The following is a 65,773-nucleotide window of genomic DNA, read 5'->3' on the forward strand; positions in this document are numbered from 1 at the left end:
ATATTGTTTAAAAAATATATTGTTTAAAAAATATATGTGGTTACATTCCCTAGTAACCACAACCAGTAATATACTGTTTCATTTCTCTTTTCTTTCAGAGCAGAGAAGGCGACCTGCTAAACGCTGTAAGTTCACTCTTGCAAAAATTGCATTGCTTAACATTTGAGGAATAACCGACCTCTTTTGAGCCTGGTGTCATAAGAGTGCTCTGCATGCACCTACCCAGACGTGTGGGGCAGCTTGGCTCGTGGCCCTATCCATAAAGTATCCCTGCCACCATCCTGTTGAGAGCCAGTGTGGTGTAGTGGTTAAGAGCGGTAGACTCGTAATCTGGGGAACCGGGTTTGCGTCCCCGCTCCTCCACATGCAGCTGCTGGGTGACCTTGGGCTAGTCACACTTCTTTGAAGTCTCTCAGCCCCACTCACCTCACAGAGTGTTTGTTGTGGGGGAGGAAGGGAAAGGAGAATGTTAGCTGCTTTGAGACTCCTTAGGTAGTGATAAAGCGGGATATCAAATCCAAACTCTTCTTCTGTTTATGTGGTTCTAAGCCAGGCATCCCCAAACTTCGGCCCTCCAGATGTTTTGAACTACAATTCCCATAATCCCTGACCACTGGTCCTGTTAGCTAGGGATCATGGGAGTTGTAGGCCAAAACATCTGGAGGGCCGCAGTTTGGGGATGCCTGTTCTAAGCTAACAAGGTCCTAAACATATATCTCAGCTGGCAAAGAGGCACATTTTCAGCATATGACAAAAAGTTGTACAACGAGGACGGTTGCACTTCTGTGGGGAAGGAATTCCACAGTTTTGAGGGTTGTAATCTAATTCTATGTTCTAAACTCTGTACAGTCGTACCTTGGATCCCGAACGCCTTGGTACTAGAATGTTTTGGCTCCCAAATGCCACAAACCTGGAAGTGACTGTTCTGGTTTCTGAACATTCTTTTGGAACCTGAATGTCCGAGGGGGCTTCCGCGGCTTCTGATTGGCAGCTGGAACTTCCTGCGGCCAATCAGAAGAAGCTACGCTTTGGTTTCCAAACGTTTTGGAAGTCGAACGGACTTCCGGAACGGATTCCGTTCAGCTTCCAAGGTACGACTGTATTGGTTTTAAATTATATCATTGTTTTGCTGAAAGTTGTTATGGTGGGTTAGAAACCTTGCGAATGAATAAATGTTTCTCATGTTAACCCCTACTAAAGTTACTGTGAACCAAATCACATTTCAGATGCGATCACGCCACCAGAGGGAGTGTTAGAGGCACATAGCGGTCAGGTGAAGCAGACTTGAGAGTCTGCATGGATTGCTTGCTAGGAAAGCATCCTGGGTATGCTACCATGGGCATTGCCTTTCCAACCAAAAGCATTTTCAAAGGTGTCTCCTTTGTAAAACAGAATAAAGAGATGAAGACTCGGCTTTCTTCTTCTAAAAGTTATCTGTGTTGCCTTGCCTTGGACAAGAGGGTTCGGCCTGAGGAGGCCTGTCAGTGATGTTGAGCGTCTAGATTTTAGGAAACAGATCTACTGCAAAACTCAGGAGAGATCTTCCAGTAAATCCTGAACCTTCTTTCTGCCCACCCTTCTCCTAGAAGACTCGGAGGTATAGGGAGAATAAGGATGTTTTAAAATGCCTCTGATGCCTTGCTAGATCTCCAGTGGTCCCAGAGTGGGAGGGAAGGAGCTTTGAAGTGTTACTGAACACAAAGACCAGGGATGGAAGTTTTTTAAGTGATTGAAAAAGGACCTTGGGCTTTTCCTCACCTGGGTTAAATGGTATTCAGCAGCTCCTGGCTCTTGGGACAACAACAACAACAATTTATTATTTATACCCCCGCCCATTTGGATGGTTTCCCCAGCCATGCTAGGCGGCTCCCAACAGAATATTAATAATTTTTTTTAAAAGCAATAAAACATCAAATGTTTTTAAAACTTCTCTTAAATTACCAAAGTTTCTTGCTTTTCAGTTCAACAATCTTAAGACCAGATGTATGGCGAAAAGACCTTTCAGAATCGAGGAGACTTAACTTTTGAATGAATGTGGCTAGAATTTGGCTGCAAGCTCCTGTTTGTGCGACCTGTGTTGTCGAGTTGAATAAAACCTTGCAGGAATTAAGATGCCTTGTTTTGGTGACGGTTGTTTGGAATGTGTGTATTGTAAAATAAATAATAATAATCACATTACTCCATTTCCCTCCCTTCCCCCCCTCCCCAGCACAAAGTCCCAACCAGAGAGCACGAAGTTCTAGCAGGCCTCAAGCAGCGAATCCATCGATAACTCTGGAAAGCTTCTTATCTAAATCCCGAGAGGAGCTTTTGGAATGTAAGTCACCTGATTCCATGTACGCAAGTTCAGTTCCCAGAATTCCACCACGCTCTCAACATTCTGTCACATTGTGTTGGACAGGAAGGGTCCAATGTATTTTTTTTTTAAGTATACACTAGTGGCCAAAATTGTGGAAACCTTTTGGGGAAAGTGTCTTTCCGAGGTTTGATGGCTCACAACACATGATTGGCTCTCTAAACACTCATGCTCATTGGCTACATTCAAATGAAAGAAAGCTACTGCATATCACCCTAAGCAGTAGGTTCCTTTTTCTGGTTATTTGGCTATGACGTTATATAGAATACAGATAATTGAACAAACCTTGCTGCAGTACATTCTTCATAAAATTATCTTTCCATTGATATATAGTGGTACCTCGGGTTACGAACTTAATTTGTTCCAGAGGTCCGTTCTTAACCCAAAATCGCCGCCGGCGCACAATTTCCGTTCTCATCCTGGGGCAAAGTTCTCAACCCAAGATACTTCTTCCAGGTTAGCGGAGTTTGTGACCTGAAGTGTTTGTAACCTGAGATACCACTGTATAATTTTATGGTAAAGGTAAAGGGACCCCTGACCGTTAGGTCCAGTCGTGACTGTCTCTGGGGTTGCAGTGCTCATCTCGCTTTATTGGCCGAGGGAGCCGGCATACAGCTTCCGGGTCATGTGGCCAGCATGACAAAGCCGCTTCCGGCGAACCAGAGCAGCGCACGGAAACGCCATTTACCTTCCCCCCGGAGCAGTACCTATTTATCTACTTGCACTTTGACGTGCTTTCGAACTGCTAGTTTGGCAGGAGCAGGGACCGAGCAATGGGAGCTCACCCCGTCGCAGGGATTCGAACTGCCGACCTTTTGATCAGCAAGCCCTAGGCTCAGTGGTTTAACCCACAGCGCCACCTGCGTCCCAATTTTATGGTATTACTCCACAAAAAAGTGGTGTTACACACTTTTTCCAAAAGGTTTCCACAATTTTGGTCACTCGTGTTTTAATGTATGGCAATGTAACAGTATTACTCTCCCCCCCCCCCCCCGGCGTTCTCACACACTTTGTTCTTTCTTTTTTCCTCACTCTATCTTTCTATAAATGAAATTCTCTAAATAGCAAAGATTATCCTGCTCTTCTTCCCCGCCCTTTCCAACTTCCCCCTCTTGCTCTGTAAAACATCAAGTGGTTGTTCTTCTCACTTCTCCCCTGAACTTCTCCGCAGTTGCGACAAAATTCACTCTGGATTTCAACACCGCCCACAAAAAAGTGCTGCTCTCTGAGAGGAACACCAAGATATCCGTGTCGGAAACCCCCCAGAATTACGCCCAGCACCCTCAGCGCTTCACCTACTGCTCCCAGGTGGTGGCCTTCCAGTGTTTCAAGCGAGGCATCCATTACTGGGAAGTGGAGCTGGAGCACAACACTTTCTGCGGGGTCGGCGTCTGCTACGGGAGCATGGCAAGGCAGGGGGCGGAGAGCCGCCTGGGGCGTAACAGCAGCTCGTGGTGCATCGAGTGGTTCAACTCCAGGATCTCAGCCTGGCACAATGACGTCGAGAAGTGCCTGCCCAACACCAAGCTGAAGAAGATTGGCGTTTTGCTGAATTACGACGGTGGCTTCGTCATTTTCTTCGGCGTTTGCGAGAAACTCATCCTCCTCTACAAGTTCCGGGCACAGTTCACGGAAGCTCTCTATCCCGCGTTCTGGGTGTTCTCCAGCGGGGCCACTATCTCGCTCTGCCAGCTGAAGTGAAGAACGGAACTGCCACCATTTGCTTTGCTCGTATAGGGCCTGTCTGTATGTTAACTCCTCTCTCTCTCTCTCTCTCTCTCTCTCTCTTTCCTTTTCTCTCTCTCACAATCCTTGGCTTCAAAGCAAAAGTTCACCCTTTTGAAACTTGGACCTTGCTTTCTGGGAATCTGAGGGCTGCTAAATGAAAGCCACAGTCCACTAAGAACATTGTCTTGCAGAAGCCTCTCTGAGAGTGTCCTTAGGAAACTTTCAGAGGTGTTTTCCTGTTGAGCTTTCAATGGACTGTATTCGTCAGGCACACGGAACTCCTGGAACATGTTGTACAATGCAAGTCTGGGGCATGTCTGAGCAGATGCTGGCTTTGCTTCTGCCGCCATCCCTAACGCGCTGCCAGGAGTTCCGAGCAAAGGATATCTAAGGTGCCCGCTGTGTATCCTCACTGCTGTGTCCCGGAAGAATTCAGTTCTTGCCGTATGGGCACTGGCAACAGATCCCTGGAGGTGCACACTTGCGCATGCCCAATGGCGCTGTCTCAGGCAGATCAGGCTTCAAACAGATTTCTCTTTGAAATAGCCTGTGGTGATGCTTAGGCAGTAACTTGCATTGGGAGTCGCATTTTGATCAATGAGAACAGGGCAGGACTGTGGAGACGGTTGGGCATTCTTGTATCCCAGTGTTTTCCAACCTTGTGCCTCCAGATGTTTTTGGACTACAACTCCCATCATCCCTAGCTAGCAAGACCAGTGGTCAGGAATGATGGGAATTGTAGTCGGAAAACATCTGGAGGCACAAGGTTGGGAAACACTGTTGTATCCGATATTGCTCGTTTGTTATTCAAGAAGAGCAGGGCCAATAAGTTTGGTATTGCTGCATGGAGGAGGGACGCAAAACAGTCTCGGCAAACCTGTGATGTTACAAAAGGACCCCCCCTTTTTTTCAATTGCTTGGAGCATCCATGAAGATGCAGCTAAGCCCCTCTTAGCTCAATTCGTTTCTTTGCAGTCATGGGAACTTAAGGAGCAAGATGCTGTTGGAGGCTTTGAACCATATTCAGCATGCCAGGACAGGAAGGTTGGGCAGGAAGTGCTCGTGTTATGGTTGCACTTCCTGGTCAAAGACCCTTGCTGAAGGGGAATGGCTTCCTTTAGAACAAGCAGCAGTCCATGCTTAACACCCTCTATGACATTGACCGCCTGGAATAAAGCACTTCATTTCTCATCCTGGTCCTTGAAAATCTTAGCTGCGGCATTTTTTCCTGATTTTTGAGGCTGTGGGTGAAGTGTAAGATCTTTCAGGCTAGTCTGGTAGATGGAATCTTCTGCCCTTCACTGTTGGAGGAGATTTTGATCCCTCTGGTTGGACACATGCCGTTCTCCAGGGGCAGACTTTGATAGTGTTTTGACTTAAAAGATCACTAGTGTGAAGAACTAGCATGTCCTAACACAGGTCCCTGAGTGGTCCCTCCTAGTGGGCATTTCAGACTTAATGTGTGATGATCTGCCAGTCAGCAAACTAGGAAAGACCTGAGGAAGCTGGAAAGCTAAGATCAACATCCTTAGCATTCCTGTGCCTTAGGTTTTCTTCATTGATACCTGCTGCCGTGCCTTTGCAACAGTTACACGTCATAAGCAATTGAAGAGAACTTTGCGAACACACTTGATTAAAGAGGAACAAGCTGGAGGCACTGCTGAGGTCTTAAGAAAACGTGTGTTTTGTCCTGTGTGCTAGTAGGCAACACGTTTTGCCTTTCTAGGGCCAGAACACGCACACTTTGCACAGATGCTTTTGACCAAATCTCTTGCCTTGAAGCTCTCCAGTTTAGAAGCCTCACATGCCAGGGGTCTTCTGGCAGAGGTGAAATGAAAACTCGGAAGCTTCGATGCTTGGCATGAGTTGAGACCTCTGGAGACAGCCTGAGATAACAGCAAAGTGCTACAGCAAGTTGGCCCACATGTTTAAGAATCAAGCCATGGCTTTCTTCCCGTAGTCAAAGGATCGAGTGACAAGACACTGTTGGGAAAGAATCCCTTTCCAAATATTTCAAGGGATTCATCTTTGCATCCTTACTGCTAGCTGGGCTTTTGCACCAAACGACTCTTCTTCAGAATAGTGCAGGAATCGGGCACAAGTTGCTGAGACCTTCTGTGGAGCTTATGAAAATGTAGTAGATCGTTGGCCCTCTTCCAAAAAAACCCACGGAAGTTCAAGAAAGCCAGGAAAGAGGGATGAATGAGCTGAAAACAAAGTAGGGTGTGAGGCAGACATGGGGAACACACTGGCGTTAAGCTGTAGTGTGACTTTGAAACTAACTACAGAACAAACCGCTGTTGAGGGAATGTTGGTCCCTAAAAAACCACAGGGGTGGAAGAATTGCTGGAATAGAGATCTGATGATTCTTTTCCAGTCTAGCAAAACCTTGGTGTTCAGGAGCTCTGCGACCACATTTCCCCCTAATGACCCATGCATGTGTATTGTAGGATCTGAGGACATCATCTGCCTCCATAGAGAGAATTTTGGATGTATGTCCTTTTTCTCATAAGGCCTACTAGCTTTTTTTTTTTTTTGTAGAAGTGCCCTTGGGGACTACTTTCTCGAATGAGTTTTTACTTTAGGTATTCTTCCTAAAGAATGCTGACGGGTTCTTGACACACTTTTCCATGTGTTTAAAGAACCCACAAGATATAAGGCACAGTAGAACCAGTTCCCCTTATCCAAACTTTGTGTGATTTGGGATGTTTCCTACAGTGACTTGGTCAATGCCCAGCTGCCCTTCTGCTCTCATTACGATCTATCTTCCTTGACCTTTGCTGAAGTCTTCTGATTATAGTGCAATAGGTTTTGAGATGATGATCTTTGGGAATCTCGCTGCTTTTAGTCTTTTGCCTGGCACAAATATTGAGCATTGGCTAAAAGTTGATCACTATTTTTGATTGTTGAGATAAAAAATGAAAGGTAATCTGTTTCTTCTTAGGTTAAGGCTTGTTTCCTAGCCTGGAATACCATGGGGGTGTTATCTCATGGCAAGACAGGCAGTAGTATACTACTAATGGATCCAGTCAGGCCAAATGTAAACGTATTACGTCCTATTGGTTTTGAGTGGAAGGATGCCAAGCCTCATTTTTGCAACTCTGCCTTGATAATCAATGATACAATGTGATTTTCCGCTGTTGTTTTCCCAGTCCAGAGGAAACCCTTCACCGAAAAGCAATGTTTCCCTAGCAGTGTGGCTGTGTTTACATGGATACATGGTTGGCTCAATTATAATAATCTAGTATGTAAGCTACCATTTTCCACCCAGCTTTTCTGTGTAGTAAATGAAACAAAAGCTATCTTGTCTGCAACACTGCTGGGAAATAACTTCAGCGTGCTTGGAAGCTTGTATAGAAGCACAGAACATAAAAATCGAAAGTCTAGCTAATGTTTCTTCTAGTTCAGATTGCGAACCATGTCGGTCTGTGGGTTGTTTTTAAGAAGCAGAGGTTAAAAATAAGAGAGTGAATGTTTTTGGCATTCCCCTCTTTTTTTGCCACTGGGCTGCCTTGGTGATTGGCCTATTGCAATCTCAGGCAAGGCTATGTCAAATGTAATGTTGCAATGTATCCAAGGCTGCACAGCCATTGTCTTGCAGTGTGGCTTGATGTTTATTAAGCAAAAATTCAATAAAGTTTGATTTTATGATCATTACCGCGTAGTGATGACTGTTTAAAAAGAAAACCTGCTGCCTCTACTGGGGAATGAACATGGGGTTAACGTTACTCCTGAAAACTTAATTCACTCGTAAGGAATCTTAATTGAAAGCAGAGGGACCTTCGTCAAGCAAATGCCAGTGAAACTTGCATAGGATTGCAGCGTCCACCTAAACTGAACCAGGAAGTCTTTGGTCCAGATCTCACTAGGAGATGCACCTATCTCACTCATTGGGGGCATTCTCTGCACTTGTGTGCTTCTTCCTTTGGTGCATGAGCTTACCCTCGATGTTGACAGTGCTCTAGTTATCTCCCGCTGGACTACTGCAATGTGCTCTCCGTGGGGCTACCTTTGAAGGTGACCCGGAAATTACAACTAATCCAGGATGCGGCAGCTAGACCGGTGACTGGGAGCGGCCGCTGAGACCACATAACACCCGAAAGACCTACATTGGCTCCCAGTACGTTTCCGAGCACAATTCAAAGTGTTGGTGCTGACCTTTAAAGCCCTAAACAGCCTCAGCCCAGTATACCTGAAGGAGCATCTCCAACCCCATCGTTCAGCCCAGACACTGGGGTCCAGCTCTGAAGGCCTTCTGGCTGTTCCCTCGCTGTGAGAAGCCGAGTTACAGGGAACCAGGTAGCAGGGATCCTATAGCATCATCCACGGACCACAAACATTGAACTTCAGTTTGGCCTCTCGTTCTATGTTGCATCATGCTTTCCAGCCAAAAGATAAGGAAGCCTATTTTGTAGTGCAAGGATATGTTCAAGCAAGGATACCTTCCTTAAAAAATAGCAACTGATAGACCTTCAGCCTACAGGGAAGCAAAAGCTTTGGGTCCTAGGTGTTTTCTCTCCCCAATGTGCCCAAAATCAAAGGCAGGATTCCTTGCTTGTGTCATGAGGTTCCCTTCATGTGTCCCCCACATGGGGGTTGGGCAAACACTCAGAACACTGTATAGGGGGAGAGGGGTCATTGCATTGGGCAAGCTGCAAAGCTTGCTCTGACAGAACATCCAACATAGTGTGACATTGGATTCCTGAAGGAGCGCCTCCACCCCAATCATTCAGCCCAGGCACTGAGGGCCTTCTGGTGGTTCCCTCACTGCGAGAAGTGAGGTTATAGGGAACCAGGCAGAGGGCCTTCTCGGTAATGGCGCCTGCGCTGTAGAACACCCTCCCCTGAGATGTTAAGGAAATAAACCACTATCTGACTTTTAGAAGACATCTGAAGGCAGCCCTGTTTAGGGAAGTTTTTAATGTTTGATCGTGTTTTTAACATTCTGTTGGGACCGCCCAAAGTGGCTGGGCGGGTTATAAATAATAAATTTATTATTATTAGGCATAGTCATAGATTTGCACTGATTTCAAACCTGACCACAGTTCCTCATTGAGAGGATCTGTTTGCTGACCATTCAGAAATACAGGGGAACCTCGGTTTATGAACACCTCGGTTTACGAATTTTCGGTTTACAAACGCCGCGGACCCATCTGGAACAGATTAATCCACTTTCCATTACTTTCAATGGGAAAATTCGCTTCAGTTTATGAACGCTTCAGTTTATGAACAGACTTCTGGAACCAATTACACCCATGCTTCGGGTTAAGTACGCTTCAGGTTGAGTACTCCGCGGACCCGTCTGGAACAGATTAATCCACTTTCCATTACTTTCAAAGGGAAAGTTCGCTTCAGTTTATGAATGCTTCAGTTTATGAACAGACTTCCAGAACCAATTGTGTTCATAAACCAAGGTACCACTGTACCTGTTTTGGACCAGAGATGCAACCACAAGTTTGAAGCAAGCAAGTATGTATTTCAGTGAAACACTACTGAATTGTTCGAACCTTGCTTTGGGCACTTACTATTTTTTTTCTTTTTGAGTTAAAAAATTGTTCCTCTACATTTTGAGCAGAATGTGCGACTTTTAAAGAAACTGCATAGCTCCCCACCCTGACCCACTGCTTCCACCCCCCACCCTCCAGCCCAGCCCTCCCCTCCCCTTCTCCTCTGTCTTCAATTGAGTGGCTGCTACTTCTCAAATAATCAATATGTCAGTTAAAAACATGTCACGGTGTGGTCATTGTATGGTTCCCATTCAAAGTCCATGTCATTTAGACTTTCATTGGCAGCTATTTTGTCCCATTAAAAAGTTCAAGACAGCAATTTGTGAATCCTGCTCAGCCAAGGAGAACTGTGAAAAAAGGAGTTATTTTAAAAGTCAATTAATTGTGGTCTATTGGAGGCCGCCTCATTCACTTTTTTTTCCAGGCCTTGTCACGGGCAAGCATCTGTCAGGTCTGTGTTTCCCAGGCTGCTATCAGATGCCGTTACATTGTAAATAATGGGTTCATTCAGGCTCTTTATTGGACTTTGTGTGGTAGACACATTTGTATATCATTTTGCGGTGTAACAATTCCATTTACATAAAATATAGGCAATTATGTGAGCAAGTCCAAAAAGCGGTGGGAGGGAGGGAGGGACCCCCCATTAAAATAATAATAAGCTAATTGAAAAGAAGGAGATAATTTAGGAGAAAATGCCAACACTTCGAATTCATGGTTCCATGATGATTCGGGAATAGAGTGTGTATGTTTAAAGATGATACCAGAAATACTCCGAATGATACCGTTTAATACTACATATAACGTGTATTCATTGTTGGATAAATAAAACTACATGTACCAGTACTCTTTTTTTCCTTCAGTGATATTTTATTAAGTTCCAACACTCTTAACATATACAATCAAAACACAATTTCATCTTTGTCAACTTCCTACCCTGTTTTCCATGTTATTGTTTTCTCCCCTTCTGCTGCATCCTATCTTCCATCTATTAAATCACAAGCATGATATTATAATCTAATTACTTCTGTTGCTCATAGCTCAAATCCAACCTCTTTTTTTTCTACCTTCTGTTGAAATAGGTAGAAAAACTCCCACTGGTTTTGCATATCACAAGACACTTCCCATGGTTTTCTTTTTAGCACCGTAGTTTGGTTAAAACTGCTGAGCTAGTGATTGTAGATGAAACTGATTCATATTTCTGCTGAGTTTCCATTCTCCCCACCATAGATTGCTCAGTCAAATGAATAAAGCAAATATGTTTGTTTCCAAGACGCCAACCGTTGGTTTGGCTCCTTTGTGTGGATCTAAAATTCTTAGATCACTTAATTCACGAGAGACTCCTTGCGTGTTTGTTTGCTGTTTTTAATTCCATGAGTGTGTGCAGATACCTAAGGGGAAACTATTAAGACCTCAGGAGATTTTGAAGAAAGAAAAAAAAACTTTTTCTAAAGGAAGAAGCACTTTTTGTTTCTAGTCAATTCCCTTGCACAAATGGCGTGCCTCTTTCTAAGGCAATGCTCGCTGTCCATAAGCAGTTGCAGTAAATATTTTTCTACACACACAAAAATCTGCCAGAATAACAAGCAGCGTTTCTTTTAGTCTCTTAATTAATCAACAAACGTTAATATATACTTGGCAGGCCCAAAAACTATGCAGAAGAGCTCTGATAATCCTGAAAGCTTGTCTTTTACCAACAGATGTTGTCTTTGGGGTTTGTTGCACCCAACATGTTTGACAAAGGCTGCTGTCAGGTGGTTAATGTGAATCTTTTAAGTTCACCAAGGAGAGTCAGTGACTATTGAGAACTACTTAACTAGATGAGATAGTGTGGTGCATTCATGTGTTTTGAATTCAGATCTCAACCTTGGTCCCGCTGGAAGCGAGGTTGGTGGGTAGGTCTTCCATGGCAAAAAAAAAAACAGTTTTGAGCAGCATCTGAGCCTTCTACAGGCAAATTTGAGGTGGGGTGGGGATTGGCCAAACTCCCTTTCCAGGCCCTACCTCCATCCCTCCCAGTTGGAATCCAGGTTTCGTAGTCAGCCCAGCCCGGAGGCGGCTTGTACGTCGCAATTATTTATATCCCATCTTCTAGCATACAGATCCTCCTGTACCAATGAAAATAAATTGCAAGACCACAATGAAAATTAACTTCTGTTTTGGTGTCAAGATGCTCCGCACAGGGCAGGTCGTGGGACATGAGCTTGTGGGGAAGAGGACAATCTGGGTTGGAGCTAAAGCACTCAGGGTCACCGTTGCCTGTCTTTAACTCTTGGTATCCTCCTCGTGGGTCCGTCAGTGGTAGATGGCGATGCAGATTTTACCACTGTGCAGTAAACATGGATCTTTGTTTCATGCGTACAGGGCAGGGGGGAGGAGAGGCCACTACTTGATTTTATGCAGATGAGATGTGATGCTCATCTAGCCTCCATACAAAGGCTGGGAAGAGTAGACTCATGTATGAAGCATTTAGGGATGCCATGGGGGGGGGGAGGTAAAAGGTAAAAGACCCCTGGACGGTTAAGTCCAGTCAAAAGCGACTATGGGGCTGTGGTGCTCAGCTCGCTGTTCAGGCCCAGGGAGCTGGTGTTTGACCACAGACAGCTTTCCAGGTCATGTGGCCAGCCTGACTAAATGACCGTTTCGGGCGCAACGGGACACCGTGATGGAAACCAGAGTGCATGGAAACACCGCTTTCCTTCCTGCCGCAGCAGTACTTACAGTGGAACCTCGGTTTACGACTACCTCCGTTTACGAACGCTTCGGCGAGCGAACGCCGCGGACCCGGAAGTGTTTACATCCGGGTTCCACGGCGTCAGATGCGCAGAAGCGATCTGTGCAGCTTGCGCATGTGCAGAAGCGATCTGCGCAGTGTGTGTGTGTGCAGAAGCGCTCTATTGGCGCTTTGCGCATGCACAGAAGCGTGCCTTCGGACCCTGAGATCATCTTCTGAGGCCCTCCTTCGTGTGCCTCCACAAGAGGTTTGGAGGGTGGCAACACAAGAACGGGTCTTCTCTGCGGTGGCCCCCTGTCTGTGGAATGTTCCCCCCCAGGGATGTTCGCCTGGCGCCTTCATTATACACCTTTAGGCGCCAGGCAAAAACATTCCTTTTTAACCAGGCCTTTGGTTGACCTGATCAACATCCTATACCCTTTTAAAATGTGGCTCTTTTCTGGGTTTTTTTTTTAAATTGGGTTGCTCTTATTCTGATTATGTTCTGATCTTTTCTGTAAACTGCCCTAAGACCTCTGGGTATTGGGTGGTATAGAAACTCAATAAATAATAATAATAATAACTTTTAGCTAGCAACAGTATGCATAGTGCATATGTGTAAAAGATATCTGTAACAGCCAAGTATAACCTGGAGTTCATATCTCGGAATGTATTTTGCCACTATCGCAACAGCATAGCAAGCCAGTGTGGTCTAGGGGCTAGTGTCAGACTAGGAATTGGGAGACCAGAATTCAAATCCACACTTGGGTGATGATAAAATAAATATATTCATTCATTCATTCGCCACCCATCCGGCTGGATTTCCCCAGCCACTCTGGGCAGCTGCCAACAGAATAAAACATCACACATTAAAAACTTCCCTAAACTTTGTGACTTTGGGCCAGCCACTGCACCTTAGTGTAACTTGCCTCACAGGGTTGATGTGGGCATTAAATGGGGGGGGGGAAACCAAATGCGGCACCTTGAGCTTGGAAAAAAAAAAGGTGGGCTACAAACAGGGGTGCCATCCTGAATAAAACATTGGGGGCCCAGAATTGGAAGACACAAGAGCTACATATGATAGATGAATGGCAAATGAAGATGATGGACCATATGGAACTCGCTGAAATGATTGGGAGACTACGTGACCAGAAGTAAAAGACGGTGGAAGAAGATTGGAAGAAATTTAAAGAATATTTTTTAAAAATATTGTAATATATAGAAAATTATTTTCCCGAGGGAAGATTATATAGGCTATTAAGCATAAAAATTTAGATTTGAATGTATAGAGTTAGTAAATGTAGAATTTAATAAAAGGATAATAGGTGATGGAATAATTAAATTAACAAGCAATTATTAGATAATGGTGAATAAACTGCTAAAGATGTATCATAAGGAAATCCAGAAGGAAGGGGGTCGAGGGAAGTCACCTGATGATGTTTAGGAAAATTAGGTTTATATAAGAAATGTTTTTATATGTTTTGTATGTTTGTACAGTGGAACCTCGGTTTATGAACATCTCGGTTTATGAATTTTCGGTTTACGAACGCCGCGGACCCATCTGGAACGGATTAATTCACTTTCCATTACTTTCAATGGGAAAGTTCGCTTCAGTTTATGAACGCTTCAGTTTATGAACAGACTTCCGGAACCAATTGTGTTCATAAACCGAGGTACCACTGTATTGTTTTATTATTTGTTTCTTTTTTTAAAAAAAAACACATTGGGGGCCCAGTAAGTCTCTCCTGCATAAAATTGATCACATGATGTGGCTCATGCACATTGTTTGAATGGCAATGCCCATCAACTTTTGGGGTGGCTTGGCCCCTTCAAATATTTCATGCCGGGGGGCGGGGACAAAAAGACCTTGATCCCTAGGAGTTGGCTCCGATGGCTACAGATGCAGTAAGGAAATAAATAGGATGGAGATGAAAATCAACTTGCGTGAGTCAGATGTTGGGCTGGAAAGGTCAACTTTTAAATGGTGCCAGTGGGTTCGGCGAACTTAAGAAATGACCGCATCTAAAGAGGCTGTAGAAGCAATTAGATATAGTAAGAAGGGACTATGTTTAAGTGAACTAGAATTATTAAGAATTTCAGATCCAAATGAGATTTTTAAATATTGGGAGTAAGTGTGTAAAATGGATCAAACAATATGCTATAACAAGTATTTTAGATGAAGAAACGGGTTAAGAAGAAGAGAGCGCTATATTAGACATTAATAGAAACGTGGAGGGGGAGGAAGGAGGAAGTCGATAGAATGAGAACTACATATGATATTGTCATAGAAACTTTTACTTTTTTTCTTTTGTCGTCATTGGGGTTTTTTTGTTGATTTTTGTATCCCTTTTTTGTATCCCCTCCTTTATTCTTTTTGTACCCTTTATAAAATCAATAAATATATATATATATATAAAAGAAATGACTGCATCTCTTCAGAAGGAAAATGTCGAACGGTGTTTTACAATATGCTGACTGCTGTACTTTTTCTAACGAAAGAGTAGCTTTAAATGGAAGGGTCTCGTCTCAGTGCAGCTTAAGTGAGAATCCTTTCACAGGAACAGAGCAGAATAAGTTGCACGGATTTCTTTTCACACAGCCTGCCATATATAGGGGTGGTCCCAGTCACTCAAAAGCTCATTAAGGAGTTTTCTCTCTCGCGGACTTCATGATAGTGTGTTGAGGAGTGGGGGGGGGGAGTGAGTGCCTTTGCAGCCTGCAGCCACTTCTTGGACCACTGCTTCTACCAAAAAGAGCAGGCCTGTGCAGGCACCAGATGCAAGTGACTCCTGTACCTTTGATAACCTGTAAATGCCAGAGGTTGCTGCAAAAACCCACCTTGACCTTCCCAGCAAGCCAGGCAAGGAGCATTACTATGGGTCATGGAACCATTCCAGTCTGAAGAGAATGCCTGATGGGGTGCAGACAACCCCAAGGTCATTCTGGAGTATGGACTCCATCCCTGAGATTCCTTGCACTACACTGGACACAGGTGTGGCAGTGAAACACATAGCTGTCAACTTTCGGATTTGAAAATAAGGGATCAGCAGCCTCACCTGTCCTGGGGACAGTCTACGGCAGGGTCCCCAAACTAAGGCCCGGGGGCCGGATGTGGCCCAAACGCCTTCTAAATCCGGCCCGCGGACTGTCCAGGAATCAGCATGTTTTTACATGAATAGAATGTGTCCTTTTATTTAAAATGCACCTCTGGGTTATTTGTGGGGCCTTCCTGGTGTTTTTACATGAGTAGAATGTGTCCTTTTATTTAAAATGCATCTCTGGGTTACTTGTGGGGCATAGGAATTCGTTCATATTTTTTTTCAAAATATAGTTTGGCCCCCCACAAGGTCTGAGGGACAGTGGACCGGCCCCCTGCTGAAAAAGTTTGTTGACCCCTGATCTACGGTATATCTAACAATCCAAGATAGCAGTGGGAAACGGCGCTGGAATAAGGGAATTTACAGCCAAAAAAAAGGGAAAGTTGACAGCTGTGGCTTAGATTAAGGGAGTTTCCTGCAAAAAAAAGGGAGGGTTGGCAGCTATGGTGGAACATGGAACTTTTCTCAAATAGTACCAACATCTCATTGTCTCAGTCCCCGTGGCGGTGTGCCAAGTTGGCTACACTGCTGGGCTAAACAACGCTCCTGTAGCTGGTTAGTGGAGTTCAGAACACACCTGATATTAGAGACAATACAATTCCGACTCATCCTTCCTCTGTTCTTTTTTATTTTTTAATTCGCAAAGTGCTTTACATTCTTTATTGTTCGCCCTCACAACAACCCTGCGAGGTAGGCCACTACAACTTCCCCCTTTTACCAGTCAGGAACTGGCGTGACTTAACTTGCCCACGACTGCACGACGAGTCCATTGCAGAGAAGAGACTTGTTAGCTAACCTGTCACTATTCTCCGGCTCCCTTTCCCTTAAAGAAAACACACACTTCTCTTTTGACGTTCCACCTCTGCCAAACAACACGAGCGCCATCGTTCTCCCTTATATGCAAAGCTGTCCTGGAACTGGTCCTTTGGTTCATCACAACAGGCATGGTGACTCATTAGTCAAATGGAAACTCGCAGGGATTCGCCCCCCTCTCGATGGCTTTTTGATAGACAGCGCCAAAGTCTTTAAATCGCGGGGCACAACCCAGCCAAGCTTCCCCAAAGTGCTCATTGCCCGTGAAGAGGAAGTCGCCGGTTCCTTTCTTCACCTTACACTGCAGCAAGGTCTTGACGGGTCCTCGCCATTTGCCGCTCACTTTATCTTGCTGAAAGATCCGGTTTTTCTGCCTGTAGACCCGCCGCGCGCCAACTTCCACCTGGGACATGTGGTTCTCCGCATCGTGGGTGACGTTGTGGATCGATCCTCTCACCACTAGGTGTAAATTTTGCATGTTTATAAGGGATTTATGAATCACCCTCCCTCTAAATGGGCACAGGGCAATCCGCAACAAACATAATTTTAAAAACAGGTGAGAGCATTTTAAAACAGCAAATTGTCGAAACACTGACTCATGGAATGCTGCTAAGGATTAAACACCGCATTATCAAGCCTGGGAAAAGGAAACTGTTCCTTAGTTGACATCTGAAAACCAACAATGTGGAAGACAGGCGTAACTCTAGGGGTGAAGATTCTCTGAGCCTGTGGGTCAAACTTGGCCCATGATGCCATTTTCCCCAAACTGTGCTCATCAGCTGACATCACCGGGGGTCCTTTACCTTTTTTTAACCTTTTACTTTATACAGTAATGGCTTGGCTTCCCCCAAATAACTATGGGATGTGTAGTTTGTTAAGGTTACTGAGAGTTGTCAGCAGACCCCCTTTCCCCTCACAGAGCTACCGTCCTTAGGGTGGTTTAACAGTCAGTCTCTCTTTCCAGAAAATGCTAGGAATTGTACCTCTGTGAGGGCAACAGGGGTCTCCTGACGCTTTTCAGCATCCTTGGTAAGCCACACTTCCCATGATTCTTTGGGAGAAGCCATGCCGTTTTTGTAGTGGTATCACGGTGCTTTTAAATGTCATGTGCGGATGTGCCCAAGGTCTTCTACTCTGCTCAAGCTGGTAGGTCATTTCCCTCCTTCTCTCGCTCAGCTAAAGCAGTCAGCCCCACTGTTTTTGAGTTGATTAAGTTACCGAGACTCAAGCCAGGAAGTTCCTCCTTGCTGGGCCTGCAAAACACACACACACACACACACACACACACACACACACACACACACGACTGACAGATGTTGTGCTGCAGGCCACACGGTGGGGGGCATTTAGACTTAAAGCATCCACAGAACAGAAGAAATAGCCCTTTGAGATGACTCTATTTATGGCTTCACTTCCTCGTCCTGAGTTCAGCAATCACCACCCCCAGGTTCGAGTGTGTGTGTGTGGATTAGATCAAAATAACTGGTCGTGGAAGTGCAATTGACCCCCAAAGCACACTTAGCTTTATGGTTCTTAAGAGCCACGGCCCTCAGACCTCATGAACAACTTGGAGCAGGAGGAACAAGAGCATTATAGTTTGTCAATAGACTTGACTGAAGCTGGGGGGTGGGGGGGGGAGAAGGCGAACAGAACAGGGGGACATCTGTTATGCTAAAAGGCTAGTGGCTCCAGGAAATTGGATTAACTAAGGAAGTTCCCGAAGTCTTCCTAAGTAAGTTCTTTGTGCCCATGACATGAGTGAGATATTTGTCCTCAGTGGGGAAGATTTCAAATACTTCTTTCTTTTGCAGGCAAATTCCATGATTGATTATTTGGTTTGGGATGCCATCTTTTCAGTCACAAGTGGGAATTGTCCTCTGAGAGCTATAGGTGTGGAAATGGGCTTGTGACCAAATTAGGGACAATTTATTCACCCACTGGCCTTAAATACACACACACACACACACACACACACACACACACACACACACAATGAGGAGGGGTGTTTTGTCAGGTAGAATTCAGGGTGCACTCGATTCAGCGATCGTCTAAAAATGCTATCCCGAGGACCCAGATTTCAATGTAGAACATCACCACGAATACAATGGAGCCAGATGTATGTGACGGATCATTCTGAAGTTCACAATCAGTCTGGGATGGCGACAAAAATAAAAGTTGCCATGGCTCCAAAATATGCCCCCCCCAGCCCTCCCCTAATAGCGATGCAAATTGGCTTTGAGGAGACCTTTACACAATGAGCCAGTTTATACGACTTGCAGGGCAATATAAGTTTAGTGGATCTTACTCCCAGGTTACAGGTGATGTGATGTGAACTTTAAAGACCATTAGCAGCGTGGAACCATCATAGGGCTCAACTCAGTGATTCATACCAGATCCTGCCAAGAACCAGTTAGTCCTGCAGGAGACCTCGGTTGTCGAACGTACAGTAATCCATTCTGGAAGACCGTTCGACTTCCGAAACATTTGGCAACCGAGGCACGGCTTCCGATTGGTTGCAAGAGCTTCTTGCACTCAAGCAGAAGCGGCGTCGGACATTCGAGTTCCAAGGAACACTTGAAAACCGGAACATTTACTTCCGGGTTTTTGGCTTTCAGGAACCGAAATGTTCAAAAACAGAGCCGTTCAAGAACAGAGAGAGAGAGGGAGGGAGGGAGGGAGACTTAGGGGAGTGTGACTGTTGATCTTCCTCAATTTCTAAACACTTTCAATACGATAGACCATGATATCCTTCTGGAGCAACTTGGAACAGTTTGCACCTCTTCAAAAAATGATGTTCTCCTGCCAAGTTCACTTACCAAAATCACTGCTGCAAATAGCCATGAGAAGTTCCATGTTGTCACAGGGGCGGCACATAGCTGGGGAAGGAAAACACAAAGTCAAGAAGGAGTATTGCTAGAGGGCTTCTGAACGAGTCCCAAACGGTAAGCCTGGTGCAATGACCTCAATGGCATCTGGATCAAGTTTTGCCTTCATTCTGAACATCTGAGAGCCTTTGCATGATGACCACTTTTCTGTAACATGGGGTGGGGGAGTGGAATAGGGGGTCCTGGAGACATTGGTGGACCAGAGCTCCTTTCACCCCTGGGTCTTGGCCCTGTTGCCTGGAGCTGCAGCCCAACGACATCTGAAGATCCACAGGTTCCTCACCTTTGACCAGGGCCGTCTCTAGGCCTGGGCTGGGTGGTGCAATGCGCCAGGGTGCCTGGCCACCAGGGGCGCTGCTGCGCCCACCAGACAGCTGATGTCTGAGCCCTATGGCTCCTCCTCCTCCTCCTCTCCTTCGGCCCTCAGCCGCTGAGTGCCGAGTTGCTGTCACCTGCGGGAGCGGCGGTGGCGGGAATGGCTCCCGAGGGGGCTCCTCCACATCTGGTGCCCGCCACCCCACCACCACCACTCCAAGGGCACAGGCGGCGGCGTGGCACCCGCCTCCTGCTCCTCGGGCTGCCGGGAGCGCAGGCGGAGGCAGCAGTGGACTGGTCAGCCGGCCAGGGAACAAGCGGCGCACTGCGGGACCCGGAATTCACCTGAGCTGGCAGCGGGACACCGCACAGCAGGTGAGGGGCGGCGGGAAGCCTGGGCTGGTGGTACTGGGGACCCTGAGCCAGGGCGAGAGAGAGCAGCTTGGGGAAAGGGAGGGGGCGCCGGAGGGACCTTTGTGCCACGGCGCTGGATTCGCTTAAGACGGCCCTGCCTCTGACCTTGAGGGCTCTTGTGATAATCTGCTCAGGAGCATCTGTTTCCAAAGCAGTGCATAATTTCTGTCGATTGCTCAGGCCTGTAGAGGTCAGCTTCATACCCTCCAACATTTCTCCAATGAAAATAGGGGCATTTGACAAATATATGAGGCGCAAGGTCTTTTTAAGACAAGCACTCTCTGGAATTACAGTGGTACCTCTACTTACGAATTTAATGTGTTCCAAGCGCACATTCGTAAGTCGAAAAAAATTGTAAGTCGAATCCCATAGGAACGCATTGGGAGAAAAAATTCATAAGTCGAAGCAACCCTATCTAAAAATTCCTTAAGTAGAAAAAATCCTATCTAAACCACATCCAAGATGGCGGACGGAGCTCTGTTCATAAGTAGAAACATTCGTAAGTAGAGTTATTCGTAAGTAGAGGTACCACTGTAGATACCACTAGGAATGCTTGCTCATAGCATTCAAAATGTTTCTTCTTCCATTCTTTTAATTCCTTTATAGTTTAACTGGTGGGGATGCAAGAGGGGGCCTTCTTGGTGGCTTGTAATTATTTGTATGTTTTAAACAGGTTATATAATATATATATATATATACCGGTATGTACAGTTGTACCTTGGAAGTCGAATGGAATCCATCCCGGAAGTCTGTTCGACTTCCAAAATGTTCGGAAGCTGCAGAAGCCTCGTCAGACGTTCGGCTTCCAAAAATAGTTCGCAAACCGGAACAGTCACTTCAGAACAGTCCATTTGGGAGCCAAAACGTTCGAGAACTAAGCTGTTCAAAAACCAAGGTACAACTGTACAGAGCTTTAATGTTTGTTTCCACTGTATTTCCCTATGTTTTTATCTGCCTTGAGTCCCATCAGGGGAAAAGGCAAGGTATAAATATATACTAATTAATAAATAATAATAATAATAATAATAATAATAATAATAATAATAATAGCAAAAAATGGGTAAAACTTTTATTTTGCTCTTCTGGTATAGCTGATTGGATGGCTGGTTTTGCTTTCATTTTATCTTTTGACCTGGTTGCAGCTGCTGATGCGAATAGCTTGCTATACACACACACACACACACACACACACACACACACACACACACACACATATACATTTGATATTTTATTGATCTAATTGTTTTATTGGCAGCTTCTTTGGGGGGGATGGGGTTATTTCATGTGAACTTCCTGAAGAGCCCCTGTCCTCATATGAGGTTCGAACACAAATTGGGGAAAAATGAGACCCGCACGTGGTAATTGCTTACCTTCCACAAGCGCCATTTTCTGGAAGTCTGGGCCTGTGACGCTCTTGTTGCTCAGCAACTCGTACTGGAAGCTGGCTGTCCTGCGGCTGATGTCCCTCTGAGGACTGGCCTGCAGGAAAAGTGCCACCCGCTGGGGCGTGCGGGTGCTGAAGCAGGAGACTTGGTGCAGGCGGGGCTCCTCGGCGTCACTCAGCAGCAGGTGGAGCTGCCCGTCCCGCTCCACGTAGATGTTGGCACCTTGGAAAGTGTTGGACGGCTTGATGCAGACGGCGGTGTGCTGAGCGCTGGACAGGTTGGGCTCCAAGATGACGCGGAGGGCTCGGGCCGGGTACATCCATTCCAGGAAGCCCTCGGTACAACGCAGGTGGACCTGCTCCACCGCACGGGAGCGGGGCTCCCAGCTCAAGCCACTAGAAAACAGAGGGGTGGACAACTGTGGTAACCAGGGTACAAGGAGTAAGAGGCAGCCAGAGAAAAATAAGACCTAGGGCTTCCATTTTATTCCCACTAGAACTGCCAGGTCCATTCCCTAAAAGGGATCCTGTAAAAAGGTAATGGTAAAGGACCCCTGGTTGGCTAAGCCCAGTTAACGGCAACTATGGGGTTGCGGCACTCATGTTGCTTTCAGGCTGAGGGAGACGGCGTTTGTCCACAGACAGCTTTCCGGGTCATGTGGCCAGCATGACTAAATCGCTTTCTGGCGCAACAGGACACTGTGATGGAAACCAGAGAGCATGCAAATGCCGTTTACCTTCCTGCCACAGCGGTACCTATTTATCTACTTGCACTGGCATGCTTTCGAACTGCTTGGTTGGCAGGAGCTGGGACGGAGCAACAGGAGCTCACCCCATTGCGGGGATTCAAACTGCTGACCTTCTGATCGGCAAGCCCAAAAGGCTCAGCGGTTTAGACCACAGCGCCACCCACACCCAACTGTTACCTAGAGGAATCTCAACCCCCCCCTCCCTGTAACTCATACATATTTTTGGCTTGGTTATTAACTTAATGCTGGATAGCTCAGTTGGTTAGAGCATGGTGTTGATAACACCACGGTTGCAGGTTCAATTCCCATGTGGGGATAGCTGCATATTCCTGCATTTTAGTGGGTTGGAAGAGATGATAGTCAGGTTCTAATTCTATGCTGCTACTATTTTCTGCCTTATACACAGAACCTGCATTTTGCTTTGCACCTAGTTACCAATACCCATTATTTTGTTGTTTTTGTGTGTTGTTTCATGTTATTCTTAATTAAAAAAACAAACTACACACACAAATTAATACATATAAATCTAACCATACTGGCCTTCTGACTGGTGTGTATGTTTCCACACATACGAATTTATCTCTGGACTGGAGTCCCATTCACCAATAGCAATTTTGGGGCAGATATTTAGGAAGTCAGCCTTTGAGCCAGAGTAGGCCAGAGGCTAAAGGGGAAATCTTCTACGGCAGTCAAATATGGAAGCCAGTTCAGCTTTCAGTACCTACATGCTTCAGATCAGAGCAGCACATGGCCACTTTTAGGTAGCCAATTGACACATTCTGTAGATTGTCGAGACAAAAAAGTTTTAGCTTTTTTTTTAATAAGTAAAAATGTAATTATACAGGGATCATTTCAGAACCAGCAGTCGGTATTTAAGAACTGCAGAAAGTTAGAGCTTGATGAGGTGGGGTGGGGGGAGCCTTGTGTAGCGAGATTCTATACATACAGACTCAGAAACAAGCCCAATTGCATTCAGGAGAACAATATTTTATGGAGTTGGAGGATTGTATATTGCCCCAGCCTTAAAATCCCTTTGAGTTCAGTGGGAGAGGGAAGTTGAAATTCCTTCCATTGCACTCAATGGGACTTAAACTGTTTGCCAGGACAATGTGCTTAAAGCTGCCAGGTATTTAAAATTATGCTATTATGAATTATGCTGCTAATGTTGTGCACTGCCCTGGGATCTTCGGATATAGAAATTGAAATAATAATAATAATAATATCCATTTCCTCGGGCGGGTAAGTTCCGCGTCGCTTTGCCTCGCCCTCTCCGCCCGCGGCTTACCTGCCCTTCCAGCTGCAGTAGTCGGCGGCGCACGGCTGCAGCCACAGGCGGAGCAGCAGCGGGAGAAGCAGCAGCATCCGCGGAGGCGGCGCCCCTGCGCGCTTGCTCCGCGCCTCCCGCTCCGGGGACATCAAGCGGCGGCTTGGGGGCAGCTGGGGGCCGAGCCAGCGCGAAGCCAGTCCCTCCGTCGAGAAGGGAAGGAGGAGAGGGGAGACAAAAAAAAAGGTGCTTCGTTTTCCTTTCTCTCTCCGCGGGAGAGAGAAGGAAAGCGGCCTCGTTGGAGAGCGCTGGGTGGAGACTGGAGAGAGACAGAGGCGCGCGCTGTGCGCAACAGGACGAAGCGAATGAAACGGGAGACCCTCCCTACCAGCGTCCCATGCTTGCATTTCAACGAGGTCTAATCTGCGGTTGAGTTGACAGATGTCCCTGGTTTTCCAGAACTCCCACTTCTCCCCCCAGCATCGCCAAACATAGTGGCTGCGCTTTGTTGCAAAGAGCCCCCCCCCCGACAACCAAACCAAATTATACATTCAGAAGGGAGCAAGGCGCATTCTCGCCATTATTGAATGCCGAGTTAGTGCGTATGCGTGCATTTAGTTGTTCATGTATGGGCTGTGGGTTGGAAAGGTGGTATATAACAGCAACTTATTATCGTTATTATTATTTTATTTTATTATTATTTCCATCTAATCATTACACCTCTCTCCTGCAGCCTTCACCACTAATGCTAGGACCAACAACGGGTCAATACAGACCACATAAGAGATTATGCCGAAATGGCAAAATTAACTGGGAAGCTCAGAAATCAAGCAGACAAGAACTTTAAGAAAACCACACTTGTAAGGTAACGGAAACCTATATGGATAATTTAGAAGGACAAGAATTTGGATATGCAGTTGTAAATATTATCATTAGGACCCATGGAAAGGATGGGGGGGGGGGAGTCAGGAGATTCAGAGTACAGTAATCTCAATATTTGCATTTGGAATTGGGTTTTTTTGTTACATTTTTATACTTTTTAAAAAATCAAATACAAAAATTATTTAAAAAAACACACACAACACGGACCACATAAGCAAAAGGCAGCAGGTTTAAACCCCTTAATAGGAGTAGGACTGGAACCAATGGCTTCAAGTTACAAGAAAGGAGATTCCAACTACGGTATACACCAGGAAAAAAAATCTGACAGTAAGAGCTGTTTGACAGTGGAACAGACTCCTGCAAGAAGTGGTGGACTCTCCTTCCTTGGAGGTTTTAAAGCAGAGGTTGGGTGACCATCTATCAGGGGTTGGACTACTAGATGACTCTTGGGACCCCTTCCAACTCTACAATTCTATGAGTCAAAAAGTGGCTTAAAAGGGTCAGCTCCCACTTTATAATTTTTTGTGCAACTCTATACTCCAAGCCTTCTTCAGCAAGCACCCTTGTATAAATGCTATAAATATTGCAGTTGTCCAGCTGATTCTTATAATCGGGTATGCCAGTTGCAGGTGTGTGTTCATGCACTTAGAAGAGAAGAAGAGTTTGGATTTGATATCCCACTTTATCACTACCCTAAGGAGTCTCAATGGGACACGGGTGGCGCTGTGGTCTAAACCACTGAGCCTAGGGCTTGCCGATCGGAAGGTCGGTGGTTCGAATCCCCGCGACGGGGTGAGCTCCAGTTGCTCGGTCCCTGCTCCTGCCAACCTAGCAGTTCAAAAGCACGCCAAAAAGTGCAAGTAGATAAATAGGTACCGCTGCGGCACGAAGGTAAACGGAATTTCCGTGCGCTGCTCTGGTTCACCAGAAGCGGCTTAGTCATGGTGGCCACATGGCCCAGAAAACTGTCTGCAGACAATCGTCGGCTCCCTTGGCCTATAGAGCGAGATGAGCGCCACAACCTCAGCGTTGTTCATGACTGGACTTAACTGTCAGGGGTCCTTTACCTTTTTAAGGAGTCTCAAAGCGGCTAACAATCTCCTTTCCCTTCCTCCCCCACAACAAACACTCTGTAAGGTGAATGAGGCTGAGAGACTTCAGAGAAGTTTGACTAGCCCAAGGTCACCCAGCAGCTGCATGTGGAGGAGTGGGGACGCGAACCCGGTTCACCAGATTATGAGTCCACTGCTCTTAACTACTACGCCACACTGGCTCTTAATACTTCACCTGCTGTTTGTACGCTTTTGCTAAGTGCACAACGTGGACCTGAGGTTTTCTTCACAGCTGTATGAGGCTTCAGTTTTTGTCCGTATGTTATCCATTCCCCCCCATCCTGCAATAAACTCACAAGAATGCGCTTTCGATTTTAAACAGCCTCTCCGTTGGGTTTCGGAGTACAGTAACAGTTGAGAAAGGCTCAAAAGTAATGACAGTGCCGAAGAAGAAAACTATTTCAGTCTAACTTGCCTCTCCAAGGTTTGCTCTTGAGCAGTGGATTTTTAAAAGGCCAATCACCTCTGGGGAATGGACTGGTGCTTCTAAGCGTTGCCAGGTTGCCAGGTTGCCACCCGGGGAAGGCTCTTTTGTTATTTTTAAACCTGCTGCTGTTTATTCCTTCCTCTTTTGTCTCTGCCAGCTGTAGTGAGCAGGACTCTAATGTGCTTCACAGCAGGGCAGAGAAGAGGTGAATTAAAAGGCCAAGGAGGAAAACCAGCAGGAAGCCCCAAGGCTTTCCCCATCCCCTGTTAAAGAAAAAAAGGGTTTTTTGTGTGCAAAATGTTCAGGTTCTGTGCAGGCAACCTGACTGGTATTTCATATTCAATGTACAAACATACATAGTAACTAAATCTGAAAAAGTGTTCCATGGAAATGCTTTTTATTAAGATGATTTTTCTAACTTGCTTTTTTTTTTTTAAATGGAGGAAGCCTGCCAGTATAATTGCCAGCTGCCATTATAATTGAACCCCACCCCCACCACTGATTCATTTTCTGTGAAACAAAAGTGCCTCTTTTTCTTTGACCAAATGCCGGTGGTTATGAAATGGTTTTAATGATTTGAGTACAAGGGACTGTGAAGTGGCTACTGCTGGAGACCAATTGGACTAAGATGAAGCAACATGGCTTTGGGATAACCTTCTGGGAAGTTTCCTTCCTTCCTTCCTTCCTTCCTTCCTTCCTTCCTTCCTTCCTTCCTTCCTTCCTTCCTTCCTTCCTTCCTTCCTCCTCCTCCTCGGCGATCACTTGCAGCCGAGTAAGATTGTCTTCCATAAACACGATTTTAACAATGGGTCTGTAAGTGACTGTGGAGGCCAATTCTGGATCTGTAAGGTGAATCCACTCGAAGTCAAGCATAGCTGTGTCCCACTGATTACAAAAGGATTTCCCAAGACCAAACCATTGAAGAACTGTGAACCTTTTCAGTGGCATGAAGTGATTTTGTGTGTGTGTATAGGGCTGGAGGCACCAGCTTGTGAGTGATCACATGAGCATCGTGCCTCCATCCCTAAGCCAGACAGAAGAAGCTTCATGGATTTGGGGAAGGAGATGCCAGGCCTCTGACAAGATGCTGGAGTCCTCCTGCCTCATCTGCAGGTGGGGCTTTGGGAAAGTGGCGGAAGAGCTCTTGGATCCATCAGAGCATCACACCTCCCTCCCTATGCTGGGCAGAAGCTTCCTGGGCTTTGGGGAGAAGGTGCCAGTGAAAAAAATTAGGGGACTAGCCTAGTTCCCCTGGTCCACTGACTGCACACCACTGCATCTCTTGGCTTTTTTAAAAAATTGGAAAGCAGCTATGATGTGTTGTAGCAAGTCAAATCACTGGGTCCACTTCTTTGGCGATCACTCGTAGCTGAGTAAGATTGTCCTCCATGAATATGGTCTTAACAGTGAGTCTGTAAGTGACTGTGGAGGTTAATTCTGGATCCCCATGTCCTTCCACAGTGGGGGCATAGGTTTCTGGGAAGGAGTTGATCAGGGTTAGGGTTTGCCAAGCATGCCTTCATCTTAGCACGTTTCTCCCCTTTGTCCTGAGTTTGAGCGTCTTCAAATTCCATGACACCTTTGGTAAAGGCTCTTCTCCAACTGGAGCACTCGCAGGCCAGTTGTCGGTGTTTATACTACATTTTTTAAAATTTGCCTTGAGAGTCTTTGAACCTCTTTTGTTGACCACCAGCATTACGCTTTCCATTTTAAAGTTTGGAATAGAGTATTATAAAAAATAAAATAAAATAGATTTTTGCTTATAACAAGAGTAGTTGCTTTGGAAGACGATAACCAGGCATTCGCACAACATGACCAGCCAAAACTTAAGCCAGTATTGTCTACACCAGGCATAGGCAAACTCGGCCCTCCAGATGTCTTGGGACTACAACTCCCATCATCCCTAGCTAACAGGACCAGTGGTCAGGGATAATGGGAGTTGTAGTCCCAAAACATCTGGAGGGCCAAGTTTGCCTATGCCTAGTCTACACTAACAGACAGGTGCTCACCAGGGTTGCTGTGGGATGGAATACTGGGGCAGACAAGTCACAACAGTTCCCAGAGTGTCCACTTGGAGGAACACCTGGAGGAACACCTGACCAAGGCTCAGTTTCCTGTTCCTCCAGACATGCAGATGAGATGGATTAGCTGGCAGATAAAAGCCCCTAGCCAGCAGCCATTCTCTCTCTTAGCCATCTCTTCTTCAATGGGAACACATCTCCAGAGAATCTCCAGTTAGGATGGTTCTCCATCTCGGCCTGCTGCCAAGAGAGAGACCAGATGGAGCCTTACTCTACTAAGTAGACTCCAGATGTATATATTTGTAACTTTTCTACGTAAGCCTGCCTTTCTGAGATTATGCTGTTAACTCAGGATGAACTTGTAAGTAAACTATCTTATTTTATGAACACTGTGGTGTGTGTTTCTTTTAAGAGGGACAAAGGGGATTTGCCAGGAAGTATAATATTGTTGTAGAGGTTCTAACAAACCTAACGCTCACGTTTTGCTGCGCACAAAAGGGGAATGTCACTCTGCTGATATTGGAAGCTTGATAACACAAGCTTGGATGGAATCTATATAATAATATATCCTAATCCACATCCCTAACATTCCCACAGTTGCAGGCAGAAGTTTCCCCCAGTTCCACCTGGGACTGCATGCAAAGCATCTTCTTAGTCACCACTAAGACCCCTGGGGAATGAGTGGTGAGGAATCTCTGCTGCTGGATCTCACTGTTGGCCTGGCTTGTGCGTCTGGCAGTTAGTTGCACCGTCAGGCCGATGTGCGCACCCAGTCGGCTTTGAAAGCACAGCATGGTTTCAAAATCGGCAGCACCCTGTTGGTGAGCAGTGAAAAAGTCCGCCCGAGTGCACCTTCTGTCCCACAAAGCGCTCATTCTCAGCCCTTTTGGCTCTGGTTGACGGTTAATGAGGCCACCTCCTTTTGTCTTTGGAAAGAAAAAAAAAGATATATCTTAAAGTGATTAATAAGAGTTTCTCACTGCACTTTTAAGAGCCAACAAAACAGAATCTTGTCAGCGCAATCAAAGCAAACATTGAATGATTGATGGAAATTCAATGGCTTTAACTTTGGCTTTCAAGATCGCCTTTCAGGGGTCCCTGCACAAGAAAGCCCCGGGGGTCCCTGCGATTATCATGCTAAAAGCCCGCTCTGTGCCTGCCAATAATTAGATTTCTATATGCATTGCCTTTCCTCGGCTTCAATGCGCAACATGGGGAGCTGCTCTTTTGCGGGCCTCGAGGAGCGAGGCTCCCTTTCGGCCTCCCTTAAGCGTGGAATCGGGATTTCGCACCCGGGCACAGACAATGGCTCTGTGCGCTGTTGCGTGGCACATGCTCAGCTCTGTGTGCTATTGTTCTCCCCCCCCCCTCTCAATAAGGCAAGGCTCACGGGCAGCAAGACTTTTAAGGCCATCTGTTACCTTGTTGCCAACAGAACGTTCTCACATTGTCCACAGCTGCCCAGAGAGGTGGGAGTGGCAAGCTCAGAGTCCTGGCTCTGGACAGCTCTTGGAGAAGTATTTTATGCTCTGCCCACCCCGCCTCTGCGAAGGGAAGAGGATCTTTTTAAGGCCAGCCAATGTGAAATGGAGAGCGTGGGTCAGGGTGGAGTTCCTACGGTCCCTGCCTGCATCCTGTGCAGTAAAAACAGCTATATTCAGACTGAACGGCTTGCTGAGGAGCATAGAATCACAGAGTTGGAAGGGACCCTGAAAAATATGCAGCTGTCCCATATGGGGATCAAACCTGCGACCTTGGCATTATCAGCACCATGCTCCAACCAGCTGAGCTATCCAGGCTTTTCCAGACATGAGGATAACTGTAATATATTTTAAGCTAAGCTGCAGTGACCTCTCTGTCAGCAAAGGGCAAGGTAACAAAGTTTTTAGGGGCGCGCGCACACACACACACACACAGAGTGGTAGCTTGGTTCTCAAACTTAATCTGTTCCGGAGGTCCGTTCCAAAACCAAGGCGCGCTTTCCCATAGAAAGTAATGCAGAATGGATTAATCCATTCCAGACTTTTAAAAACAACCCCTAAAACAGCAATTTAACATGAATTTTACTATACGCGACCATTGATCCATAAAAGGAATAATCAATGTGCTGTATTATAAAATAAACAAGACAGTATTGTAGATGATAAAAATTAACATGAATTTTATTTTCTTACCTGCACTGATGATAGTCATTGTTTGGGTGGGGAGCTTTTATCCATTTCTGCAGCCACACTATCTATCTATCTATCTATCTATCTATCTATCTATCTATCTATCTATCTATCTATCTATCGCTGAACTGGGTTCCACAGAGTCACAAAAACAAATTAACCTAAAAAGCCTCAAAAGCAAAAATGCAAAATAAATAGCAAAAACAAAAGTCCATTTGACTTCCGAAAGAGCAACTAGGTGTTCTGTTTTGGTGACTGTAACCCTAGTAGGAGGAGCCTTTTGACACCTAGCTTATATATACGAATTTCTTTTTTAAAAATAATTTCTATTAATTTTCTGTTTTACAATTTCAAGTAAACATTTTACAAACTTTAAAATATCCAATGACTTCCCTTCTCCTCTTTCCATGGTTCATTTTGCATATCCTACATCCCTGTTATATTTTACAAAAAGCGTTCCAATCGATTTTCCACTATGGCATCTATCAGTAATTATCTACTCTGTTGAATTTATCTTCATGTTGCCAGTGTTTTCAGCTGTACACTGTTATTTTCCATATACTCAATAAATGCTTTTCAATCTTCTTTAAACATATGCTCTTCTTGCTCTCTTATTCTATATGTTAAATCAGCAACTTGTGCATATTCTGTCAACTTAAGTTGCCAATCCTCTTTAGTTGGGACCTCGCTCACTTTCCATTTGGGGGCTAACAAAACACAGGCCGCAGTTGTTGTGTACACGAATAACCTTTTCTGATACCTGGGAATTTCAGTCTGGGTTATCCCCAGCAGAAAGGACTCTGGTTTTTTTTTTTGGGGGGGGGGGGAAAGTAATTTTAAACATTTTTTTCAGTTTGTGATAGATCATTTCCCAATATTCTTTTACCTTTTTACGTGTCCATATACATGCGAGTTTCTAATACTGCCTCCTGCCATTTTCACACATGAAAATAGGTTCTTTTATTATTATTATTATTATTATTATTATTATTATTATTATTATTATTATTGCAGAGATTTGGTTCACAACATTTGAAATATAGTTCTTTTCACATGCTAGAGAATCAAACAAAACTCTCCCCCATGCAAGTAGTAGTATAACTCGAGATGAGATGTGTTAACTGTCATTACTGATCAAATATAATCAGATTCTAAGTGACATTGCAAGTCAGCTGCGGCATTCAAACATTAAATACTGTTGCATGGCAGTGATAACATCTTGTTAAATGTTCATCACCATTACAGGCCAGTTTTCCAGTGCTTTGCTTCGGTCAATTCGTTAAACAATTTCTGAGGTTGATCACTTAAATACACTTGTGCTCTAAAAATTCATAGACCACAAACTTGACATGAGTCAACAGTGTGATACAGAAGTTAAAAAAGCCAATGCAATTCTGGGCTGCATCAATAGGAGTATAGCATCCTCCCTATAGCAATAGGGAAGTAATAGTACCACTGTATTCTGCTCTGGTCAGACCTTACCTGGAGTACTGTGTCCAGTTCTGGGCACCACAGTTCAAGAAGGATACTGACAAGCTGGAACGTGTCCAGAGGAGGGCAACCAAAATGGTCAAAGGCCTGGAAACGATGCCTTATGAGGAATGGCTTAGGGAGCTGGGTATGTTTAGCCTGGAGAAGAGAAGGTTAAGGGGTGATATGATAGCCATGTCCAAAAATATATAAAAGGATATAATGTAGAAGAGGGTGAAAGGTTGTTTTCTGCTGCTCCAGAGAAGCGGACACGGAGCAATGAATTCAAGCTACAAGAAAGAAGATTCCACCTAAACTTTAGGAAGAACTTCCCGACAGTAAGAGCTGTTTGACAGTGGAATTTGCTGCCAAGGAGTGTGGTGGAGTCTCCTTCTTTGGAGGTCTTTAAGAGGAGGCTTGACAGCCATCTGTCAGGAATGCTTTGATGGTGTTTCCTGCTTGGCGGGGGGTTGGACTGGATGACCCTTGTGGTCTCTTCCAACTCTATGATTCTATGAAAAATGAGATGGCATAAGTCAGCCTTTGCAAGCCCAGTTTTTAACTTGCAACTAGCTTTTATTGGCATAAGTTAAAACAGTAAAATCATACAAACTCATCCAAAATACATTGATAACCCAAACACATACTGTACAATATATAGAAAAAGACTAGATAACCACCACTGAATAAATCAGGCAATTTTAGATTTAGCTTTAATGATCTTGGCTAGGCACCCCAAAACAATCTTGGTAGTTTCTGGAGTATCATCCCTCAACAAATATTGAATTACAGAATCCTTCCAAATCGATATTCTGAGCTGTAAGGGAGTCATGAGGAGATCTCTGTGATGGGTGCTGAGAAGAGGGCAATCTAAAATTATGTGATGTATTGTCTCTTGTGAGCCCAGATGTTGCTGAACAACTCCCATCATCCTCGGCCATTCGCCATGGTCAAAAACATCTGGAGGGTGCATCGTTGGGGAAGGCAGCATAGCGATCTCTGAAGCTCGGTTCGAGACAATTATGCCATAGCTCAGAGCAAAACGTCGGCTGAATGTATCTGACCCGACCTCATTTTGGAATCAAAAGCTACATGCAAATAGTCTTTTAAAAGGTCTGATTGCAGGCACCATATCGGGAGTAGAAATGGCAAAGCTCCTCCTTTGTTCTGAATCAGTCAGGGAACCAGAAAGGAAAGGATGTTGACACCATGATGAAGTGACCCCCCGGGAGGGTTCATTCAGCCCCAACGTACTCCGCACTCAAAACCAGCCCATCTGCTGCCATTAGAAGCCACTTGATCTCTGAACTGCTCTTTCTACCACCAGCAAACTCACAGCCCATTCCGCCCCCCCCTTCCCCAGTGGACATCCGCAATCCACAACTAGTTGGGTTTGTCAGTGGTTCTGGCAAACTAGTTTACTCCCCCATCCAAATCAGCAACTAGGTTCTATGCTTGCCTTCCGAGTTAGGACAGAAAGGCCTATAGTTTGAAGCTGTTTCCCATGCAAAACTGAAAGATGGTGACCAGCCATGGCCTGCTGGTTCAGACGTGAACCGAGCTGATTTGTGGAGCCGTGCAATTTTAAATTGATTCTGCGTAGAGGAGGAGGAGTGCACAGACTACGTGCACAGACTACGCACAGATCTACGTAATGACCTAGTGGCTCTTCTCTTTTCACCTGTGGCAAATTCCAAGCAGTAGGTTTACTAGTTTATTGCTGCAAAAGCAAAAAAAGCATCACAGCACCCCAAAAGCAACCATTTATTGTGGCACCACCTTCATAGACTAGAGCCCACATAACATCAAATGTCGCATGCCTCTTCTGTGCCGATGCAGGCCATTAATATTTTTGTTAATAGGTTGCTTGATTGGAAACCATTATTATTTAAAAAAAAGAGGGACACAAACATTAGGTGCCAATCTTTTATTAACAGATTATGTAAACAAAACAAAAGAAACTCAGATCAGTGTCTCACCAGAAAGCAGACAATACAGATTCAGATCCACACACATTTTCTTCGGTCTAAATTCACACAAGAGGAAAACAAACAAACAAACAGACCGACTGATAGAAACACAAGGAAACCTGGTAACTCTCCAAAGTATGAAAACAGGGTCCCTTAAAAAAGAGGAGACAAGAGGTTTCTTTCTAGCATATCACCTGTGCAGCATCATTGAAAGAAAGAGGTACAGAGAACTCTTAAAACCAATTCTGACTGCTTGTAGCACTTGGGAGACGTGCCAGTTAAAATTCTGTTTCATAAATCACTTCGAATATTCTGAAGGTTTGTCCCACGTCATCTTAGTACTTCTCACAACACTCCTTTAATACAGAATGGTATTCTCACCCCCACCTTATATAGAAGATAAGCAGAGGGTGAAATGATGCCACCCAGTGAGTCCTGGGTGTCTCAGCTCAGACTCTAAGGCCTAGTTCCCACCGAGAGGAGCTGTTCCTGAACACTTCAGACTGAAGGCAGAATGCTTCTTTCATGGAAAAAGATATTTGTGCACATAGAAGGGAAAGGGGTTCTAGCCTAGCCTGCTCACAGGTACATACAAAACTAGAATTGGTCCCCCCAATGGAAAATGATCCTTCTATGTAATCTGCCACCTGCAGTCTGAGAGACTATAGTTCAGGAACATTTTGACTGCCTCACCTGTAACCTGTGAAAGCTAAGCATTAGTCACTACCCTGATTCTGGGATGTGATAAAGCGGAATCTCACTTAAATGCTGAATACTCTTGAAAACCCAAGAATGCCCACATGTACGATAGCCCGCCCCCCCCAAAAGCAGGTCAGACGTTTGGAATAATTTACAACATTGTGGTGGCAACTCAGATGTGCTCACATGGAACAGCAGGTTTCTAAAATGAGAGTGTGACTACCAGCCTGACATTTAAAAAAACCCCAAAAACTCTTAAGCCACCCTTGTGAGACCAGATTCCACCCAGGGGAAGGGTGTGGTTTACAGTTATTCCACCTAAGCTGTTTGCGAGCACATATTCAATGAATGAACACATTCATATTTCAACCACATCTTGACAGCACCCATCCAAAAGGTATGAAAAAGAGGGCCTGTCATTACCTTTTCACCTTTCAGCTATGAGCTATCTGAGGGTTTCAGAGACCATTGAGATAGAGAGAGAGAGACCTACAACCACAACTGACTAATTAGGATAGTTACTCTGGCTTAGAGGGAAATCCTACACATGCTAACTAAGAATTAAGCCCCATTCAAAAGAACGGAACTTCATCCCAGGTTGCAAAACTGTACCCTACCTTAAAATTTTGGTATGTAAAAGAGTGCCAGCAGCAATAGTCTGGCAGCCACAGCTATAAGCCGACTTTCCCAGGTCAAGGGGCTATAAATGGAGACTACATTCCCGCTTATTACAATTTAGAACTATAATAATATCAGACTTATTTCTTCAATTTTGATTAAAATAGGGGGGGGGGAACACACATTCTTTTCTGGGAAGCAGTCTCCAGGAGTTCGTTGTGGAGAAGAGGACATGGTGGCAAGCGAGCAAACATAAGCAAGGATGTAGACTGGATCATAGGGAAGTGGAGACCTGCGGCCTTCTGATCACTAGTGATCACTAGTCACATTGGGGTTGAAAGTCCAGCATCATCAGTATTTGCTTTGGCCACATAGTTGCTCTTTCCTCACTAGGAAGGACCCCAGACTAGGGTTTAACACATGCCCTTGAACTTTCGAAGGACAGCTCTTTGGCTAGCATCGCCCCCCCCCCTCAAGACATGCCATCAGAAACATGGGGTGTATTCCTTGGAAAAGGCTGGTTAACTCCTCCATGCCTCTCCTACACACAATTCTGGCTATGCACAGACCATGGTGGGCAACAACCATCTCTCAGGAGAAGGAAATGGAGCAATCGTGAGAGCAGAGGGAACTGCATGCACAATTCCAAGAGCATCTAGTTTTCAAAATAAGCAGCGCGCACACACACAAGGCCTTGAAACGCCATCCTTGCCCTATGAGCAGTCACCACTTGCATGCTCCAATTCTTTCTGTACGCCTTCTATGTTTCAACTAATTAACCTGAAGACAAATTCAAAGACAATCAAGTACAGTTGTTGGGGACTTTCGGTTAACGCAAACTGAACATGGGGACAACACGAACACCTTTGGAAAGAGAGCACTTCCCCCCCTCCCCGCTCCGCGAGAAGGAAAGCATTGCAAGGTAGAATAGCTCACGTTTAAAGACACCCATTTTAGAACCGTGTGTATTAGGAAAAGCAAAAAGACACAATCTAGAACGCAAATACCTCAAGCAACATAAATCGTATATAAAAAAAATACCTGAGAAAGACGGGAGTGCTGGTACTGAAGAGCAAACAAACGAGAGATCTCATTTGCAACGGGGAATGACACGGCAAGATGGTTTGCACTCGAAACGGAGCAGAATTTCTCCAAAATTTCCTTTTACCTGACATAGTGTGAAGGTAACCTTTAGGAGAAACTCTTATAAAGGGCCACAAGGCTGAAACTCCCAGCGCCCCATCTGGAATGCTTACTTCAACTTGTGTGTCGGTATCAAGCTGCTGAGAATTTTCCTGCCATCAACAGAAAGGGCAGAGGGATGCTTATTGTAGGAACCACAAGGCAAGTCGGACTACATGCAACATACAGAGGCGGAAGAGGGGGCTGTTGTCTGCAGCAGCGCTCACTCCATGTCTATAACCAAAGCACACCGCTTCCCTCGGTGCGTAAAAACTAACGCGGCAAATCTGAATCAAGAGCAGCAGCTCCAAGGGGGCACACCTCAAGTCTTCTTACCTGCAACAGGCTCCCCATTTGCATCAACGCCCAAACACGCGTCCCTGGGCTAAGAAATCTGCTGGCTTCTCATTCTCTCGAATGACCTGCTCTCTACATGCACCACAACACCAGCCTCTGGATTGGAGTGCCTTCCAGCATTTGAAATGGATAATCCTTTAGGCTTGAAATGCTCAGCACTTTCTCACAAGTGAGCCGTGAGGCTGATACCCTGAACTTGTGGATGATTTGGGGGAATCTTCCCAAGTTCTGTGCGGATGATTTACTTCTGACCAGTACTCAAGAGGACTCCTGGTTCTTGCCTCCCAGCTTTTTGCCTTGAGATGTGCAAGGGAAGTCACCATCGCAACTAGCCCTAATTTCACTACAAATAAGATACAACCCCTTTTTTTCCTTGGGGCAAGGGGTGGAGAGCTATGTAAAGTACTGAGACATAAGACTGACTTTAACTTAAAATTAAAAAGGGGACTATTTTAACAGATGCAGACCATATAAGCTCAGACAACGACAGACAGGTCTATGTTTCTCATTGGACTAGGTTCTCACGGCGACATTACGCAGCAGACTATAAAAGAACGTATCACACAAATTATTCTAAGAAGGATAAACTCGAACAGCATCTACACATCAGTGCTTCAATCGCTTTATTTCAGTAGCAAAGTATTTCACACAATCCAACAATTTCCTTTTTAAAAAAAATATCAACTTCCTTAGAGTGTTCTAGAAAAGCAAGACCGTGTGCGTCTGTTTGCTCTTCTGAGTCTTATCCAAAACCCGTTTGTAAAGTCCCACTAGCCAGGGGGCAGTAACTTTTAACTCACTTCACCAAGCCAGAGGGGCTGAAGCTACGTAAGCATTGTCAATGGTTTTGCAGAACTTTGCTCCAGTATATATATATATATATATATATATATATATATATATATATATATATATATATATGTATATGTACTCCCAATGTTATGACAGAAGCAAGGGGTGGCAATCTCCTTGGTAGCTGTTTCTGCCTCATCTCTAGTCACTTAGTAGAGGGTTTGCGCATAACAATTTGAGAGCAGCAGCCAAGGGCTTATCCACTCAAGATGCCCTCCAGACACCACACATCCAAGTGGTCACTGCACCACAGTGGTGCGAAAAGCTGCCAGGGCAAATAGATCACCTGAATCAAATGGAACGTCTGTGTGATATAGGCATTCTACAGAGCTTGCCACATCTACAATGCAATAACTGCCATGGTGTTCATTCCAGGTTATAATAATTTTATTATTTGTACCTGCCCATCTGACTGGGTTGTCCCAGGCACCCTGGGTGGTCAGCAGCAGCAGCAGCAGCAGCAGCAGCAGCAGCAGCAGCAGCAGCAGCAGCAGCAGCAGCAGCAGCAGCAGCTCAGATCAGAAAGTGTTAAACAACAACAGATTCTTACAGATCTAGTCATAATTTAAACTACTTGAGTGGGGAACTGCAGCTTGTTAGAGCTGTAACTCAGTAGCTGAGCACCCCCTTTTGGATAACTGATCAACTGCACTGTTTGAGGGAGTTGCCAAGTCTGTTGAATTTTGTTTAAGATTCAGTAGTTTAAGTAATTAAAAAGAGAGAGAGCTGATATTTCCTCTCAAGGGTGTGCTCCCTAGCTGATTTACAGGAACAGATATGTAAATCAAACTGCAGCACGTGAGCACACTAGAACCAGCTCACGCACCCAACAGCCTAAGAAATTCTCTATTTGCAGTAGGCATGCCCTTGCACCTCTCACTGTTGTTTTGATGTAATGAGGAGCACAGGGATTATGCATGGAAACATGAGAGAGCGTGACAAAGGTAAGATTTTACAAACTGGAGATGTCTGCTTATAACTGCATCGTATAGTTGAGTTGCCCACGCCACCTGGAAGATCCCTGGGTCTGAGAATGCATTAGCCAGACCGAGGGAGTGTTACAATTCCATCCTAGTGAGCCCAACTCAGTGAGCTGCTCAGATTGTCCCCTTGATAGCTAGATGAATAATACGATGGCACAGGAAGCAACTCAAAGCAGGAATGTCCTTGCAGTCCTGGCAGAATGAAGTAGTCCAGATAACAGAAGAATAAAGGTGAAAGTGCGTTGCTACCTCTCCAAGGTGCTGAACTAACAATACATTCTTCAGTAGGAAACGGTAAAGCATATTCAGCAGATTCTTTCTGGAACCCACTTACGGAGATGCCCATGTAAACACTAGGACACTCAAAATCAGAGCATAGGACTTAAATAGGAATCATTCAAATAAATAAGAACAGAAATTGAATGGTTAGGTCTCTAGCAGCTCAGAATCTGTTTCTTGGTCAAGTGCTTTGAGGACACAGATAATGACTTTTCATATACCTCTTTGCTGTTCTTATCAGCTAAGAAGATACACAAGAATTCATAACAATTTTCAACGAGGTACAGGTGGTGACTGAAGGCCCCCTTCATCTTCTTTGAGCAGTGATGTTCCCCACAGAACAGATTCTTGGACATGGTTATCGAGAGACTAGTGCTGACAAAGAAGTCCTACAGCAATGATAGCCCGACCATGAGGTCCTGGCTATCACTAGTGTGTATTTCTCTCAATAACACAACTTACTTGTTAAATGCATATCTGGGAACTGTCCTGTGCAACAGAAGACATACAAATGGACCTTCAAGCACACTGCGAACGCTACAAATAGCTTAAGAATACAACTAGTTGACTGTCAAAATCAGTCCAGTGAAAAAAGGTTTAACACAAAAACAAACACACAACCACCTTGACTTCAATGGATAATATTTGGTCTGTCAATTTACATAGTCTGCTCCAGCCCAAGACTATTAAACTATATCACCAATATTGAAACTTGCCTGATTTCTAGACGTATTTTTCCTTTGCTCAAAATGAGCATGGGGGCACTCTTAATTTAAGCTATACAAGCTAGTGTTCCTAAAACTTGTAATTATACTACCCAAGTGACTAACGTGCATTGCTAAACAGTTTCTTAAAAGTACTACCACACATACACATGGAGTTGGAAATCTTTCCTAAGGGGGAAAAGAATAATTCATTGTTAAGACAGACACCAGCAGCTAGTCCACAGGACTATACACAAACTCTGAGAGCCTATAGATGAAGGCATTCAGTCTGCAGAGCAGTCAGTGTAAAGTAACCATGAAAGTTCCCCCCCCCATCCGCTTCAGCTTGATGCTATAAACCAGAGTAAAAGTGCTTGCTGAATTTAAGCCTGGTTCAGCTTTTATATATATCTCTATCTCTATCTCACTAAAAGCATGGCTTAGTTACTCCTGTGCCAGTTGTAAATACAGAGATGGCATGGACGTTAAGAGGTTTACTGGAGACGGAATATCTAGTGCTAAGCTTTTCGGCCAAAGCCAAGCTGGAGTTGCCATTTTTAGCATGCCAAAAACTTGGCCCAGACCTAGGTATCTTCATCTGTCTGATCCTTGGCAAGTTCCTGTTCGGATATGCTGGACACGTCGTCATCGTCTGTCTGTTCCCCTGAGTGATAGAGCATCAGTGCGTGCGTCTTGTGCGTAATGGTGACAGTGCAAGGGCCTTGGGCCCAGGGCTCTCCGTCCACCTGCATTGGCATCTTTGAATTCTTCAAGATTAACTGGAATCGGGAAGGTATGTAAAGAAAAAAGAAGCAAAGTCAAACCACTGCAGAGACGGCAAAACCTGAAAGCCATGCCAGGCCAGGCGACTGAACTAGTGCAGGATGCTTAATGTCTGTAGCAGATCAGCCCATGGCATTTATTAAATGGCAAGAGAAAGTTGAAGGGGCAAAACTAAGCTTCACTGGGATTTAATGGGAAAAGAGAAGTTAAAAAAGGAGGCTTGAATCCTTCTCATTATACAATGTTTTGCTTCCTTTGTTCCACAGGTTTATACTTTTGTATTGTCTTTTCTTACCTTCTATTTTTTGTTCTTATCAAGCTTATCTTTTGCAAACATCATTCTATTTCTGCTAGCAAAGAGTTGTTTGGAAAGTATAATTTTAAGTAACTTTTGTATATAACCCATTCTCTTGATACCTTTTGCGTTGATAAACCTCTTACTGAATCAGTCAATGAGAAGGACGGGAAGTATTCAAGTAAAGTTAAAGTAACAGGAGAAATGTATATTCGCTATGGTTTATTCACATTGCGATTGTTTATTTTTGTGTTTGTTTGTTAAATTGTAATTTTAAATAATAAAGAATCATTTAAAAAAAGGGGGGGCTTGAGGGGAGGAAGGAGGCAACTAGCTGTTCAACTCAAGACTGTTTAGACTGGTGGAAAAAGGAGACTTCCTTGGCTCAAACCAGCAGGGTTACATACATATAATGAAAGGGGATTCCTGTTTCCTTCCTTCCCTTTTCTCTCTTTCATGCTATAGTACTTGAGCTTCTTTCACAACAGCAAAACCCACCACATTTGTTAAGGGCCATTAGTGGTCCCCACTCCGAGACAGGGCAGGCTTAGAAATCCATGAGTAAAAGATATTTTGGATCATCTATTTTATGTTTTTAAGTTGAATTGCAACCTGCCCCATCTTCTCCAGATGAAACGGTGTGTGTGTGTCTAAAAATAATTTAATGAACAAGTAAGCAACCACCCTTTTTCAAATCAACCCCCAAGACTGTGGATTATGGACAGAGCATTTCCACACATATGGTTTGTGAGTTTCCTAGAATGTCACTTGAAACTGAAGGTGTTGCTCTGAAGCCACTATTTGGGTTGTAACGCTACCAATGCCTCAATAAAATTAAGTGGCACCAACTCACTGCAAGCTGACTGCCTGCTCCAGGGGGGGAAAAAGCACCAGGCTAGTTAGCCAAGAGTTAACTAAACCACCAGTCAAAAGCACATGTCTAGCACTTATTTTAAGATACAACGCAATCACAGAGCATCCTTCTGGAGGTCCTCCTCTGCTTTGGTCAGTCTGTCCACACAACAGACAGAAGTGACTTCGGAATCCACAAGTTCCAGGCTCAGTGCCAGAGGGCTGAACCAAGAGCATGGAAAGTTGCCCTGGAGGCATACCCCAAAATTATCACCTACCCTCACAGTGTGGGCCTGTCCCAGCCGAATGGGATTTGCGAGCTTCACTTGAATCTGAGCGCAGTGAAAAGAGCCGTTGACTCCAACAACTTCCAGCAGCCCATCATCATGCCTAAGAGAGAGAAATGGGGAGCTTCTTACCATTCTAAGCACAACTGTAAACACAACTCATCATAGAAGAACGCTTCAGCCATATTACTTCAAAATGTTTCTGCTGCTTCAATTCTACAAGTCCCCACGCAGTGAACAAACCCCTGGATGCATGGGCCCCAAAACTTTTACCAAATGTACACAGATCATGTCCAAAAGAGTATATAATCTTACCTTGCTGGAGGATAAAGCTCATCGCCCATTCCTTCCCACAGTCTACAGCCGCCTCCCCAGTAGGCAATATTAAGAACTATGATGCCTTCCAAGCTGGGCAAATCAATTCTCTCTCCATCCAACTCTAGCTTTAAAAAGAGATACAACAGATTGTTAGCAAGTTACATTGGCAAGAGAGAGATGCCATCTCCAACTCCTCGGAAGATTCCATGAACGGTGTGTCTCCGAAACCGAAACACATCACTTGGGAAGACAGGCAAACTAATGCCAGTGTACTAGAAGAAGCAAAGATCACCAGATGATTCTTCAACATCAACTTCGTTGGACTGGTCATGTTGTGCGGATGCCTGATTATCGTATTCCAAAGCAACTACTCTATTCTGAACTTAAAAGTGGAAAGTGTAATGCTGGTGGTCAACAAAAGAGGTTCAAAGACTCTCTCAAGGCAAATCTTAAAAAATGTAGTATAAACACCGACAACTGGGAAACACTGGCCTGCGAGCGCTCCAACTGGAGTATTATATAATACGCTAAGACACATTTTTAATGTAAGACTCTTTGTCATTCCAGCTGATTAAGAATAAACCGAAACAGGGCCTTGTCCTGGATTTCTAAAAACTGGATTGCTACCGGAATTTGTCTTATTATTCTCAACTTAAAACTTTCTAAAAATTATTCCTTTACCTGGCCGGAGCTCTTGGAATCTTCTCATTTGAAACCCTCACTGTGATCAACTCCCACCCGGAAACCTATGTCCCCACTGTGGAAGGACGCGTGGATCCAGAATTGGCGTTCACAGTCACTTACGGACTCACTGTTAAAACTGTGTTTATGGAAGACAATCTTACTCGGCTATGAGTGATCGCCAAACAAGAAGAAAAGAAGACATTGGCAAGAGCAAATTCAAAGCTAGACTTTTGGGTATGTCAGGAAGGGACTCTAAGTAAGGCATGATGCCATTTTACACAGAGGAGTTCTGAGAGTTTCAAGGCAACCTCCTTTTTTTTTTTGCTCAGTAAAAGTGAGAAGACTATGGGGAGTGAGGCCAAGCCAAATAATCCCATTATTGACCGAGGCCCACCACAAACCTCCGATTCCCATCTGCACAGAGGGTCAATCATTTTTGCTCTCAAAGGGCATTTTGGATGTATTCTCTGAAATGGTTTCTCTGCCCAGCTCTACTACAAAATGAATTAAGTACGAAGAGGGGGAAACAACCATCTTACCTCAATCTTTTTGTTCAAATCCTTACACTCCTGTACTAAGCAATCTTTGGTCCCATAGAAAAAATATACAGCCTGCAAAGAAAGAATGACTGTTGTGAAAAAGCAAGCCTGCACACAGGAGAGCTTTTACTTTGCTACCACAACTTCTTTTGGAGATTTTTTTTTTAAAATTAAATGTTAGGGTTCTGAAAAGGTAAGTATTAAAACAAGCTTTGGTTTTACCCAACGTACCTTGTTAATAATCCTATTGGAAAAGAGGGAGGGAGACTTCTCACGATGTGCGTGAAAGTTTAAAGCCATGAGGGCATCTGGACCTGTAGAAAAGTAGTTGTTCATTGTGAAGACCTGCAAGGAGAGGGAGCAGCGTTGACAGTTTTAACACTTGGCTCCTTTTGTGTTGTGCAGCCTGATCTTCCTGAAAAGTAGATCCCACTCATAAAACAGTTGCTTTAACAGATTAATTTCAATTCATTTAAAAAAGTTTTCTATGTCTATAGAAAAATTTATACAGTGGTACCTTGGCTGTTGAACTTAAATCTGTTCTGGGAGTCGGTTCGACTCCCGGAACCATTTGAAAACCAAGGCGCAGCTTCCAATTGGCTGCAGGAGCTTCCGGCACTCCATCGGAAGCCGCGGAAGCTGCGTCGGATGTTCGGCTTCCGAAGAACGTCCGCAAACAGGAACACTCACTCCTGGGTTTGCGGCGTTCGGGAGCCGATTTGTTCGGGAGCCAAGCCATTTGACAACCAAGGTACCACTGTACAAGGTGATTTAGGCAGCTGTCTGAACCCCTGATCCACTCACTGGAGGGTGGTAGTATATGGAACAGAAGTCTCCCTTCACGCAGCCCAATGCAGTCCCACCCCTGGAGGGTATAACTAAGCTGAACCCAGAGCTCCTGAGGAACCGATTGATTAAGCAGCAGCTTACTGGATCCACAATTTAACTAGGCCTCTATTCTTTCCAAAAATCCCAGCAACCCATAGGACCAAGATGCTTCAGTGTCAAGATTTGGACTCCTTGACAGGCTTTGAATAAAAATCCACAAATTTATTTAGTAGAACAGATGATAGATAAGGTAATGATATGTACAATTTTACAACATGCCGGGAATAATATGTATAAACAAACCAGAGAGAGGAGCTGAGGGAAGTCCTTGGAGGGTGGGAGAGGGAGGGGTGGGAGGGAATAAAAGGGGGAATGTAATTGGGTATATTGATTGATAACTGTCTTGTTAAATTTGTTTCAATAATAATATATGTATTTTTTTAAAGATGTTTCAGCGCCAGAAGGTGACCAAGCAGCATTTTTGTCCTCCCCAGGCTTAGAGCGATTAAATACATACACACATTTCCAAATCGTACCTTAAGCTTCCTTAAGTTGTAGTATCCTTTATTTGTTACCTGGACCTTCCACCTACAGAAGGGGGGGAAAGGCGCAGATTGTACATTTTTGTTTGCATTCCAAAGTCAAATTCTCAAACATGTGGAAATGTTCTGGGATGCAGGAGAGGATATACTGTTTAATGATATCCTTCCTAACTTCCGTTAGCAAGTTCTGTATCTTAGCAGAGTAACATTCCCCTTTAAACGCACAGCGGTTTGCTTGTTTTAGGCTCGTCTGAGCCTCTCAATAGAAGATTCCTGGCAAGATCCCTTCTACTCCCTCATAAAAAGAGCAGACACAACAGTCTTATTAAAGTCAATATTAAAGTAGTTTACTCGCAGTCATTCAGTTCACAGTTGGATCCCTGAAGGCAGACTTACATGCAGAGGAAGTTTGTCACAGCTCAGGAGGAAACAGGAAGTTTTCTCCTGGCTGGTACAAAGCATCCCCTAGCATGTCCACTCTAGGAATGTTGTACTTGACTGCTATGTGTTTCACATCCCACAAAACAAACCTCAGTCGGCATGTCAAAACGCCTAATAAAGGAACGTGCAACGTGGCAGAGATGGCAACTTGGCTCTACTTGTCTTACACGTTGAAACTGGCATTAGGGGGGGGACCAGCCCCTTTTGAACATTATGCTTTTAGGAATCATGACAGTTGCTGAGCAAGTCCTTCAAGATAAGGCTTCAGGACCAAGGCTGCAATCCTAACCTGACTTAATTTGAAGCAAGTCCTACTGATTTCAAGACACGTTTAGGACTGTGCTGTAACTGTGTTCATCGTGCCTGCATATGGGTGGGGTTAGCCTAGCCTTTCTTCGCCGGAAACAAGGTATCCTGGAGCACAACCCTTATTCACAAAAGATTTCTATTTAGGACTTTATAGAAATGGACAACATTGCCGCATCAATCCCTCAAAGGGCAAGGAAACCCCACATTTACTGTATATTCCTGCGTATAAGACTACTTTTTAACCCAGGAAAATCTTCTCAAAAGTCGGGGGGTCGTCTTATATGCCAGGTCGTATTTCTTATACGGTGAGTATATGCCACACTCTATATTTTAACTGGAAAAGTTGGGGGTCGTCTTATATGCCCAGTCGTCTTATACGCTGGAATATACGGTATACGCAGTATGAGGGACATCATCATTATTTTGCAGCTTTCCCCCCTCTCCTGGAACTAACTGTGCTCAGCTATCTACATGAGAACGACCATTTGCCATCACTAGTGCAAACCTCTTGAACCATGGTCCTACTTTGGGTGATTTTCCAAAAAAACCTCAAACAATTTGGTGCACCTGGATTTTTACTTCTTGAAATATGGCAACCCTATTCTAGACTGTAACAGCCACAAAGAAACATGGGTTCTGCCTTACTACATACTGTGGGTTTTTTTATATATAAAAAACCTCTATTGAGTATAGGTCATCTTGAGGGTCCTGTTGTGTGTACAAGTTAATTTAGTTATGTTATAAATCTACATGTGTGTGTATGAAGGCTGAGGTGCACTTTTATTTGTAAAGAAGGCCCACTGTATGCATGGTGCTTACCATGGAGCAAATGGGCATGGTGGCGTTTCCTGTGAATGGAAGGTGCATTTTGCCAAACACAAAATGACCCCTGGATGTTTCGGTTGGTTAGAGCATGAGACTCTTAATCTCAGGGTGGTGGCTTTTGAGCCTCAAATTGGGCAAGACTCCTGCATTGCAGGGGGCTAGACTGAATGATTGATCCTTGGGGTCCCTTTCCAACTCTTCAATTCTGTGATTCCATTTAGAGACCACCTAACATCCCAAAGTCTTGAAAGAGTGTAAAAGGTAAAGGGACCCCTGACCATTAGGTCCAGTCGTGACCGACTCTGGGGTTGCGGCGCTCATCTCGCGTTATTGGCCAAGGGAGCTGGCGTACAGCTTCCAGGTCATGTGGCCAGCATGACAAAGCCGCTTCTGGCGAACCAGAGCAGCACATGGAAATGCCGTTTACCTTCCCGCTGTAGCGGTACCTATTTATCTACTTGCACTTTGATGTGCTTTCGAACTGATAGGTTGGCAGGAGCTGGGACCGAGCAACGGGAGCTCACCCCATCGCGGGGATTCGAACCGCCAACCTTCTGATCGGCAAGCCCTAGGCTCAGTGGTTTAACCCACAGCGTCACCCGTGTCCCCTTGAAAGAGTGTACAAGAGAACAAATTTTACATAAAGAAATGAATAGAGATAGCATATGCCATGGGCCCCCCAGTACCTAAACCCATTAAAATCCTGCTGCAGTTTTATAAACTGGAAATGTTACGCTTGTACTTGCCCACATTTGGATTAAAAATGAGACATTCAGTTTCCGCAAAGCAGCTTATTGAAGGGCTCCCTGATCTCTAATCGCTGTGGGCTTTGCTTCCATGTGCAGTTGCTTCCTATGTGACCACTAACCCTTTCCCCCTTTTAATTGGACCACCCTCCCCACTCACCCCTGGGTTTAATCTTTTTTGGTTAAATTAAAATAACCACAATTACTCACACCACTAAAACATTTAGAACCAGATATAATTCAGGCAGGCACTGAAACAGAGCCGTAGCAATGCACAGAACGGAGGACAGGTGTCAGAACTCAACGTATCAGTTCTCCTATAGTGATATTTAAGAGAGGTTAGAGGGTGGGGGGTGGGGAACAACCAAAGACCTTAGAGATGGCTTGCTTGGAAGCTCACCTATCCAGCTTGATTCCATCAGCATCCATCACGTTGCGCAGAATCTGCTCCACGGGGACCTCTCCGGCGTACCCAGCCCCCCAGCCCAGTGTATTCGACAGATCATTCCCCGTTCCCAAGGGTAAGATCGCAACCTGTGGGATGTAGCGCTCTTGGCCCTGCTAAACAGAAGTATTGATTCAACATTAAGGCTCTTGATTCTACATGGTTGGCAACTCCTCAAATTTAATCCCATAATACAAAGGACTGCCTAAAAACACCATTAACTGGAAATCTGGTTCAAAAATTACTATTAAATGTTACAGCTGGAAGGCTAAAGAGAGCAGATGACAAAATTATATACTAATCAAAGGAAAGGGTATGTAACTTTCCTCTTCTCTACCTTTACATATATATTTTAGATACTAACAAATAGAGAGAGACCAGACCAGAAGGATGGGAGCCTGAAATCAGCTGCTTGTAAGAAACAGGGATTCTCAAATGGAAAAACAGGGTTCCTTGGGGTGTCTGCAACCTGCTTCCAAAGCTATGATAGTCTTTGAGGTGGGGAAAACAAGTGAAGTATTATTGATTTCATTTGTGTACTGCTTTATAACAGAACAGTCTCAAAAGTAGTTTGGATAAAAATCCAAACTATTGGATTCATTTATCCAAAGTAGTTTGGATAAAAAGCCACACAATTCAAAATGCAACCACCTTTGAGATCAGTTACATTGAAACTGATAACCCGACAATAACGCCCAACAAAACATCCTTTCCAGTCACCAAAAGGGTAATTGTCACAAAATAAAAACAATGCCCTAAAAAAAAATGCGGAACTAAAACCACACCAGCGACCAAATGCACTTAAAAGCAGGAAGTTCTTTACTGGAAAAAATTAAGCAGTAGCAAAATTTGCAGTAATGAAGAATGAAACAGGAAAAATGACAGGATGCCATTTTGGGAAACTGTGTGTTAGAAGCACAGAGCAAGAATTGTGGAACAATTAAATGTGCCCATGCACAACATATAGGTGGGGAAAGAGGAGGGCTGACTACTTATGGCACCTTAGCCAATGACCTATGGCAATATTATTTAGAAATATGAAAAGGTAACCTTCATAGATGCTCTCTGGAATAAACACTTTTCACTTACTTCTAATGAATTCATTTATAATTTTATGCTCTGAAAAAAATGGCCTTTGTGTCATTAAAGGTTTGGAGAAATCCAAGGCTACACCTTGCTGAGAACATTCTCCTCCTCCTCCCCACCCCCCAACAAAAGTTTTTAATGGTACTCCTGATAAAAAGGAAAAAAAGGAGGCAGATTAAAGTTACTCCGGGAGCATATAGTAAAGTGACTACATGGGTCGTTTGGCCTGCAGTACTGGGTCGGGTGAACATGGCACAGATGGGAGTGCGAAGAAATCAGTGGGTTGGCAAGTCACTTTGGGAAAACCATACCTTGATCTTCATGTCATCAATCGCATCCAAGACCCAGCCCACGGTGCCATCTCCACCACAGACAAGTACTCTAGCAGAATTGCAAGGCAACCAAGTGCAGAGTTGCAGTGCTTTTGCAGGTGTGGTTTTGGTTAGCTCAAAAACCTGGAAATTAAATAGGATTCATTTGTCTAACGACAAGGATTTATAAACCTCCAAACATACAAAATACCAGAGCGGTATACCTTTTAAGACTTGAAAATCATATACAAAATAAGATAGAGGATTTTTTAAAAATTTTGTACCTTTTAAAAATGAGCTTATTCCTAAAATGGCAGTCAGAAATATTTTACTTCACAGGTCAAATATTGTCACTATGATAAGAAAGCAAACAGCAAAACGATGCACTGATACACTGCAATCTAATTGTGCCTAAAGAGAATATAGCAATGATTGTCTGCCTTTTCTTTACAAGCGAGATAAGATATTATTGAATACGTTTAGGTGTGTGTTGCGCTTTGAGGCTATTTGCAATACAGCCTGTTTGCACAGAGAATTTCAAGAGCCTGGCTCTCCCTCCTAGATTTAAAAACTAATTTGAGATTTGGGAGGAAGAGAACTAAAAAAGTTAAACAGGAAACTTAAGGAACAAAAGGCTCCTGTCATAGCATCCTGTGCCATTGCCCAGCTGAGTTCAAGGCACAAAACGTAGGGAGAACGCTGCAAGTGTTTCCAAAAGCAAGTGGGTTATTTTAGTGCGGCTTTGAAACAAACAACGAAGAAAGAAAATACACAACGCAGAGAGGGAAAAAAACCAGTACCCATTCCTCCTCCTCTGAAAACACACTTAACATTCCTGACCAACTTAAAATGGAGAAACAAGAAGGGCCTTTCACCATGCCCTTTTCCCAAGTGCAGTGTAACCATAGAGCAAAAGGCTTGCACGAAACAACTGCGCAGTGTCCAATCTGTAAGAGTAAACACAACAATGTGCTGCGCTCTTTTTTTTTTTTGTAGGAGATACGTTTGCTGCCGTGTAGCACATTTGATTAAATCCTGCCGTGCACACAGCCTGATCAGCAGGGAAGCACAGGAACTCCAAAACAACTGGCAAGGAAGGTCACAAAACAGCATGACACGTTTAAGGGGAGGGAGTCGTTGTGTTGCCCCTGACCACAAATGACAACCAAGGACCACCCTATGTCCACAGAACCAATTTCCAGAAGCAGGGTGGATTTGATTTAAATCAAACTGATTTAAATCACGATTTAAATCACGATTTAAATCACTAGTCAGTAAGGCTTGATTTAAATCATAGTTTTCTACATAAAGACTAATTCTTGCTAGTATAACTTTAATATGCTGGTAGATGAAGATTTTTAGAATAACAACTTTTCATATTAGTTTTTTTATCCCCAGTTTAATAGGTTAATCAATCATACTGTATTTGGACAACTTTTCTGTTGTACTTAGGAAGGAGAAAAATAATCATTACCTTAATAATGACAATTTAAATAGATTTATTCAACTGAAACAATAACATTACAGCATGTTATTTGCTTAAACAAACTTCCATGTTTGTTAAGTAATTTGGCTAAACAAAAACACTATATATATATATATATATATATATATATATATATATATATATTAAGAAACTTAGACTGTCAGACCAGCCTACACATGAAAAACTTAAATACTGTCCACTCCAAACAATCAGAAAAATATTGTTTCTATTCTATTCACTGAACTTCTTGAAACTTAGCACTGAAGGGGTTGATTCTGTATTCATAGGTTTGTAGAACAATAGGATTAAGGTCTTTTTCTCAACTCTGTTCATGTTATAACATTTTTGCTGTGAAGAAGAGGCATGTGATCTCTGTTGAGTCAAATTCGGTTTTGAGAACTGCAAAACTACACCAAGCATCTGTGATAATATCTTGCAGGCAGAGAAACTGCCCAATAATCTTACAAAAACCTCTGGAAGAGCATGACATTGTGAATGGATTAATGGAATTTATTTACCCCCAAAATTAAACATACAACCTTATTCTACATAATTAAAAAATCTAATCTTTATTTCATGATGGAATCACCTTTGGATGGTAATATATTTTCCTCAAAAAGCATTTTATTTTTAAAAAATCAAATTTAAATAAAAAAAATCTGATTTAAATCAAAAAAATCTGATTTAAATCAAAAAAATCCGATTTAAATTTTAAAAAATCCGATTTTTTGCATATTTTTTTTAAAAAATCATTGATTTTTATCCACCCTGTCCAGAAGGCAACAGTTTGTCCTGGATCTTTGGCAAGTAAACCGGAAAATCTGGGTGGTTTTTTGTTGCATTTTCATATATAAAAAAAAAAGTTCCACAATTTTGGGCTCTTCCTAAAAAAAAGGGTGCCCTGGTTTTTACCTTTTGAAATATGGCATGCCTAATTAAGACCCAGGTCAGAAGATGGTGTATGCTCTGTGAATATTTACATCCCGAGGGTCCTTAGCATAATGTGTTTAAAATATATCATCTTCCCCCCCCCCCAGCAATAAGATTGATACAACAGTAAAACAATTTCAATGAATTAGTAATCAGTACAATTACCTGAATTGGATTTAGTAGCATCTTAAATTGCCCAAGCAATGTTTCCCCCATATTGTTTCCACTCCGAGTATTAGCCAGAATGATTAGGGGAGTCCAGTTTTCCCCACAGGAGGCAGCTAGCTGCAGAACAGAAACAAACAAGTATGTATTTACATGCAGATCTGTGCGATAAAGCAGATCAAAAGCACTAGGTTCTTTCCCTTTTTATTTCATTGTTGGGTAACTAAATGAAACTATGAAAGAGTGACTGAACCCCTTAGAATAATATTTCAGAAAAAAGCTACAACAAAATAAACAGCTTTGCAGTTTAGACAAAACACTACTTTTTCCGACTTCCAAACAATATTTAAGGGCCAAACCACATTAGCTAATTTGTGTGTCTGTATTTTATGCAAATTTAATGCAAACTTTATGCCAGTGACATCTTCAAAGGATCAACAGCTCCTACAGCATGTAAGAACTCCGTGAGATTATTACTTAATCCTTCAAATGTAACGGAGCCACGAGCATTGGGTTAGCATGGTTTATCTGGAATAAACAGCATACCAACCGCTCCTGCTTCTCTGCCACTGTATTAGCAAAATAAAACAAACCTGGAAGCCTTGGCTTTATATTATGCGCAAACCAGTGTGTGTAATTTGTTGCCCCCTATCAAACCATGACCAGCAAGTCAGCAGCATACAGAGAGGAACAAACAACCCTCCCTGGGGTTTGGAGGGTTTTTGTTCTTTTAATTCCCACTTGCACAATGTTCTCCACCATCCTTTGGAGGGCTATAGGTTCCCCACCTCTGATGTCGCTCTAGAGCAGGGCTTACCTTGCCATAGTCCACTCTTTTGTCTTTTCGCATCTGGCTGACGTTGAATAAGTAATATGGAGGAATAATTAAGTTGCGAAATTCTCCTAGCTCACACGTTCCGTACTTCAAAGCGCTCTGCATACATTCATCGTGCACGGTTTGCTGACACCACACACACCTGAAAAGAAAATAATAAGGTTGACTGAACTCAAGCGACTGTCTGTCTGTCTGTCTGTTTTTTACCAGGCAGCTGCTGAGAAAGACAATTTTAACAGGCTCCAAAAGAAAAGTGGGCGGGGCCACAGTTCGCGAGGTGCAGTCATCAAATTAGAAAATCTCTGCTGCCTCCTTATTTCTCTCAACTCACAAGTAGTTACATGGATTTTGAAGGATAAAACAAGTACCCATCTCCCACAACTTTTAGAAAAATGTACTCCATATGTCTATACGGTCTTATATAGAGAGAGATTTTTTAGTTACAATAAACCAATAAAAGCCTCATTGTCAATACCAAATTATAAATACAATTGTTCAGATGCCAAATTATATTATTTTGTTGCCCCCCCCATGTGCTAGAATTGATGATTTGACAATTTACTTTTAACTCTGCATTCCCCAAACTTATAAATTCCAATTACACACCAGTCAGAATCCATGTCTATACAGACACTAAATTTAAGTTGTTGATTAGAACAGAAAATGAGAAGACCAGACCGGGGAGTTTTTATGATCAACTTTTGAATGTTCTGGGTTTTTATCCAATGCTGCCGTTCCACTAGCACTTGCAGACTTTCAACTGAGCAACAGAACTCCCTGCTCCTCTCACCAGCAATCCCCTCCCTCAAAATCTGCTCCAGAGGGTTGATGAACTGTCCAGAGCAAATTTTGGGTGCCTATGGGGAGAGGTAAGGGATTTCCTATCATGTGAGTGAAGCTCTGCTTGCATAGCATTTGCTACAACACTCAAGACAATTTGCCTCTTTTATTATTTTTGCATCCCCTATTTTCTATTTTAAACCGAAAGCCACCTATGAGTAAAAAAAAATGTATATACTGGTAAATGCAGAAAACAATCAAGTGTTACAAGGGCAAAAAGCCCCAATATACCAGAGACCCATTTCCCCCACCTCCGCATTATTCTCTCTGAGCCCCCCCCCCACCTTAAGGATGCATGCCAGATTCAGCCAGCAAGGACATATATAAAAGCACTCACAGCATTTTCTACCTGTTACAAAATTCTCTCTCGCTAAAGACAAGGCGAAGTCTAATCCTGAGCACTTGATGGAAGCACTGCAAGATCTACGTTTTTGCGTTTGTCTCGGGGTTCAGGGGAAAGTAGGGAAAGTTCAGTGCATGATTCAATTTTATTCTATTTTTACTGGATTCTTTAAAAATGATTATTACTATGTGATGAAACTATAAAAATGAACATCAAAAAACCAACAAGCAGATAAGCTGAATAAAAAGAAAGGCTTATATAGTAATCTCTAGCAATAGTCAAGCTATTTTTAAAAAATCTACACGCCAACTCTGTGCCTTTGAACTGGATTAACAAAATGTATACTGGTATAGCTACCTTAAAAAGATGCTCATGGTGAGTGGTATTCCACTAAGCTTTACTCAGAGTAGACCTACTGGGCCAGATTCAACTAAACAGCTGCACTAGCAAGAGCCAGTAATAGGACTTCCATGAGTGCAGAGAGACTTTCCCCATGCTTCCCTGCCCATGTTCAAAACTCCAATTGTTGTAGATGCATTTTGTGACAGGGAATTTGATTAGTGCGAACTGTTTCTGAGCTCTGGGCGCAGTACTACACCTAAGATTTCGGATTAAAACTGCAGAGTGGAAGGAAAGGAGGACCTTTTTCTCCCTGCCCACTTCCAGCTACTCTCTGAAGACTGGACCCTCTTAAGAATATGTGGTGGTTAGACAGGGGAAGGACTAGACCAGGGGTCCCCAGACTTACCGCGCAGTGGGCCGGTGCCCGCTGTGCCGACCGCGCGGCGGGCTGGACGGCAGGGGAGTGCGTGCGCAGCGGGCCGGAGGGCGGGGGAGTGCGCGCCCGTGCACATGCGCACACGGGCGGGGGAAAAATCGCCGAAAATCGCTTGTGCGCATGCGTATGGGCCTCCCCCGACCCGGAAGTGCATCGGAAATGACCTCTTCTGGGTTGGGAGAGGCCCATACGCATGCGCAAAAAGGATTTTTGGCGATTTTTTGCCGATTTTTCTGATCGCCGCTGCGCCGCGTGCCGTAAGAGCGGGCGGCGGGGGTCGTCGCGGGCCGGATTGGGAGGCCGATTGGGCCGCATCCGGCCCGGGGGCCGTAGTTTGGGGACCCCTGGACTAGACCATGTAGAACATAATATTTCCGCTGCAGTTCATTCATTTTCAGCTTTGTATTCTTGTTAGTAAAAAAGCGCGCCTTGACATTCCATTGTTGCGTCCATAACCTAGGTTTAAGGTGCCATTTAGCTCCTAGCTTTCGTATCTCAGTTTCTCACACTGTTCCCTGCCCCCAAATCAGCTTGGGTAGACAGCGGGGTTCAGGAAAAACCCCAGAACAGTGTACTGGGGTGGAGAGGCTTGCACTGATGGAAAAACTGTAATAGTTGTTGTTGTTTAGTTGTTTAGTCGTGTCCGACTCTTCGTGACCCCATGGACCAGAGCACGCCAGGCACTCCTGTCTTGCACTGCCTCCTGCAGTTTGGTCAAACTCATATTCATAGTTTCTAGAACACTGCAATAGTGCAATGCTGGAATTCCAGCCTCTGAAATTAATGGTCCTAACTGTTGTTGTTGTTGTTGTTGTTGTTTAATCGTGTCTCACTCTTCGTGACCCCATGGACCTGAGCACGCCAGGCACTCCTGTCTTCCACTGCCTTCCGCAGTTTGGTCAGACTCATGTTAGTAGCTTCGAGAACAGTGTCCAACCATCTTGTCCTCTGTCGTCCCCTTCTCCTTGTGCCCTCAATCTTTCCCAACATTAGGGTCTTTTCCAGGGAGTCTTCTCTTCTCATGAGGTGGCCAAAGTATTGGAGCCTCAGCTTCAGGATCTGTCCTTCTAGTGAGCACTCAGGGCTGATTTCCTTCAGAATGGATAGGTTTGATCTTCTTGCATTCCATGGGACTCTCAAGAGTCTCCTCCAGCACCATAATTCAAAAGCATAAATTCTTCGGCGACCAGCCTTCTAACTTAGCCGCAGTCATTAATTTGAATAGGTCTACTTGGAGTAAAGCTTAGTTACATACCCCCTACATCACAACAGGTGTGATCACCACTTCCACTTGACCAAAGTCTTTCACTCCCTGACACACCTGGAAAATGCACACGATCCTGGGTCTGACAGCAGTGCTGCCAAACCATGTTTTTAATCTCCTAAAGAACTGCTAGGACCAACAAATAACAATTTCAATGCAGATAGCCACTATGACCAGGAAGCAATGCTGGCTGTTGCCATGTTAATAAAGGCACATCTACAAATAGGATGCAAGAGACTAGTCATAAATGTAAGAGACTAGTCCCCCTGTGAAGGGGGAAAAACATATTAATGCCTTGGATGTTTTTGCTGAAAAAGGTACACAACGTACTGTGGTACAAACTTATTAATATTAAACATTGTAAAATACTACATAGTAGGGATTCATTGAGGATAGGAGTGAATGAGGTCCTGAATGCACACTAAACAGACTAAGCTAATAAGAGGACATTTAGTTTGGCCCGGTAACTAAAAAACCACAAGGTGAAAAAAAGCACTCAAAAATCCAAAAGAAACAATTCCTAGAATCAACTATGTTGCTCCCTCCAAGCGCCAGATCAGCGATGTAAGACCCACCAGGTGAACAGGGCACCTTTATGGGCCTTACCATCTGCTGCCAGAATTTAGAAAGAGATGCATGCGTCCGTTCAAAAGAAAAGAATTTTATAGCCCTCACCATCACAGGGAAGTTGTTATGTCACCTTGAGAGCCCTTAGTTGGAACGGTGACCAAAAATATTTTCTGAACAAATAGAAAGGAAAAAGCAACTGAAGAACCCAACCACATTATGTCCAAGGCACTGAGGTACACAAATAAAAAAGGCCATTAAATGCATTGCATTTTAACGTACTATTGTTTCAGCCATGTCATTGGCCTGGAACAATTAGCCCCTGCCAGATGGCAAACTACCTGCCTCTCTCACCCCACCTCTCTCTGACACTTACACTTCCCTGGGCAGGAAAACCACAGTGCATCAGTTTAGCAGCCTGCATTTCTCTCTGCTTCCTGATTGCTGAACTCAACTGCACCAGAAGACAGAGATTAAAACATATGCACCGAGAGCAGAGATGTTCTGTTATGCAATCAAGACCTGGGCTTGATTCGGAGGGGGGTGGGGTGGGTGAGTGAGACTGGAGCAGGGTGTATACAAATCAATGATTTTTTTTAAAAAAATAAAGAATCGGATTTTTAAATATTTAAATCGGATTTTTAAAATAAAATGCTTTTGGAAGAAAAATTCTTTCTAAAGATAGTTTTCTATTTAAGTTACCGTACATTATAGTCCAAAGGCTATCAGAAATAAGGATTTGTTTTAAGTTTTTCATGTGTACTAAAACTAAGTCTTTTTTTAAAAAAATTGTTTAACCACATCAGTTAACAAACATGGATACACATGCTATGTTATTGTTTAAGTTAAATAAATTGTTTAATTGTTACTAATGATTATTTTTCTCCTTCCAATAAAGTACAGCAGAAAAGTTGTCCAAATATAAACAGTTAACTTATTAAACCTCACAATTTCATAATTATATGTCTTTCCTTTTTAATAGTATAACCAAATCAGTAATTTTTGATATAACTGTAAAAACTACTCTGAAAATTTATTATTCCAAAAATGAAATCTTCATCTGGTTGTAAATATTAAGATTATACCAGCAAGAATGAGTCTTTCTGTAAAAATAATGATTTAAATCAAGTCTTACTGACTAGTGATTTGAATCGTGATTTGAATCGATTTGATTTGATTTAAATCAAATCCACCCTGGACTGGAGGCAGGCAAGAAACTGGGGGGAAATGAAGAAATGAGAAGAATGGTGAAGCACTTTTGCTACAACAATCTTTTAAACATCTCTTTGCCACAGTTAAGAAAACTTCATGCAGAGCAGGGAAATGCACGTTTGTCTGTGTGCAAGGATTCTCACCCACTTAATTGCTACAGAGATATTCATGCTGGGTTAGGATAGGTGGGAAGAAAAGCTAAACTTCAGAAAGAGGAGATGTTTTCAGAAAGTTTGCAAAACACTGCCCTAGTAGGTTCTATATATTCCAGACCCTAAAAGCGCACTACTCAAGGAAGATCAAGACCCTAGGAAATAACTTTGAGAGTGATGCATATGGCCTATGCATGATAACTGGACAAGAGGTGGGATTCTCACTCTTACTCTCCAGAGAGCAGATTGAAAAAGCCCTGGACACTATATTTAGGACTCTCTGTGTTAATCCAATTCTAAACTAGAACAGCAGTTGTACACTGTACTCTATAGAGCAAGACACAGTGGCTAAGAACCTAATGTTCCACTCATAAACCTTCACTCTGATTTTAGCACACAGATGCCAAATTATTGCACAAGAGCTTGAATGTATTAATGTCCAATTAATGTATGACTCATCACAAAGCTCTTAATGCTTTAAAATTTCAGCTACAGTTTTGCCTAGGGGCCTATTTCCAAGACCAAGGCTCAGTTATGCAACATCACTGAATAAACAAAACAGAGCCTTTGAGCATGTGCAGAGAATCATTTGCTCACCACAGATGAATATTAATCACCAGCTTGTTCCCTTGCAATTGGGATTAGGGACTGGGCTTCCACACTAGTTGGGGTGGTTTATGTCCCAGCATTTCTGCCTCTGGTTAATTTTTCACGCAGCAATCTAATCCAAAGATGCATTTCAGTTGCATCAGAAGAATTGTACCTTCAGTTACACTGCCCTTGGGCACATTGGTTCTCACTCAACTCATCACTAAATGTGAGAAGACAAGAAAGGATTTCCCACCAACTTTTGGCTTCAAAGATTCCAAGGGGAGGGTTGTCAAGAAAAGCCATAGGAAAAAGCTGCCATGTGCCTGTCACATTCTCTATAGCAAATATGGGGAACGCTTGGACTTTCAGGTTGTGACGGGCTACAACTCCCATAATCTCTGACAATTGGCCGTGCCATCCAAACTAAGAGATCTGATGATGCTTTGTAAACACGCCTGCTGTACTTACATACAACACATAGATGACATACAACACACAGAATTCTACAAAGTAATTATTTTGGTTTGATTTATCCGACATCCTTATCCCACTAGGCTGGCTTGGCTGACTAAGCTAAAGGACCATAAAAAGAGTTACTAGCCAACCTAGCTATGCAAACCTATATGAATCATTTGTGCCACATGTGGCAACCTAAAATGAGCAAAACAACTCCTGGGAAGAAAGTATTTGCTTATCACAAGCAACCAGGGGTGTGGGGCCTTTCAAGCTTTCATTAGGCCAGCTAAAGAGAATGAACACCTTTTCTTCCTTCCCTTCATTTTTTAATATATATAATTCTATCTCTTTAACCTACTAAAATGGACTCTTGTGTACTTTTAGTATTAAATTAAATGCCCAAGCCAGTAAGAACAGATTGTACTGCTCTCCAGGAGACGGAAGCTCTAAAGTTGAAAAGCTTTCACTAAGAACACCTCACTACTTGGCCTACTTTCTTTGTAGTCTTCGGAAATACTGTAAATCATAGCTTCATTCAGCAGGGTATGGAGATCATAGATAAGAGTACTCATCATCTTGTTCATGGAAAGCTAGAGGTAGCCTGTGAACACAATGAGAAAATGCAGAGCACATTTCTGATGACTCACCTCCACAGGAAAGCATTCTGCCACCACTGTGTCTCATAACTGTGACCCATTTGTGGTGTAGTAGTTAAGTGTTTGACTAGGATTGGGAGACCAGGGTTAAAATCCCCACTCAGCCATGAAGCTCACCTTTGGGCCCATCACCATCTCTCTTCCTAACCTACCTCACAGGGTTGTTGCAAGGATAATTTCAGAAGGGGGAGAAGGGCGTACACCACTTTATGAGTACCTGGGCCACAAATTTAATAATAAATAAATAAAATTGTACTCCCAGCATTACCTGTAATCACACAGCTTGGGCTGGGTACCACATTGCTGTTTGCACACGACACAGTAGCTGCAAAGAGGGACGTTGCCACGGAACCACTGGTGTACCATAGAGGTCCTGAAGCCGCTTTCACCCCTCATTATTATTTCCTTGCAGAGGAAACGCCGGTCAGCCGTCTTCAGGCATTCTTCATCGACACACAGTCCACAGCAGTTGCAGAAAGCTCCCTGAAGGATGTGCAGAGAGCAGATGCAGCAATAGGTGGGCTGGCTGAAGAGATCTGTGTCCTGCCAATTGTGCTTGCTCTTACGCAAAATGTCCTGCATCAGTTCCTGCCTCCGAGATCGCCGAAAGCTGCACCACAAGGTGATCAGTACTGGAACCATCACCGAGCACAGAGTCCAGAAGGCTAGACTCCATTCTTGAAACAGTCTTGGAGAGAATATGGAGCTGTTCCTTTCAACCCCTTCCATCCTTAATTGATTTAGTATCAATCTCTAGGTGTCAAATTAAACCAGATCCAAGGGAGCACGTTTTGATCATGTAGGTCCCAAAATAGATTTGCTCATGTTCATTTCAGCAGTTTTCCCTAATCTGCCATCATTAACCACCTTGCCATACGGCATTAGGCTTTACCGCACAAAGCCTCACTTTTTCCTTTTATTTGTGGCACCCCTAAAAAAAGGCTTAAACATCTGTGTCTTGAAATCAAATATCCACTTGTCCTAAAATACCTGACAAAGCAGAAGACTTAGTTTTTCATAGTTCAAATGCTACATAAATTTATCGTGCTATTAAATAGTTCACCACAACTTGTTTTTCTCATATCAATGTACCCTTACAACATCACACCATCATAACAACAGTGACTGCTTTCTTGCTATAGCTCACCTGTCCTTTGTTATAGCAGAAACCCAACACTAAGCCAATGCACAGAAGCAAATGCCAACTCCAAAAGCAGTCAAGCACTTTCACCTTCCATGCTATAAGCAACAGCACCTTGTTTCTCTCGTTATGATTATCACTACCTTGATTCTTGCTCTACACACATACAAGCACAATAACTATCAATTTACCCCTTAACACCCACCCACACCCAGGGTGCAACACAGGTGGTCTTTTAATCCCAGGCTTTTAATGCCAGGCTTGCACCTCTTTGGCAAACTCTTAGTCCATGAGGGTAGGACAGCAGAAGGACGCAGCAGCTCTGGATTAAGTCATCTGAAATTGTAAAAAAAAAAAAACCCGAGTTAGCCTGAGGGTTGAGGAGGCAGGCAGCAAATGCTTCATATTCCTGCATTGCAGGGGGTTGGACTAGCAGACGAACCTTGGGCTCAACTCTACAATTCCATGAAAACAATGGCTGCTCGCTCAGTTGCGGGACCTCCTTCCACTCTTAATAATGATAATAATTTCACAGTATTATTTGTACCCCCACCCACCCCACTGGGTTGCCCCAGCTACTCTGGGCAGCTTCCACCATATATGATAAAAGGAAACGAAACGTTACACAACCTGCCAACCTTCACGTACAAAAGCGCACCTCACTCAGCCCTCGTTTCCCAGCAAATCAGGCCTATCGCTTGGCTTTTCCTTTTCACACACATATATAAAGTGTAACTAACACGTCCCCCCCTCCCGACTGTGAGGCCGCGAAATCCCTTCATAAATTTGGGGCGGCCACCTGCCCCTCCTACAAATTCACCGCCCCAGGCAGAAGCAGCAGCGAGCAGACCTAGCAATTCTGATGCCTCCGCTGGTGGTCCCCACCCAAAGTCCCCTCAGCCCCCCACCTACACGGCCCCCCACCCCCCGAGGTCCCTCACCGACAGCTCGACGGGACCGGACCCTCTGCAGAGGCAGCCAGGCAAGGGATGAACGCCGGAAGCGGAAGAGCTCTCTGAGCGGGAGAGGGGCGGGGTCTGGAGGAGGAGGAGGAGGAACGGCGGGCGGGAAGCTGCTGATGGGGGGTTGCTAGGAAACGGCCGCCCGGCCGCCGGCCCACGTGACAAGGGAGAGAGGCCGAACAAGGGATGCTGATGAAAGGGACGGGCGAAGACAGGGAGGAAGAGAACTGATCATCTGCCGCCCCGCTCTGCGTCACTGACTCCCCTTCTGCCTGTGCTTTTGACTATACAGTACTTTCTCTTGACTATCATTTGCCTTTTGAAAACAGCAGCCTTTCACAAAAGATACGGGTGCTCTATACCCTCCAACATGTCTCCGATGAAAATAGGAACGCCCTGTTCCATAATAATAATAATGCTTATTGTTTATATCCTGCCCATCTGGCTTTCCCAATAGATAGATGCCTGGCACCTTCATGCATTTTCCTTGTACGCTGAAGACGTCGTGCCTTTCCACCCTGATCTTTGACAATGGACATACACACATATAGGACTCCGCTTATTCCCTCGACTATAATTTGCTTTAAACAGTTTTATATAAGGTATTTTAAAATTGTTGAAACAAAATAAAAAAATAAAAAAATTCCTTCCAGCAGCACCTTAGAGACCAACTAAGTTTGTCATAATTATTGTGCTGGAGGAGACTCTTGAGAGTCCCATGGACTGCAAGAAGATCAAACCTATCCATTCTTAAGGAAATCAGCCCTGAGTGCTCCCTGGAAGGACGGATCGTGAAGCTGAGGCTCCAATACTTTGGCCACCTCATGAGAAGAGAAGAATCCTTGGAAAAGACCCTGATGTTGGGAAAGATTGAGGGCACTAGGAGAAGGGGACGACAGAGGACAAGATGGTTGGACAGTGTTCTCGAAGCTACGAACATGAGTTTGACCAAACTGCGGGAGGCAGTGCAAGACAGGAGTGCCTGGCGTGCTATGGTCCATGGGGTCACGAAGAGTCGGACACGACTAAACGACTAAACAACAACAACAAGTTTGTCATTGGTATGAGCTTTCTTGTGCATGCACACAGGGGTCTTGGTATAGAATGGGGCAGAAAATGAAATAATACATACCCTCCAACCTTTCTTCGATGAAAACGGGGGCGCCCTATTCCATAATAATGATGATGATCATGCCGATGTCTATTATTTATTTCCCGCCCATCTGACTTTCCCAATTAGATAGACCTCTGGCACCATCATGCATTTTCGTTGAATGCTGAGGACGTCGTGCCTTTTCACCCTGATCTTTGACAATGGACACATACGGTATATAGGATTCAACTTATTCTCTTGATTATAATTTGCTTTAAACTGCTTTATACAGTGTTAAAATTGCTGTATTCCACCCTGGGGTGTTGGTAAAGAATGGGGAAGAAAATGAAATAATACATACCCTTCAATATTTCTCCAATGAAAGTGGGGTTTCCTCATTTGTTGTTGTTGTTGTTGTTGTTGTTGTTGTTGTTGTTGTTGTTGTTGTTGTATTTATACCCCACCAATCTGACTGAGTTGCCCTAGCCACTTTGGGTGGTTTCCAACATATAGAAACATAATAAACCATTAAGTGTTAAAAAAACCTCCCCTATACAGGGCTGCCTTCAGATGTCTTCTAAAGGTTGTATAGTTACTTATCTCCTTGGCTCAGGGGTCACACATAACTCCACATCCTCCAACATTTCTCTGATGAAAATAGGGTCATTGTAAAGAAAAGTGGAACATTCCAGGCTCAAATCAGAAACCAGGATGGCTTCTGTAATCTGGGACTGTCCCTGGAAAATAGGGACACTTGAAGGGTTTGGTGCTCCCCACCTTGTAATTCAAACATAAAGTGAAGCTAAAAGACCAATATCAACAGTGCTATCAGGAGGGGTTTTCCCTCCCTAATTCTATCACAACCACAATCCATTTGTTGCAGGATTAAAGTCTTAAAGAGTTGTACCCAACTAAGACCTACCCAAGGTAGTCCCACTGAAATTAATGGATTTCAATTAGTCATGCATGTTGATTTAAGTGGGTTTACTGGGTGGAACTAATCTCAGATATAACACAGAGGGATTTATTACAGAGAAAGTGGATTGGCAGATTGCAATCCCACAAGAGGGAGGTAAATTGAAAGAAGATGAGGAAGAAATGGAATACTTGTCTGAGACGTGCTATTTGTGTGTTGAGTTTGAGAAGCCGCATTCAAAGGCTGATGCCTAAACCCATTTGCCCAACTGCATGGTATAAGTTATGTTTCCAACTGGCTAAGTAAATAGAATCACAGCCCAGCTTATTCCTGCACTTTTAACAGAGGTTTGATAATGCAGAAGTGAATAGGTAATACTTTAAATGGCATAGAGCCAAATGCGATTGCCGGTTCATTTCTTCAGATCAAATTGCTGTTGCAGCTACGGATTCCAAGTTCAGAAGCTGGCAGTCCTAGACTGCACATGGAACAAAAGTGGATCTTGTTAAGTTCAGTAGGATGGTGCTGTCTTGAAATGCCACCAGAAGGGAGTCGATATAATGCAGTTTCCCCACCCTGTTTCCCCTCTGCAAGCCCTTCAAGGCTCACAATAAGGTTTCCTGGATGATACGGGCTCTGGATCTAAACCCATCACAGCCATCTTCCCGCATCAACTTCAGAAGATGACAATAAAAATGAATATTTATTTCAATGTGGTCCATTGTTAATAGGCACAATGTTTGTTTTTCACACACACCCTCCCCCCATGCCTGTTGGGTGAGGAAAGTGCCGCACTTTAATGATATATTAGGGCAAGGAGTAAGTTGAACTGAATATAACGGGGAGAAAGGAGAACTCGGCATGGTGTAGGAATTTCCAGTAGCGAGCCCGGGTTGTTAATTTTATAACCACCCCTTCACCAGCAGGTCCTATGACAGCTTACAGTTTAAAATTCAGTACTAAAAACAGTTAAAACAAATTGCAGCCATGGGAATAGGATGAGTCCTGAAAACCCAGGTCTCATGTGCCAAAGTTAAGGTACCAGATACATCTTTGTGGGCAGGGCCGTCTTAAGCATATCTGGTGCCCTGGCGCCGTGGTGTGAAGATCCCTCCAGTGGCCCCCCCCCGTCCCGTTTCCCAGCGTGGCTGTCTGGCGGCCTGGCACCCTGGCGCATTGCGCCACCCAGCCTTGCCTTAGGGCCGGCCCTGTTTGTGGAGAGGGAATTCCACGATTTAGGGCCGTCTGGCCTGTTTCAGAGTCTAACTCAGGGGTCAGCAAACTTTTTCAGCAGGGGGCCAGTCCACTGTCACTCAGACCTTGTAGGGGGCCAGACTATATTTTTTTGGGGGGAAATGAACGAATTCCTATGCCCCACAAATAACCCAGAGATGCATTTTAAATAAAAGAACACATTCTACTCATGTAAAAACACGCTGATTCCCGGACCATCTGCAGGCCGGATTTAGAAGGCGATTGGGCCGCATCTGGCCCCCGGGCCTTAGTTTGCCTACCCATGGTCTAACTCTTATTCTTTGGAAACAATTGATCATAATGATTCTGGTGTAGACATTGTGTTTGCCTGAGCTAGCTTCCTTCTACTGTATATAAACCATAACTGCCAAGTTATCCCTTTTTTTAAGGGATTTTCCCTTATGCTGAATAGGCTTCCTCGCGAGAAAAGGGAAAACTTGGCAGCTATGATATAAACACACACACACTTCAGGCAATACATCTTGGCACATAGCACCTTTTGGACACCCTCCTCCTTGTTTACTTCTGCCTTTTTGGTGCTCCTTTCCATGTCTTGTTTTGTTTTTAAAAAGTGTTGAAACGCTGCAAAGAAGGCCTGTCTGTTTCTTTTTCCAAGGAATAGATTAGCCCCCCCCCTCAAATGTCAAAAGCTCACAATAGCCATATTCAAAACCCAGGACCAGATGTCCTCGAACTCATACTCTTAAGTCATAGTAGTCAAAGAATAAACAAACATCTGTGACTGACGTAGCTGCCTCAAGTAGGCTAATACCTCCATCGGGGTAATTCATTTTGCAGGAGCAGACTAAGAAGCAGCAGGATCAAAATGAAGACAGCTTTTGTTATTGTTTTGACCCTTCTAACCATTTTTGTAGGTAGGTATTATTAGCAATGGGGGTGGAAGGGAATATGTACTATTCTGTCGGGAGCTCTAGACATCAGATTGGCTTGTTGTATTTTGCTACTGAAACTTTCTCCACGATTCTGGCTGAGCTTCCGTATAAAACCACCTACTGTGGTGTTACACTGCAGCCTTTTAATTTTGACAGCTTGACAACCGGGCTAGTGTGGAAGATAATCTATAGAGATCAATATCAGCCCTATTCCTGTGCATGTTTACTTAGTAGTAAGCCCCGCTGAAATTCAACGGCGCTTATTTTCCCAGCAAGTGTTCTTAGGATTGCAGTCTGAAAGAGATCCATCCTGTGGATATTAGAGTCACAGATCAGTTAAACTACAGTACTAGCTGCTGTTCTCCTGAACACACTTCCTACCAGGGCTTACTTGTTCTGAGTAAATATGCTTAAGATCTCACTGTGCTGCTGCAATCCTATGCATCCTTACCTGGGAGTGACTGCCTTTAAATTGAAGCAAAATAAAAAAATTCCTTCAGTAGCACCTTAAAGACCAACTAAGTTTATATTTTGGTATGAGCTTTCGTGTGCATGCACACTTCTTCAGATACACCAGATCTGAAGAAGTGTGCATGCACACGAAAGCTCATACCAAAATATAAACTTAGTTGGTCTTTAAGGTGCTACTGAAGGAATTTTTTTATTTTGCTTCGACTCAGACCAACACGGCTACCTACCTGCCTTTAAATTGAGCGCACTTAACTTCCACAAAAAGTTGCAGTGTCCTTTTAAGTTGTAAACCTGCTTTTTTTTATTGCCAGTATTTTACTGCAGCTCTTGCTCAGTGTGACCCATGCTGTTTCTTTGCCTAGGTAAGGCTCTCAGAGCAATAAATAAGTAAAATAAATGCCGTTATCTTGCATAGCAGCCCTTTAGATGATGAAGTGCAATATTAACCAGGACGTTCTCCTGCACATACTGTGTTGAAATGAATGAGAGCTGTTCAGAGCATGCCTTCCATTCATTTCAATGGGGCT

At 44.0% G+C, this 65,773-nt stretch overlaps 3 protein-coding genes across 4 annotated transcripts in view; 1 reads left to right on the forward strand and 2 right to left on the reverse strand.

Moving 5' to 3' along the window:
* LOC118079567 (E3 ubiquitin/ISG15 ligase TRIM25-like) overlaps positions 1-7,741 on the forward strand; it is a 19,170-nt gene extending 11,429 nt beyond the window's left edge. For both annotated transcript variants that reach the window (XM_060272002.1, XM_060272001.1), the window contains 3 exons: positions 99-125; positions 2,210-2,317; positions 3,528-7,741. In XM_060272002.1, coding sequence (XP_060127985.1) covers positions 99-125; positions 2,210-2,317; positions 3,528-4,057 — 665 coding nt within the window. In that variant the 3' untranslated portion in view covers positions 4,058-7,741. The remainder of the gene's footprint in view (positions 1-98; positions 126-2,209; positions 2,318-3,527) is intronic.
* An 8,283-nt stretch (positions 7,742-16,024) lies between these two features.
* Positions 16,025-23,375, reverse strand: LOC118081460 (meteorin-like protein). Its single transcript, XM_035107946.2, has 4 exons — positions 23,245-23,375; positions 21,197-21,606; positions 19,029-19,088; positions 16,025-16,671 (listed from the first exon to the last, which is right to left on the reverse strand). Exons 1-4 carry the CDS (start codon positions 23,373-23,375, stop codon positions 16,355-16,357), a joined length of 918 nt encoding a protein of 305 aa, XP_034963837.2. The 3' UTR covers positions 16,025-16,354.
* Positions 23,376-37,055: 13,680 nt separating this feature from the next.
* Positions 37,056-60,666, reverse strand: DGKE (diacylglycerol kinase epsilon). The gene is made up of 12 exons (XM_035103837.2): positions 60,599-60,666; positions 58,785-59,993; positions 51,640-51,799; positions 50,823-50,942; positions 48,242-48,385; positions 46,800-46,957; positions 44,073-44,124; positions 42,940-43,053; positions 42,709-42,780; positions 41,483-41,610; positions 41,159-41,270; positions 37,056-39,729 (listed from the first exon to the last, which is right to left on the reverse strand). The coding sequence occupies exons 2-12, from the start codon at positions 59,243-59,245 to the stop codon at positions 39,535-39,537; spliced, it is 1,716 nt and encodes a 571-aa protein (XP_034959728.2). The 5' UTR covers positions 59,246-59,993; positions 60,599-60,666; the 3' UTR covers positions 37,056-39,534.
* Positions 60,667-65,773: the final 5,107 nt, after the last annotated feature.

This window comes from Zootoca vivipara, chromosome 2 (genome assembly GCF_963506605.1).
Source record: "Zootoca vivipara chromosome 2, rZooViv1.1, whole genome shotgun sequence".
NCBI lineage: Eukaryota > Metazoa > Chordata > Lepidosauria > Squamata > Lacertidae > Zootoca > Zootoca vivipara.

Excerpts from the sequence above, each read along its gene's own strand:
- LOC118081460 (XM_035107946.2), bottom strand. The coding sequence starts at position 23,375 with ATGTCCCCGGAGCGGGAGGCGCGGAGCAAGCGCGCAGGGGCGCCGCCT. Across the intron at positions 21,607-23,244 it reads TACTGCAGCTGGAAGGGCAG|TGGCTTGAGCTGGGAGCCCC; the intron begins GTAAGCCGCGGG and ends TCTGTTTTCTAG. Across the intron at positions 16,672-19,028 it reads TATTTGCAGCAGTGATTTTG|TGGTGAGAGGATCGATCCAC; the intron begins GTAAGTGAACTT and ends ATTTACACCTAG.
- DGKE (XM_035103837.2), bottom strand. The coding sequence starts at position 59,245 with ATGGAAGGGGTTGAAAGGAACAGCTCCATATTCTCTCCAAGACTGTTT. Across the intron at positions 50,943-51,639 it reads AAAGAGTGGACTATGGCAAG|CTAGCTGCCTCCTGTGGGGA; the intron begins GTAAGCCCTGCT and ends TCTGTTCTGCAG. Across the intron at positions 41,271-41,482 it reads GAGCTTTATCCTCCAGCAAG|GCATGATGATGGGCTGCTGG; the intron begins GTAAGATTATAT and ends TCTCTCTCTTAG.